Below are 67,139 nucleotides of genomic sequence, written 5' to 3' on the forward strand. Positions count from 1 at the left end.
CTGTGTCCCGCACCTCCGCTCCCACCAGTGGGAGGTCCTGCAGGGTCCCCTGAGCCGTCCGTCCCTCCCGCCCCCTTGCAGAGCTGCTTTGCCGTGGTGCTGGGCGGGCCCGAGAAGACGGGAAGGCTGCTGGAGCACCCGTTCGACTACATCTTCTTCACGGGTAAGGGTGGCCCCAGTTGGTGTCCTGGGGAAAGAGGGATGTTGGAAAAGAGGCTGGAGAAGGCGGGGGAGGGAGGAGGCGATGGCCAGCAGTGTGGAGCATCCCTGATGGCAATCGTCTGGGGCAGGTGGGCCTGGAAGGGTGGGGTCCTGGGGCAGCAGGGCGGGGGCGGATCCCAGTGGGTGAGCCAGGATGGGGCCAGGAAGGTGGTGCCTGAACCATCCGGCCAAGAGCAGTTGAGTCAAATCCCATGTTCCCAGGGAGCCCTCGAGTTGGCAAGATCGTCATGACTGCAGCCGCCAAGCACCTGACGCCCGTCACGCTGGAGCTGGGAGGCAAGAACCCCTGCTACGTGGACGACAACTGCGACCCCCAGACCGTGGCCAACCGGGTGGCCTTCTTCCGCTATTACAACACCGGCCAGACCTGCGTGGCCCCCGACTACGTCCTGTGCAGCCCCGAGATGCAGGCGCGGCTGGTGCCCGCCCTGCAGAGCGCCATCACCCGTTTCTACGGCGACGACCCCCAGAGCTCCCCGGACTTGGGCCGCATCATCAACGAGAAGCATTTCCAGCGGCTCCGGGGCCTGCTGAGCTGCGGTCGCGTGGTCATCGGCGGCCAGAGTGATGAAAGCGATCTCTACATCGGTGAGCCCCGCCCTCCCTGCCACTGTGCCCCACCCCCACCCCCACCCCAGCGAAGGCCCCTCCACGCTGGGGGCCACAGCTGGGCCCCGAGTCTGGGCTCTGAGGCTCCCCTGACCCCACCGCTACAGCCCAGCCTGGTGCCTTGACTTCGTGACACTGGTCGCGGTCTGAGCCCGCGACCCCACGACTCCACACTCTGGCCCAAGTTCTCCAAGCTCGGTTCAGTTCAGTCGCTCAGTCGTGACTGACTCTTTGCGACCCCATGGACTGCAGCACGCCAAGCCTCCCTGTCCATCACCTACTCCCGGAGCTTGCTCAAACTCATGTCCATCGAGTCGGTGATGTCATCCAACCATTTCATCCTCTGTCGTCCCCTTCTACCTTCAACCTTTCCGAACATCAGGGTGTTTTCCAATGAGTCAGTTCTTTGCATCAGGTGGCCATAGAATTGCAGTTTCAGCTTCAGCATCAGTCCTTCTGATGAATATTCAGGACTGATTTCCTTTAGGATTATTTAGGTTTCCAAGCTCAGATCCCAGAGTTCTAGGCTCAGGTTCCCAACTTCAGCCCCACGACCCGCTGCTCCACGGGCCACACGACCCCAGGTGCTACGTGCCCATGATTCTGGTTCGCAGCTCCCAAAGCCCGTCCTGAGCGTCCGCTCTGCTGTGAACAAAGAACCCCGGTCTCCTGGACCGAACGGCTCGGAGGGTCTAACAGGCTGGGACCTGCGGCCTCAGACTCTGGGGTCTAAGATCGGGTCATCCTCTGACTGTGAGACCAAGGCTGAGTGGTTCTCTGGGACCCACGGGCCCCGGTCAGGCTGGGGAGCCCCTCGTGGTCACTTCCCGGGGGCTGTGGGGAGACTACCGGCCCTGGGACATCCGGGTCCCTGGGCCCTGACATTCCCGCGGGCCCGCCCACCAGAGGCCCCGCCTACCGAGGCCCTGCCTACCTGAGACCTCGCCCACCAGAGGCCCCGCCCCTGGGCTGAGCAGACCCCTGTCCCGGGCAGCCCCCACGGTGCTGGTGGACGTGCAGGAGACCGAGCCGGTGATGCAGGAGGAGATCTTCGGGCCCATCCTGCCCATCGTGAACGTGAGGAGCCTGGACCAGGCCATCGACTTCATCAACCGTCGGGAGAAGCCCCTGACCCTGTATGCCTTCTCCAAGAGCAGCCAGGTAGGGCTGGATGCAGGTGGGGGCAACAGAGGGGCCCAAAGGGGTGAGACTAGCCACCTCCCTTTTCCCAGCCCACTTACAAGGGTCAGGGAGCAGACAACTCCAGGGTGACTATAATCCAGTTTACTGGACGACGGCTCCCTTAACACAGGTGTCCAGCTGAGACGGCGATGGGGTTGGGGGGCAGCACCAAGAACCTGACAACGGGTGGGTGGCCAGCTGCCTGCCCTGGCCGGGGCAGCCTCACCCAGACGAGGAGGTGCCCTTTCTATCTGCCCTGCCCCAAACACCCCTCTTTTCCTAAGTCGTGCAAAAGTTCTGTATGGGTGTTCAGAGCCCCCGAAGTGGGATGGGGCAGAGCAAAGGTGGGACCCTGCAGGCGGAGCCGGGCTGGCTGCCTGTCTGCTGCCGCGGCTAACCCTCACAGCCGCTTCTCAGGGCCTCCGGCTCCCGCGGGCTCCTCTTTGTGAACTCAGAGGGGCGTGCTCACTCAGCAGAGGATGGAGACCTGGGAGGCGCCTCTGATCACTGTGGAATGAGGAGCTCACGCTCCACCCCTGACCCCGGCCTCCCCCTCCCACCAGGTAGTGAACCAGATGCTGGACAGGACCAGCAGTGGCAATTTTGCAGGGAATGAAGGCTTCACCTACCTGACTCTTACCTCCCTGCCATTCTCGGGAGTCGGTGAGCCCCGCCCTCCTTCACCCTCCAGCCCCAACTCCCAGGGAAGCCCAAGTGGGCACTCCAGACCCAGAAAGTTTGGCCTTCACTCACGGTTCAGCCTCGATCCAGGCCTTCACTCACGGTTCAGCCTCGATCCAGGCCCCTGGTCTCTCAGGGCCTCAGTTTCCCTCTCTGCAAAATGGCTCATAGCATGGCCTGGGCTCCCTGCTGGGCGGTGGGCTGCTGCTACTGGTGGCAGGCTCCTTGGCCTGGCCCCAGACCCTCACTTCCGTGCCCCTGCAGGCAAAAGTGGGATGGGAAGGTACCACGGCAAGTTCTCCTTCGACACCTTCTCCCACCACCGCGCCTGCCTGCTCTCCCACTCGGGCCTGGAGATGCTGAAGAACATCCGCTACCCACCCTATTCTGACTGCAGACAGAAGCTGCTCACCTGGGCCTTGGGCAGCCACAGCTGCACCCTGCTGTGAACACCCTGCCCGCCTCCAGGTCTCTGTCCACGACCCCTCTGTCCTGCTGCTGCCCGGGTGCTCAGTGGCCCCCAAAAGGCAGGCGTCCTGTCCACAAACAGAAAGGTCCTGCCCTTGGGGCTTTGTCTGAACAGACGCCCGGCTGGACAGGCCTCTGGGCCACCGGTCCAGCCCCTTTCAGGACCAGAGTCCCCTCTGCAGCTTTCTGACAGATTTGTTGACCCTCTGCTTGAACATGTCTGGTGACAGAGAGCTCACCCCTTAGGTTGAGCAGCCCTGGTGGTTAGGAAGGCCTCTCTCACATCAGATCTATAATTAGGCTCCCGAAGTAGAGTGATTTCTAACAGCTCCAGCCATACCTGGTTTGGGAAGCTGTGTTTGTCTGGGTCTCAGTTTCCCCAACTGCAGTGAAGAGCGTGGGCCTTTGGAGACGTCTCTGCCTTCCCGGCCAGGGTCTGCTGTGCCCGTGTCTGTCCTCCAGGCTTGCACCTGCCCCCCCTCGCCCCTCACTCCTCTCAGCTGCCCCGACCCAAGAGGGAGCCTCACTCCCATCTCACAGGCAGGAGCCAAGGCCCAGAGAGGGCACCGACTCCCCAGGTCACACAGCCTGTCGGGGAGGGGGGTGTTGGAGCCAGTGGGACCTGGGGTCCCTCTACTTCCTGGGGCTCAGAGGGACAACTCAGCCGGCCCATCTCCAGACTGTTCTCACCGCTGTGGCATGCACATGTGTTGGTACACATAGCACAGATGTGAATACACAGATCCTCAGACAGGCAGACACCAGTGCTCACACACACTTGCACACTCAGCTGGGGCTGGAGGCTGCTGTTTCTGGGGGCTCTTGTGCCAGTTTCCTGATGCCCTTCCGTTCTATGAATACCTTCTGAGGGTGTGGAGAAAAGGGAACTCCCCTACACTTTTTTGTGGGAATATACATTGGTGTAGTTACTATGAAAAACAGTACGGAGGTTCCTTAGAAGAACTAAAAATAGAGAAACTGTATGAGCTAGCGATCCCACTAGTGGGCATATATCTGGAGAAGACTAATTCAAAAAGATACACACACCCCAATATTCATTGCAGCGCTATTTACAATAGCCAAAACATGGACGCATCCTAGATGTCCAACAACAGGTGAATGGATAAAGAAGATGTGGTACATATATACACAATGAAATACTGCTCAGCCATAAAAAGTATGAAATACCTAGACTAATACTAATATTCACTAATACTAAGTGAAGTAAGTCAGACCAAGACAAATGCTACACACTATCACTTACATGTGGAACCACAAAAATAGTACAAATGAACTTATTTACAAAACAGAAGCAGGTTCACAGAGGTAGTAAACAAATTAATGGTTGCCAAAGGGGAAGTGGGAGAGAGATCCATCTGGCGTATGGGATTAACATATACACACTACTATATATAAAATAAACCATAAGGTCCTACTATATAGCCCAGGGAAGTATATTCAATATCTTATGATAAACAGTAATGGAAGTTATTTGAAAAATATATACATAAAACACAACATTGGGATTCAACCCTGTTGTTGTTCGGTCACTAAGTTGTGTCTGACTCTACGACCCCATGGACTGCACACCAGGCTTGTGGGTCCTTCCCCATTTCCCAGAGCTTGCTCAATCTCATATCCATCGAGTCGGTGATGGCATCCAACCGTCTCATCCCCTGTCACCCCCTGCTCCTCCTGCCCTCAATCTTTCCCAGCACCAGGGTCTTTTCCAATGACTTGACTCTTTGCATCAGGTGGCTAAAGTATTGGAGCTTCAGCTTCAGCATCAGTTCTTCCAATGAACAGTCAGGATGGATTTCCTTGAGGATTGACTGGTTTGATCTCCTTGCTGTCTAAAGGCCCTCTCAACTATCCTTCAATCTAAAAAATAAATGTATATACAAACACACCTTCTGAGACATGGAAGCTGGACCTCAGCCAGGGGAACTGAACTTTCCAGGACCCCCTAATGCTGTCCTCCCCAGAGCAGAGGGCCCCCCATCTCCTGGCAGGAAGCATTCGGGCCTCCAGAAACTGCCCCCCATAGCTGGGAGCTGCTGATCAGGCCCTCCTTCCTTCCCAGGAGGCCCAGCGGCCTGGGCGGGCCCCTCGAACAAAGTCTGTGGCTTCTGACTCATCAAGTGGGTCCCTGAGGCCCCCGCCCTGGGAGAAGCAGGGAGCAGGGACCCTCAGGCGGGCAGACTCGCTCACCCACCGGCTCGCTCCACCAAGTCGCTGAGCCTCCTGGAGCCCTGGTCCTGGCCCCACAGCGCAGCCGGAGTGAGAGCTGTGCTTCCTCTGCGGGTCTCCAGGGCCCCTGCCCAGGACCCTAATGCTGAGGCAGCCCGAGTTTGGGTTGGAAAAGAATTTCCAGGCACAGAGCACTGCAGAAGGGACTGAGTTTATGAAGAGCAGGGAACAGAGATAATGAGGGCACCGCAAATGCAGCCCGCTGACCGCCTGACAGACCAGGGAGAGTCGAAAATTTTCTCTCGTGTTAGTCACAATTTTATGGCCTCAAGACAAAATTCCTGCTAGGAGGTTAGGTGATTGGTTAGGGCGTAGAGAGGGACTGCTGGGGTGCGCATTCTAGCCTAATTTGGGGTCAGGAAGCCTATTAGTGATGCTGGGCAGGGGGTAGGGGGGCTTTGGGCAACAAAGGGGATCTGTTGGGTCCGGAGCTGACCTCGTTTCTGGGCTCCGTGTCCGTGGCCTTGGTACAAGGCCTACCACCTGTGGCCTTGGGGCAGGACTCAGCACCTAATGGAGGTCTCTGCCCTCCCTTTGCCGAGGCTCCAGACCGCTGGAGGGCGCTAGCAGGGACCCCCGCCCCCGGGGTGACCCAGACTCACACTTCAACCCCGTCCACCCCCGCCAGCTACCCTACGGAGCAGCCTGACAGGCCCCACAGGCCCTGCTGTCCCGGTGGAGGGTGGGACAGCAGGAAGCGTGTGAGCTGGGCCCTGCAGAAAGGGCTGGCCCGGAGGGAGCCCCGGCTGCTGGGCCTGGCTCTGGAGCCAGGCCGAGACCTCCTGGGAGGACAAGGGCTGGTCGTAAAGAAGGCCTGGGACCAGCCGCCCGAGGGAGACCCAGCCACAGGGCCCCGGCACGGGCGCCCAGTAGGCGCTGGTGACCTGACGGTCACTGCCCAGCACGGCCTCTCTCCTCAGGAACACCCGGCCACGCCTCCCTGACAGCTGAGCCTGGGGCCAGGCACAGGGGGCTTAGTCTTCATCCTTCCTTACCTGTCCCTTGAGACCAGCAGGACGACGGTGGGCTCAGATCGGACACCCGCCGGTTCGGGCCCTAGAGCATCACACCAGGACATTCAGGAGCTGGTGGGGACACGACTGAGGTCCGGGTCTACCTCACGGTGGCAGCAGGCCACGGCACTGGCCGGGCGGAGAAGCCGGGTCTCTGCAGGTCCCCCGGGGCCTGCAGCCGGTGCCCGGCCAGGCAGACGCCAGCCATTTCAGTGCCGCGGCGGCCCTGGTCATCGCCGGGGGGGCGGGGCCTCTCGGGGCACCAGCAGCGAGCCCCGTCGCCAGGTCGGGGCGGCTCACCGGGTGGGTGGAGCTGCTCAGGCAGCCCTGGCCCTGGCGCCAGGCCCAAGCGCTGGCAGAGGGCAGGAGAGGGCGCCTAGACAGCCTGGACACCCCGTCCCTCACCGTGGAAGGGAGAGGGCGTGGAGCAGGCACCACCCAGTTCGCCTGCTGGGAGGGGCAATTACAGAACCCTCTGTTTCATTAAAACCTCCCGTGAATTCTGTGAGCATCCCTATGCGCATTAGCAGAAAGTCCAGTGTCTCACTCTCCCGATCTCCCCTTCCTCTCTGTTACAGGAACTGGGTCATCCTGCTTCTACACCGGCGGGGAGGAGGTTGGCAAGAAGGGGCAACCCACCAGCCGCAGCTCTATTTTCCGCCACATGGGGTCGCTGTTGAGCAACACTCCTGCCCTCGAGGGGCGCCCTCGGGTCCTGCAGTCCCAGGGGCAGGGCCCTAGCCTGCTTAATAACTGTTCCCCAGGGAGAGCTGGGGAGAAGGCAATGGCACCCCACTCCAGTACTCTTGCCTGGAAAATCCCATGGACAGGGGAGCCTGGTGGGCTGCAGTCCATGGGGTCGCGACGAGTCGGGCATGACTGAGCGACTTCACTTTCACTTTTCACTTTCATGCATTGGAGAAGGAAATGGCAACCCACTCCAGTGTTCTTGCCTGGAGAATTCCAGGGACGGGGGAGCCTGGTGGGCTGCCGTCTATGGGGTCACACCGAGTTGGACACGACTAAAGCGACTTGGCAGCAGCAGCAGCAGCAGGGAGAGCTGGACCTTATATAAGGCTGAGCGCCAAAGAACTGATGCTTTGAATTCTGGTGCTGGAGAAGACTCTTGATAGTCCCTTGGACTTCAAGAGGATCAAACCAGTCCATCCTAAAGGAAATAAACACTGAATATTCACTGGTAGGGTTGATGCTGAAGCTGAAGCTCCAATACTTTGGCCACTTGATGCGAAGAGCTGGCTTATTGGAAAAGATCCTGATGCTGAGAAAGATGGCAGGAGGAGAAGAGGAAGACAGGATGAAAAGGTTGGATGGCATCACCAACTCAATGGACATGAGCTTGAGCAAACTTTGGGAGAGAGTGAAGGACAGGGGAACCTGGTGTGCTGCAGTCCATGGGGTGGCAAAGAGTCGGACAGGACCGAGCGACTGAGCAACAAAACCCCTCAACTGGCCTTCAGAGGTGGGAGGAGCTTCAGCGAGGACCATCTGTTGGTACCGGCCCTCTCCCCTTGTACTCCTGAGCCCAGGGACCAGCTGGAGCAGCCTCCTTTGTGGGTTTCCAGCTCAGGGTCCTCCACCTCCTTCCTTCATCAGCCCTGCTCATCCCTGCTGGGGCAGCTGAGATCTGGCAAGCCAAGCCCCCAGCTGAGGGCATAGCAAAACCTGGGTGCAAGGAGAAATACTAGGAAGAGGCTGACATTTCAAAAATATGATCCTTTTTAAAGGACCAAATAACAGTGACAAGAAAAAGTCAGAACTTGGACTTTTCTGCTCTTATTACATCTTCATGTTTTATTTTGAGGTGTTGCATTACTTGCAACATTACGGGGGAGGAAACACTGTTCTCTCAGTGTTAGATGGCTAGAAGATGGCTAGAGACCCATCTTCCCTGCGGATGCTAAATAATAGTGATTTTGAGTGATTTCTCCCACAATTTAAAATTTTATTTAATACACTTTTATATTGTAGTTAATACGTGTCAGACACTGGGGTTTGTTTGTTTGTTTGTTTGTTTTATGTGTCTGGACTGTTCAGCTTATAGGATCTCAATTCTCCAGCGATCGAACCTGAGCCCACCACAGTGAAAGCACGGAGTCTTAATCCCTGGACTGCCAGGGAATTAGCCCCAAACCCTGTTTTAAGCACTATTAGCTGTTTAATTTAAACCTCAGGATGATAGGAGGAGATAGTATAATCCCAATTTTACAGATGGGAAAGCTGAGACACAGAGAAGTTAAATGACTTGCTCAAGGTCACACAACTAGCAAGGCTTTGAACGCAGGCTTCACTGTGCCTGTAACCACTAGGGTACACAATGACAAGCATCTTTCTGAGGTGACCGGTGTCTCCATTTCTAGACACAGAGCTAGTTGGCGTCTCAGCAGACACCCTGTTGCGTTGACTGAGGAGGTGAAGGAGCAGGTGGGCAGGGCCATCAGTGAGGGGTATCTCTTGGCAGTCCCTGCTGGGTTGCCCTCTTTGGGGCCAGGGTAGCGGTTGGCCCCAGCAGCCTTGGCCCCTGGGTCCTCTCCCAGGACCAAGCCTTCCAGCCACTGTGATTCATCTTCCAGATGTTCAGTGGTGAGGACATGCTCTGTGAGGGGGAGCCCACCGTGTACCCCGTTTCATCAACACGGCTGCCGACTATGAGAGGGGGCATTGTCTTCATTCAAACTGAGAAGCTCACATTCTCCAAGCTTGCCCTGCCCACACTGGCCCCCGCCCAGCCTGGGTCTCCAACCCAGGCCATGCCTGTCCAGCCTCAGACCTCCCTTCTGAACAGTGGGTCCTGAGACACAATCTGCAGCACAGGGCCCCCCTTTGCTCCCCACTTTGTGCCACATTTCTTGCCAAAACCGCGCACCTCCATGCCTCAGTTTCCCGTTCTATAAAATGGAAGGTGTCCAGGGGTCCACGGCTCCTGTCCTCTCTCCTGCGTGGGAAAGGATCCCTCTCTGTGACCTCGGGATCCAGGGCAGGTCTGGCTCAGGGTGGTCTTAGACCTGCTGTGTGTTCTGGGGCCAGGGCTGACTGTTTCTCTGCCCACACTATTTCATCACAGCCCAGGGGGAACATCCCATAGTGCATGTGTGTGTGTGGTGGGGGGGACTTGGAGAAAGATTGCCCTGGGGCCAGCAGAGGGGCTTTCAGAGGAGGCCATGGTCCAGAGGAGGGCTCCAAACCCCCTGTGTTCACAGGACAGGACCACAGAGTCGATCTGGGAAGGCAGAAGTGTGTGGCTGTGTATGTGCCCACGTGTGCGGGTGGCCAGGCGCTGTGTGTGTGAGCACACATTTCTGAGAGCCTCAGCACTTTGGCCCTTCTTCCAGAAGGATCTATATGTGGTGGGTGGCACAGCCCAGATGCGTGTTTCCAGGTGTGCAATGAGCCCAGTGCTCATGGGACTCAGGGCGTGTCAAGGCTGGGGAAGGGGTGCAGCTTGACAAGGCTGTCCCCACCCGGGACCACCTGTCCAGGTGCAGGGCTGCAGGAAGGAGGGACAAGCGGGGCAGGTAGGGTGGCAGAAGTCCCACCAGGGAGGCTGAATCCTGCCCCTGGGGTCCCCTCAGTCCTGACCAGGCACTCTCTGCAGTGTCCACCAAAGGGCCATGCTGGCCGGGGCGCGACAGAGCCTGGACACCGCCTCCCCCTGCCCCCCGTGCCTGAGAGCTTCGCTCCCGCCCGACAGGGGGGCTGGAGGAGCCCGGAGCTCCGTCCTCCCCAGCTCTCCCTCCCTGGGCCCTCTGCACCCCCACCCGGCCCATCCATCTCCCCGCGGCCACAGCTGCCGCGCTGCCTCCTGCTATTGAGCAGCGAGATGAGAAGGTGTGAAGGATATGGGGGCACCCAGGACAGGCTGGCAGGCAAGATGGATGAGGGGGCAGGGGGCCAGGAGGCGCCTCCGGCAGGAAGAGCAGACTGGCTGGGGAAGAAGCTGTGACGAAGGGAGGCGTGCCTGTGTGTGTGTGTGTGTGTGTGTGCACATGTGCACGTGTGTAAGCGACAGCATGTGTTTCTGAGCACAGAGGAGCATGTGCTCGTGTGCACACGAGTGGGGGCAGGTCATTGAGTCTTGAGTCTCTGTGTGCCCATGGGTTGGCATGCCAGTGCACTTACATACATGTGGCGGGCTTCCCATCTCACAGACCAAAGGCATGTGCAAGCGCATACACACACACACATCAGAAGCCAATAGACGCCCAGGCCCCTGGGAGTCCAGGCTGAGGAGGCGCCAATCCCATCACCTCTCCTATCTTCCCTCTGCCCCACCATGGCTCCTGGGACAGGGTTGTATGGTTCCACCTCATGAGGCGGCCCCTCATCCCTGGGAGCCTCTGGGACCCTCCCTCACAAGGGCAGAGGACTCGCCCCATCCTGCGCAGCAGCAGACCCCAGGGCTGGGTCTGTGCCAGGGCCAGCCCTCACTCTCCCGGCGGGATTCCTCTGAGCCTGGCCTCGGGGACCTGGGGCACGGTGTGGGGGTGAGGCAGCAGCCCCCCTGAGCTGAGGGAGGAGAGTTTGCCCCCCACGTGGCTCCGGGAGGGGCCGGGGTGTCACGCTATGTCCCCAGAGCTCGACTGTGGAGGAGGCATCGGGTCCAGTAGACTTTGGGAACCCCGGTCGGGCATGCCCGGCCCAGCCTGATGCGCTCTTCCCTGGTGCCCCGGCCCAGGGCCCTAGAGTGGGCCAACCCGGGGTTACCCCTATGACCCGCCCTGGGACACATGGCAGCAAGCAGCATGGGGAGACCCCCCTCCCTTTCTGACCAGCCACCTGCATGTTCCCTGAATGCCCCACTCCAGACGGGCAGGGGCTGCTGGGGAAGGTGCCTGGTCAGGACTTGCCCCCGAGGCCTCTGACCTGGGCCAGGCTCCCCCGACCCTGTGGGGACTCTGTAGGCACCATCAGCCAAGATGTGGACAGCTTACTGCACCCCCCACCCCAGGCGGGGCCAGCCCATCCCAGGCAGAAGCGATTATGCACTTAGTTCAGTTGGGGAAACTGAGGCACAGGGCCGTCAGGTCCTGCCAGTGTCACAGCTCATGGGCTGAGCGGTCAGGAGGACCTGGCCTCCCACCCCCCAGTCCAGGGGCTCTGCTTCTGCTCATACACGTGGCTGTTGCCCCCTTGCATTTCCGGCCCGAGCTCCCTGGTGATTCCACGACAGCAGCCCCCGATCAGGAGTCTGGGTTCAAGGAAGAGGGCAACGCCTCTGCCACTCAGCCTTCCATGCTTCTTCTGCAGCCCCTCGACCTCCCCAAGGCCCTGTCAGCCCCCGGCCCCTCCATTCAGCCAGGCCTGGACCCCTATGGATCTCCCAGCCTGCCCTGGAGGTGGGCCCCCGCCCTACGTCTGGGCCCATTGATCAGGAATGGCTGGGGGGCTCCTAGCTGGGGAGGGGAGGAAGCCAGGAGCAGGGACCGGGAGGGGGAGAGGCAGCCTCACCACGTCAGAGCTTCCCCACCTGCCCTCCTCCCGCACAGCGTCGCGCCTGGAGCCGGATGAGCCCAGCCCGGGGCCTCGCTCAGTCCAGTCCGAGGGTGGGTTGCAGAAGGGGCTCTGCACACCCCAGGGCCGAGGTCCCACCTGCAGAGACCAGGTGCCTGGCTCTGGGAGAGACCCAAGACGTGGACGATCCACGAGGGAAGGACAGTCCTGCCAGGAGGCTGGGGACCGAAGGAGGGTCTGAGCGCTGAGCCGTGCTGCCGATGGACCGGGAGACCGGGAGAGGCTGACCACTGGTGACAGGCAGTGACCCCAGCTGAACCACCGTCTCCAGGAACCGAAAGTCTGGGCTGTCCCCATGGCAGGTAAGGGGCAGGTAGCCAAGGCAGTCCCACAAGTGGGTTCAGGCTCTGGACTGGGCGGGGTGGGCAGGGTCTAAGCTTAGCGACCAGGGAAACCCCACTATACCCAGGGCCTGGGCAGAGGATGGGGCAGGGGCACCCCAGGCGGAGGCCTCGGATCCCACCAGGGCGGGGTCCATGCAGCCATCCAAGTGCAAATGTGGGGGTGCTGATAGGCAGTGGGACAGAGACATTTTGGGAGGTGAAAGCCTTATCAGGTGTGGGGGACCTTGGGCCTGGCCCCTCCTTTCTCTGGGCCTCACCCCTTGAGTATCAAGGTGGAAAAGGAGCCTCTAGCTTCCCCTCCAAATCTGACTCCATGTCGGTGGAAATTGGCAATCAAGAGGTGTTGGTTTTCAGAGGAACTGAGCAAGGACAGGCCCCTCCCCAGAGTTACTGAGGGTGGCACAGGGCAGCTTGTGAACCAGGAGGGGCAGGGTATAGGCTCAGAAAAGACTGGGGAGCCAGTAACCAGCCTGCAAAGCCCCCAGGCCCAGCAAAACCATGAGCCTCTCCCCCTTGGGACACATCACCAAAGACTCTGGGGCTGGCGTGGATTACCTGGATGATGTACCTGTCCCAGCAGGACAGCTAAGTGATGGGCAACTAACTGCCCACTTGATGGCCTGGTTCAGGTTATGAGGGACATCGGCCCATCCACCCTTCATCTCTGGGGGATTTAGACCTGATATGGCCCATCCCCTCTCAGTAAGACCCACCCATTCCCAGACTGCAGAGCTTCCAGGAGCTTTAGTGAGGTGCCACTTCTCACGTGTTGCTCTCAGGGCTGCTAAGTGTGGGGCGACTGGCCTTGGACCCCACACTCTCACCTGGCACCTACTATGCACTGGCTCTGGCCAGGTGCTGCCTGCCTATCAACTCATCACATGCTGTATCATCCCAGGAAACTCCCTCCACCTATGGATCTGTCCATCCATCCATCCAGTACCATAATTCTACCTCTGCCCAGGGGATCACACGGTTTTACTAGGTTCTCAACCCATGTGGGGCTGCTAGAAATGAACAGTCTGCTTTTCAGGATGCTTTTTCCAGTTTAAAATGTTGTATTAAAATATACATAACATGGGTCTTCCCCAATGGCTCAGACAGTAAAGAATCTGCCTGTAATGCAGGACACCCGGGTTTGATCCTTGAGTCAGGAAGATCCCCTGGAGAAGGGCATGGCAACCCACTCCAGTATTCTTGCCAGGAGAATTTCATGGACAGAGGAGCCTGGCAGACAACAGTCCATGGAGTCTCAAAGGGTCAGACATGACTGAGTGACTAACAGTTTCTTTTTCACTTTTTCATATATAACATAAAAACTATCATTTTAAGTATTTTTTAAGTGTTCAGTGGCATTAAGCACATTCATAATGGTGTGCAACCATCACCACCATCCATCTCCAGAACTTTCTGCATCTTGCAAAGCTAAAACACTGTCCCCATTGAACATTAATTCATCCCCTCTCCCTGCCCCTGGCAACCGCCATCCACTTTCTGTTTATGAATTTCACTACTTTAGGCACCTCTTATGAATGGAATCATACAGTCTTTGTCCTTTTGTGACTGTCTTGTTTTACTTAGCATTAACGTCCTCAAGGTTCATCCATGTCATAGTCTGCATCATAATACCCTTCCTTTTAAAGACTGAATAATATTCCATTGTCTGGATACACACGTTCTTCTTATCCATTCATCCATCAGTGGACAAACACTAGGGTTGCATTCAGATTTTAGCTGTTGCAAACAATGCTGCTTTGAATACCAATGAACACATATCTGTTCAGGTACTTGCTCTTGGTTCTTTTGGGCATTCCAGTATTCTTGCCTGGAGAATTCCATGGATAGAGGAAGCTGTCAGGCTGTAGTCCACGGGGTCACAAAGAGTCAGACATGGGCTTCCCAAGTGGCGCAGTGGTAAAGAATCCGCCCACCAACGCAAGAGACTCAGAGTCGGACATGACTAATACTTCCACTTTTCATAGTAATTCCATCTTTCATATTTTGAGGAACCATCAGTGGTTTTCCACAGGGGCTACACTGTCTTACATTCCACCAGCAGTGCACAAGGGTTCCAACTTCTCTACATCTTCACGAACACTTGTAACACTTTTTTTGTTATTGTTGTTTTTGTTACTTGCTTTGGTTTTTGGTAATAGCCATCCTCCTAGGTATAAAGTATCTCATTATAGTTGAAAAAAAATTTTTTTTAAATAAGAAGGATGGAGCCTTGGCAAACTTTTGCACAAGACATGCGCAGGTTTGCAGACCAGAAATGGGCTCTTTTATCTTTTTAGATTTATTTTTGGCTGCTCTGGGTCTTCGTTGCTGCACTCAGGGGTCATTCTTTGTGGCGGTGCTTGGGCTTCTCACCGTGGTGGTGTCTCTTGAGGCAGAGTGTGGACTGTAGGGCCCGTGGGCTTCAGTAGTTGTGACACGCAGGCTTAGCTGCTCTGTGGCATGTGAGATTTTCCCGGACCAGGGATCAAACCCGTATCCCCTGCATTGGCAGTTGGATTCTTAACTATTGGGCCACCAGGAAAGCCCAAAAGAGGGGCTCTTTAGGAACAAATGAGGAGGCCAGAGAGGGGAGATGTTAGAACTGGCTTCTGGAGGCAGAATTTGGGCCAGATTGCCCTAGTGGCTCAGACAGTAAAGAATCTGCCTGCAGTGTAGGAGAACCCAGGCTTGATCCCTGGGATGGGAAGATTCCCTGAAGAAGAGAATGGCAACCCACTCCAGTATTCCTGCTTGGAGAATCCCATGGACAGAAGAGCCTGGAGGGCAACAGTCCATGGGGTCACAAAGAGTCAGACACTACTGAGTGACTAACACAACTTCAGGGTCAGAGATGGGTAAGAGTCACTCACAGTAATTTGGGGATCTCCTTCAGCTCAGTATTCCTGAAGCAGCACGAGGCAGCCAGGTCTGCACAGAGCTGAGAAAGACCCCCCCACCCCCACCCCTCACACCCCCACCTGTACCGTCATCCATAACAAGGTCCTTTCTGAAGGGCCTACTGTGTGCCAGGCCCTGTGTGTGTCTTCACGAATCCTCACATCAGCCCAACAAGGCAGATTTAAGAACTCCTTGGGACAGATGTGGAAACTGAGGTTCCAGGAGGTGAAATAATTTGCTCAAGGCCACATGGCCTCCCGGTGGCTCAGATTCCCTGGGAAGCCAGACAGGGCCTGTCTCTGGCCTCTGGGAGCTTTAAGTGAGCATTTACCTCATGAAGTGATGCTGAGTTAGGGATCCTATGGGAACACAGGCCTGGCAATTAGGGAGGGCTTCCTGGAAGAAGAGGCATCTTGGTGCAGCCTGAAAGATGAAGGCTGGCCAGGTGGAGTAGGGGTGGGTGAGGAGAACAGAGGCCCACATCCTGTCCTCTCTCCCCAGCCTTCCTCTCTGCTAGCCTTGGGGTATTTGCCCCCTCAGAGACCTACACACTGCCCGTGACCAGCTCCAGCTGGGAGCCCCAGCCAGACTCCATGATACCATCAGGCCCTTCCACCGGTTCCACAGGGGCCCCAGCAGTGGCCGAGGCCACCGAGCAGGGCCCCAAGAACCCCCGCGTGTCCAGCGTGACGGTTCAGCTAGAGATGAAGGCTCTGTGGGAAGAGTTCAACCAGCTGGGCACAGAGATGATCGTCACCAAGGCGGGCAGGTGTGAGCACGGGGGGTGAGGGGGTGGCGGGAGGGGGGGGCAGGCTGGAACCATGCCGGGGCCGCTGAGCACCCCCTCCCGCAGGAGGATGTTCCCCACCTTCCAGGTGAAGATCCTGGGCATGGACACGCTGGCTGACTACGCCCTGCTCATGGATTTTGTGCCTTTGGATGACAAGAGATACAGGTCCGGGGCTGGCTGGGGCTCGCAGCTCAGACCTCAGGCACTGAGATGGGGAAGCAGAAGCCCACCCGCTCCCTGGGTGAAGCAGGGGCCAGTCAGAGCAGTGTCAGGGGGGTCTATCCCGGGCAGGCAGGGATGGGGGGGCTAGCCCAGGGCGGCAGGTGCGACCGCAGGGACCCCAGGCTGGACAGCACTCTGGAGCCTCTGGTTCCTCCTGTGCAGATGGGCCAGCACGTGGGCAGTAGGGAAGATGGTGACCCCTGTCAGTCTTGGCTCCAGGTGGGGGCAGCAGATGAGGTAGGCAGCCTGGGGTGCAGTTGGGGCGCCCTGGCCACCTCGCTCCGTCCCCAGGTACGCCTTCCACAGCTCTGCCTGGCTGGTGGCGGGCAAGGCGGACCCGGCCACGCCCGGCCGTGTGCACTTCCACCCTGACTCGCCGGCCAAGGGCGCGCAGTGGATGCGTCAGATCGTGTCCTTCGACAAGCTCAAGCTGACCAACAACCTGCTGGATGACAATGGCCACGTGAGGCCCGGGCCACCGTGGGGAGAGGTTGGGCCAGGGCAGGGGACAGTGGGGCCTGAGTGTGATGGAGCCTGGGGCCAGAACTGGCTGGGGCTTTGATGCCCAAGTCCACCTGGCTGGGGGTCGGACAGCAGAGGGGACTGCCCAGGCCCACCACAGATGCAAAAACAGCATCATTGACACTTTGTGCAAGGCAAAGATCAGGCTGATGTCAGGAGAAAAAGGAACCAGGGAAGGGGTCTGAGATGGAGGTGGCAACTGAGGCTATTTGAAGAGAAGTCTGATGGAGTAGAGAAAGGAGCCTGTGTATCCAGAAGAGGGGGCTGTGGCAGGCAGAGGGGCCAGCGAGTGCAAAGGCCCTGAGGCAGGAGGATACTGGGGAGTCTGGGGACCTGCGAGGAGGCTCCTGTGTGGCTGGAGTGGAGCGAGGAGGGGCAGTGGGAGGGGAAGAGATACTAGGGGCGGCCTGCGCTGATCTGCAGGACCAGTTGGCTGCGGAAGGGATTCAGGTCTTTACTCTGTGTGGGGCGGGAGCCAAGGATGGGGGCGGTGGTTCCGAGCTGCAGCTCACTGGGGCTGCTGTGTGGAAAATGGGCAGAGGAGCCAAGTGGAGGCAGGGAGCGCAGCTGGGAGGTGGCTGCAGAAATCCAGGAGAAAGATAGTGGTGGCCGGGCGGCGTGGAGGCCATGGGGTAGGAAAGGTGGTCAGATCCCAGATGGCCCTGTGATGGCTGGGACATGGGAGTGAGAGGCCAAGCCCCCCGGACGCTCAGACGACAAGCGGCCTTTGACTCAGAACCGCAGACTCAACCTCACACCCGGCACCAGCACTTATGAGACAGGAGGTGTGGGGAGGGGGCGTGGCTGGAGGAAGGACTTCAGCCTCAGCAAGGGCTGGCTGCTGCCCTGGCCCACATCCCTCCCCGCCCGCCCCGCAGATCATCCTCAATTCCATGCACCGCTACCAGCCGCGCTTCCACGTGGTTTTTGTGGACCCACGCAAAGACAGCGAGCGCTATGCCCAGGAGAACTTCAAGTCCTTCATCTTCGCGGAGACCCAGTTCACAGCCGTCACAGCGTATCAGAACCACCGGGTGCGTCAGGCACAGTTCCTAACCTGACTCCCCCAGCCCATCACGTGGGAGAAACTGAAGGACCAGGTTCTTAAGCCTGACAGGCACACAGAGTCCTGCCCGTCTGTCCTTCCGGGACTCCATGAGCATCAGCCCACAGTCATTCCCCTGCCTTCACGCCCACTGGCTCTTTGGTTCCTGGACTGAGAGGCCCAGGGCCTCCAGATTGGGGGGATCCAGGGAGGGGAGGGTGGCTAGCCCGGGGCCCCACAGCCTCTCCCCAGCTCAAGGCTGACCTCTAACTACACTCTCTCCTCTGCAGATCACCCAGCTGAAAATTGCCAGCAACCCATTTGCCAAGGGCTTTCGGGAGAGTGACCCAGACTCCTGGTACCGTCTGGCCCCATCCCCTCACCCCATTTCTATCCCCAGGCATCTCTTAAGGTCTCAGCTCCTGACCCTTCTTTCAGGGTCACAGCCACTGGCTTGTCCTGGGGTCCCACTGCCTGACTCAGACCATGACCCTTGGCCTGGTTCCCCACCGTGACCCTTTTCCCCATTCCTGCTTGCCCCACCTCCAGGCCTATATCTCCACGGCCCCTGCTCAGCGTCCCGACCCGGAGTCGCAGCAGCCTCCGGCCCTGTCTGCTGAAAGGTTCCGATGAGCGAGAGACAGGTCAGCCCCCAGGCTCACAGACACGGTGGGACCGGAGCCTACTAAGTGGGCAGGAAGGGAGGGGAGAGGGCCACGGGGCCCCCAGGAAGGACCTGTAGACTGCTCAGCAAGCTCACCGGGCATCTGTGCGGACAGAGAGGGGAAGCAGAAATTTCTGAGACAATTTTGGACCCAGGGCAGGGAGAACGGTTGGGCAGGGACAAGGTGCAGGAGTGGTGGTGAGGGGTGAGAGTGGAGGTCAGGTAGACTTCCTGGAGGAGGTGGTTTCAGGGCTGGGCCTTGGAGGACTGAGAAGGAGGGAGGAGGAGGGGAAGAAAGTCCAGGCAGAGGCAAGAGCAAGCACAAAGGCTAAGCGGTGGGCAACTTGAGAAAGGAGAGCAGCAGGCTCTCAGACCGGCAGGCTGAAGAAGTGAGGGGAGGCCTGGGCTCCACTCAGACCACGTCCTCCCCTCTCAGACCCCAACAAAGCCTTCACCTCCAGGACCCCTGCCAGGCTCCACCATCAGCTGCTGGCCCCCACTGAGGCTCTGCTGGCCCCAGCCACCTACCCGCCCCTCACCTACCGGGGCCTGTACCCTGGAGCCTCAAGCCCCGTTCGACCAAGGGCCCGACCGACACCATACCCCCTCCCCAATATTCAGGCCGATAGGGACCAGGGGGGCCTGCCCCTCCCAGCGGGGCTGGGGCTCCTCTCCCCCACTGCAGTGTGCCTGGGGCCTGGCCAGGACCCGCAGTGACAGTGGGGACCGTGTGGACAGAGTCCTCTCATCCTGGAGCCCACTCTCTTCAGCCTTACCTCTGCAGAGACCACCACCCCTCCCTTGTCCAGGAGAACAGAGCAGGTGGAAGCCCAGAGAGGAAAGCGACCTGCCCAGAGTTACCAGGCTGGGATGGTGCCAGGCTTGGAACTGGACCCCCTACCTCCAAGCTGCCCCCTCTGCCTTGGGGGCGACTCCTCCAAGCCCTGCTTTACCTCTCTCTTCCCTCCAACATTAAACCATTTGGAATGGGTGGTCAGAGCACTTCTGTCCTTGGAGGTCAGGGTGGAGGGCCTCAGGAAAGCCCACACCCCAGAGTCTGGGCTACAGACATCACAAAGCTCTGCTCCGTGCTGCTGGCGTCCCAGGGAGCAGAGTCATGGTAAAGGTGGCAACACAAGCTGAGTGGCAGGGCTCTGAGGGAGGTTGTGTTCCTGCCCTCTGCCTCGCCCGCCCAGATGAGGACCAAAACTGCAGCTCAGGGAGGCAGTGCTCAAAGTCGAAGCGAAGCATGGGACACCTGCCATTCCACGTTTAGGTGCTGTGTGCAAGACCAGGGTGTCTAGTCCTTGGGGGGCGGGAGGGGCACAGTCTGGCAGAGGGATGCAGCATGCCATAGACAGAGACCACAGGGGTCAAGGTGGGGGTGACACGAGGAGTTTGAGAATTCAATCAAAATTCCAGGCAGGAGAGCTTCTAGAGAAAGTGACCAGCACCTGTAAGAGAAGTTGCGGAGGAGACGGGAGGGAAGCAGAGGCCAGCTCCCGGAGGTGGGAAAAGCAGGGGAAAGGTCTGGGGCTGGAGTGGATCCCCTGGAGCGAGAGGGCGCAGCGTATCTCCAGCAGAACCAGGAGATAGGGCCCGGAGGGTGGGAAGGGCTGGGCACTCCTTCCCATGGCTCCAGGCATCTCTAACCCCTAAACGCCGACTCCAAACACCCTGCAGCACTTGCGGGCGCGGAGAAACGCGGGGCCTCAACAATCAGACATCCCGACTCTCAAACCCGGCGGTCAGTACGGCCGAGCCCGGTCGCCGGCCAGACACGAGTCCAGTTGCACTAGGCAGGGGACACTCTCCAGGCCCGTCGGGCCAGCCCCGCCCCAGGCCCGCCCCTACCGAAATCCCAGACCTCGAGCCTCGCCCCTTCCCGCCCCGCCCCAGGTCAGGCCCGCCCCGCCCCAGGCCCGCTCCTACCGGAAGCCCAGGCCCGCCCCTGCCGGAAGCCCGGGCTATCGAGCCCCGCCCCTTCCCGCCCCGCCCTTCCCCACAACTCTCAGAGGGGCCCCTCCCCTGCCTGGGTCCGCCCCTTAGTCGGGCCCCGCCCCCGTAGGCGTGGCCTGTGCCCCTACCAATCCTCACCAAGGCGGGCAAACTCCTCCCACGGCCCGCCGCCCAGGTTCCCGAGAGACCTCCACAAGTGTACTCGCCCGAGCCTCTTCCTTCGCGCCGCCCGGTACCCTCGGTGTCCCCGCCGCGCTGGACCGGACATGCTGCCCGACTGCCTGTCGGCGGAGGGCGAACAGCGCTGCCGGCGGTTGCTGGCGGGAGCCACGGCCCGGCTGCGCGCGCGGCCTGCGGCGGCCGCGGTCCTCGTGCCTCTGTGCTCGGTGCGCGGGGTCCCGGCGCTACTCTACACGCTGCGGTCCAGCCGCCTGGCCGGGAGGCACAAGGGTGACGTCAGGTACACCTGCCGGGACCTCCTCCCCCTTCTAGAAGGGCGCCGCTAAACCCCGGAGACCGCCGGGTCGTGGGCAAAGCACTTAGCCTCCCCGAGCCTTGGCTTCCGCCTCTGCAGAACGGGTCTGAGTAGAGCCCGTCGGCCAGCCGGCTGCGGCGGGAATCAACAATCCGCATCCCTCCGCTCGGAACCTGGCGCCGCAGGTACTCCTGCCTCGGCGCCGCCGCGCGGATCGCTCGAAGCGCGGGTGGGGGACACAGGGTAGCTCAGCTGATAAAGACTCCGCTTGCAATGCAGGAGACCTCGGTTCGATTCCTGGGTCGGGAAGATCCCCTGGAGAAGGGATAGGCTACCTACTCCAGTATTCCTGGAGGGAGGCCCTGAGGGAGACTCAGGAGGAGCTGGCCCTGGTGGCTCAGACGCTAAAAGACTCCGCCTGCAATGCAGGAGATCTGGGGTTCGATTCCAGGGTGAGGAAGATTCCCCTGGAGGAGGGCATGGCAACCCACTCCAGTCTGCTTGCCTGGAGAATCCCCATGCACAGAGAAGCCTGACGGGATACAGTCCACGGGGTCACAGAGAGCTGGACACGACTGAGCGACCAAGCACACACACACTAAAAAGACAGAACTTCGCCCCTTCCCGGCGACTGTGGGAGGATTGCCTCCGGGAACCAAGGGGGCGCCCGGGGTGGGGCTACCTGGCTTCCCCCAGGCCGTGCCCCCCTCCCCCGGCGGAAACTGGGGACACCCTAGGGTCAATGTCAGCACCTCTGGGGCCACACACGATAAGCCCAGTTAGCATAGCTGAGCCCTGGGAGGCACAAGGCTTCTCCTCCTTACCCCTGTTGTTCATGGAGGTAAACCGAGCCTGCAGACGTCCTGGGGTTTGCCCAGCCCTGTGTGCAAACTAGGGGCAGAGACGTTTTTTTTAGGCGAGTCCCTGCCGCAGCAGCCACCCCCAGCCCTTCATGGCCCCACCCAGTGGCCCAAGAAGCAGGGTCCCTCTGCCTGTTCAGTTTCCCAGGTGGCAAGTGTGACCCTGCTGACCGGGACGTGGTGCACACGGCCCTGAGGGAGACACGGGAGGAGCTGGGCCTGGCTGTGCCCGAGGAGCGGGTCTGGGGAGTCCTGCGGCCCGTGCACGACCGGGTAAGCCCTTCAGGCCTTCAGGCACTCACCCCGCTGGGCCCGTCTGCTTGCCCCAGGATAGGAGCAGGGCGCTCAGGGACCAGGACGGTGGCTGTGGGGACTGTGGCAGTCACTGAGGGCGGTGGGGTCCCAGACAACCTGCCCGGCTCTCGTGTCCCAGCCTCCCACACCCGTCGGGAAGGAGCCAGGGGTATTTGATTCCCCTTTCATGGGGGATCCTGAGGCTCAGTCCTGGGATGGAGGTAGCTCCGCTCGGCTTGGTGGACAGAGGTTGGGGAGGGTGTCGCAGGCTAGGCAGGGGAGATTTGAGGGTGCTAAAAGTAAGGGAGAGCAACGGCCCAGAGGCCCGGGTGGGTCTAGTGTGTTGAGGGGGCCTGAGCCAGTCAGCATGGCTGGAGCAAGTCCAGGAGCAGGGCTGGGTGGACCTGGCCTGCATGGCTGTAGGCCCCAGAGGCCTCCCCCCAGGCTCCTGTGGCCCAAAGCCCCGCCAAGGCCCTCCTTGCCCTGACGGCCTGCCCCTTCCTGCCGCAGGAAAAGGCCACAGTGGTGCCAGTCCTGGCCGGCGTGGGCCCGCTCGATCCCGAGAGCCTCAGGCCCAACCCCGAGGAGGTGAGTGGGGGCATCTGGGGTGGGGAGGCGGGTTGTCCCGATGGAGGAGGCTGCAGTGGCCAGCACTCTGTCTGCCCTCTCGCTACCCGCTGCCCACAGGTGGATGAAGTGTTCGCCCTGCCCCTGGCCCATCTGCTGCAGGAGCAGAACCAAGGTTACACCCACTTCTGCCGTGGTGGCCACTTCCAGTACACGTTGCCCGTCTTCCTGCACGGGCCACACCGGGTCTGGGGGCTCACAGCCATCATCACCGAGTTCACCCTGAAGCTGCTGGCCCCTGGTGTCTACCAGCCCCGCCTGGCCGGCCCAGAGCTGCCCCGGGGCTGAAGGCCTGGCCCCGAGCGGGCCCTGCCTTTGCCCTGCCAGGCCGGCTCCTCTCCAGGACTGAATAAAGAGTCTTTCCCAACACTGTGGCAACTGCATCTTCTGCACTGGAGCCCTGACCTTGGGCAGACTCCATGGGACAGCTGGCCTGCTGGCTGGGGCACCTTGGGATAATCACGCTGTCACTTGCTATGTGCGCATACCGTGTGTCTGGAGTCTTTTCTTTCATTTCACCCTCACCACGGCCCTGTGAGGTGAGACCACTGCTGTCCCTGGGTAGTGAGACGGGATCAGGGAGGGCAGACACCTTGCCCAAGGTCACCCCAGTTTGGGATTTGAACCAGGCCCTGTCTGACTCCAGAGCCCAAACTCCTAGCCTCTACAGCCACTGCAGAACTGTCTTCCGAGCCTGGCCCACCCCGTGCTGGGCAGCAGGCGTCCAGCGAGGAGCCCTGCATGTCGCTGCAAACCGGTGACGTGCCGGGCTCTCCTCGTGCCAGGTGCTGTGCTGGGGCCACTTCTGCACCAGCCAGATGCTACCCTGCCCTCTACGGGCGCTCAGTCTCAGAGAGACTTTAGACCAGGTCACATAGACAATCGTGTGATTACACATTAATTACTCACAGATGTGTAATGGAATTACATATCCATCTTGTAAATCTCTGTGAGGTGAAGAGGTGGGCAGTCTGACCTTGACTTGGTGGACTGGGTAGTATTAGGTAGGACAAGTGATAGAAAACGCCACCCAGTGGCTGACTTTGCCAAAGGAGGATTTCAGTTCAGTTCAGTTGCTCGATTGTGTCTGACTCTTTGCAACCCCATGGACTGCAACACGCCAGGCCTCCCTGTCCATCACCAACTCCCAGAGTTTACTCAAACTCATGTCCATTGAGTCAGTGATGTCATCCAACCATCTCATCCTCTGTCGTCCCCTTCTCCTCCCACCTTCAGTCTTTTCCACATCAGGGTCTTTTCCAATGAGTCAGTTCTTCACATCAGGTGGCCAAAGTATTGGAGTTTCAGCTTCAGCATCAGTCCTTCTGATGAATATTCAGGACTGATTTCCTTTAGGATGGACTGGTTGGATCTCCTTGCAGTCCAAGGGACTCTCAAGAGTCTTCTCCAACACCACAGTTCAAAAGAATCAATTCTTTGGCGCTCAGCTTTCTTCACAGTCCAACTCTTCACATCCATACATGACCACTGGAAAAACCACAGCCTTGACTAGATGGACCTTTGTTGGCAAAGTAATGTCTCTGCTTTTTAATATGCTGTCTAGGTTGGTCATAACTTTTCTTCCGAGGAGCAAGCGTCTTTTAATTTCATGGCTGTGGCCACCATCTGGAGGAATGGTGATTACAAACTCCACAGATAGACTGGCTTCAGGCATAGCTAGATCCAGGAGCTCCAGGGCGCTCTTCTTTCTTTGCTTTCTACCGTATCAGCCTCACTCTCAGGAATATTCTCCACTCCCCAGAGACGAGAGGTGAGGAGAAGACAACAGCTGTAGGACAGAACAGTACCAGCATCCCATCAACAGAAAACAGCTTCTCTTTCTGGGCCAGTCTATCCCAGAGTTACACTTTCTTGGCTGACTTTGGATCACACAACCTTCCCTGAGCCTGTCACTTGGCTGCTGGACTTGGAATTCATTGATCAGCCAGGTCTGGGGCACAGGCCTGGGGAACAGGGTGAACCTCCTAGAATGAGAGTAGGGAAGGGGTGGCCCCCCCAAAGGACCCCTGGAAAGAGAAAGGGAAGGTGAGCAGGCAAAAGGCAGCCACATTCCCCTGCAGAGAGTGACCTTGAGACCACACATAAACAGGAGCAGGCCAGGTCAAAGGGCAAGGGAGGGAATTGGGGCAAAAGTGCAACCCAGATTGGGACTTGAGCCCACAGTCTTATAACTGGGGTCACTCACCTGGTGTCTCAGCTTACTGAGGCTCAGGGTCTCATGTTTCAGCACAGAAGGAATTCAGCGAGAGGCAAAGTGCTAGGCAAGAAGCATTATTAATATAGGACGCTTGTGAGAGAGGAGGCTCTGCCCAAGGATTAAGTGGGTTACATTTTTATAATTGAAGGAGAGTTCGGGAGAGGGGAAAGACCGCCTCCTCGTTCTCCAAGCAGACCCCAGGCTTTCATCACTAGAGGGCTTCCCTGTGGCTCAGCTGGTAAAGAATGCACCTGCGATGCAGGAGACCCCGGTTTGATTCCTGGGTTGGGAAGATCCTCTGGAGAAGGGATAGGCTACCCACGCCAGTATTCTGTCATGGAAAATTCCACAGACTGTAGAGTCCATGGGGTTGCAAAGAGTTGGACATGACTGAAAAACTTTCAATTTTCATCACGAGCTCCTCCTTCACATCGGACAGGAGAGTGTCTGACCCTAGAAGGTCAAACTAGGACTGTCTCAGCGCTTACTTAAATCAGCAGAATAATTTTTTTCTTTCACTTAATGACCTGGGGCATATCTCATGCCTCCATTTGTGGTTTTATAGTTAAGCAAGCCTGCTTCGTTCCATGATGTTCTGATAGCTTTCTTGAGTGATCAGTAACTTGCAGCGGTCCCCCAGACTTCCCTAGGTTTCCCTGTGTCTCTAGTCCCCTACTGGGACTTCTGCAACTACTTGTATAACTATCCTTAGTCTTTCCCTATCAGAAGGAGCATCATTGACTCAATGGACCTGAATTGGAGCAATCTCTGGAGATGGTGAAGGACAGGGAAGCCTGGCGTGCTGCAGTCCATGGGGTCCCAAAGAGTCAGACATGACTGAGCGACAGAACAACAGTCAGAAGGAGCAACACATGCACAGAGCTTGGGGTGTTCAAGGAAACCCTGATGAGCCATGTGGACATGGGGGTGAGGGGCCCACCATTCAGGGGGCCGTAGGGAGGGGCCAAGCCTCCCTACGGGGTGGGTTAGGGGATGGGTTAGGGTTTTATTCCAAGCTGGGAGAAGGGGGAGAGGAGCCGAAGCGATTGGTTGATGTTTTAAAGGCTTGAGCGGCAAGGGGATCAGGTTGCCTTCCCCCTCCTGTCTCCATGGAGCCCTCCCATCTCTCCTCCCCACTCCCCCCTCCCCCACCACGTGACTTCCCACCCGCTCACACAGCCCCCTCTCTCTCACCCCTCCTCGCCCCCCCCACCCTGCCTCCTGTTGCCCCTCACACCTCTTGTGTCACCTCTGGCCCTCCAGCCTCCTCACCTGGGAGCAGGGCCACATGATGGTGGTAAAAATAACTCTCAGACAGAGTGCGAACTGGGGGTGGGGGGAGGGACCCTTGGGGTGCAGGCAGGGAGCTGCGGGCTCCTGGGCTCTGGGGGGGCCCTGAGTCCCGCCCCTTCCGCCTCCCCCACGGCCACCCGCTGGCTCTCATGGGTCACCTCAGTCAGGCGCCCAGCAGCCACCCAAGGCAGGTGCAGGGGCTCTCCGAGCGGTAAGTGGCCCCGCCGGCCTAGCCGCCGGCACACGAGGTGCCCACCCCCCGGGCTGGAGGCCCCCACCCCGCCAGCCTTGACCTTGTGCTCTGTCCTCAGGTCCCGGCTGCCACCCAGGACCCCCCACGACGCCCTCAGTGATGCCCGTTCGCCCTGACTGGCTGGCTCAGTGCCGTGCCCCCATCTGCGGTCCTCGGGGGCTCCTCTGAGTCCCCGCCCACGTCGGCGCCCCCATGGCGGGCCGGGGGCGGGTGAGCATGCGGGAGCACATGGCTATCGACGTGAGCCCGGGCCCCATCCGGCCCATCCGCCTCATCTCCCACTACTTCCCACACTTCTACCCCACCGCTGAGCCCGCCCTGCGCCCCCCAGACCCACGCCCCCCAGGGACCCCCGTCCGCTCTGCACCCCAGCCCCAGCCGGACCCAGAGCCAGAGGGAGACTCAGACGACAGCAGTGAGTGGGGGCAGGGGGACAGGGGGGACACTCTGGGCTCTGCCCATCCAGGGAGGGGTCTGGGGCAGGCCAGGCTTCCGACCAGGGAGGGCCAGGAGGCATGGTGCCCGGCGGGGGTTGGCGCAGACGCTGACCTGCCTGCCGCCTGCCCCTAGCCGCCCTCGGCACCCTCCAGTTCACGCTCCTTTTTGACGCGGACAACAGCACCCTGCACTGCACGGCCCACCGTGCCAAGGTGAGGAGGGGGCGGGCGGGGTCCCCGGGGCTCGGGCCTGGGCCCCGAGCCTCTTCCACAGCCACTCTCCCCTCCCAGGGCCTCAAGCCTCTGGCCTCAGGCTCCGTGGACACCTTCGTCAAAGCCAACCTGCTGCCCGGGGCCAGCAAGGTGAGTGCAAGACGCAGGCCCCCACCGCTGCCCCTCGGCCAGGAGCCCGGCCTGGAGTGCCCCCCTGGTCTGCCACGCCCCTCCTCCCCAAGGCCTCCCCCTCAGGCAGGGGGTCCCCCATTGCTGGCGCCCAGGTGGGGCACCAGGGCCCGAGGAGGGCTCTGACTCTCCCTGCTTGGCCCTCAGGCCAGCCAGCTGCGGACGCGCACGGTTCGGGGCACACGGGGGCCTGTCTGGGAGGAGACGCTCACCTATCATGGGTTCACCCTCCAGGACGCCCGGCGCAAGACCTTGCGGTGAGGATGGGGTCTGGGTCACAAGACCTTGCGGTGAGGATGGGGTCTGGGTCACAAGGGGGGAGGCGGCGGGGGCCGGGGCGGGGGGCTGGCCTGGCCAGGCTGACCTGGGTGGCCCCCAGGCTGTGCGTGTGTGAAGACCCGTGGCTGCGGCGACGGAGGCGGGCGCCTCCCCTGGGAGAGCTGCGGGTGCCCCTGAGGAAGCTGGTGCCCAACCGGGCCAGGAGCTTCGACGTGTGTCTGGAGAGGCGGAGGCTGGTGAGTGGGGCTGGCGGGGGGAACAGGGAGGGAGACCAGGGCGGCGTCTGGCCCAGGTGACCGGGCTCTCTGCTCTTTCAGACCAAGAGGCCCAAGAGCCTGGACACAGCACGCGGCATGTCTCTGTATGAGGTCGGTGGGACGTGGGACCCAAGGCGGGGCGGTGCTGGGCAGGGCTCCGTGCCCAGGGGAGCGCAGAGAAACCGAGGCCCTCTCTCCCTCCGGGCCCGTGAACACTCGTGGTCTCAGGGGGACAGCCAGGCCCCAGGAGCTGTGGGGCACAAGGCCTCGGCGGGGGGCAGAGACACAGGCCAGCTTGAGACAGAAGCTGGAGCTGGGCGGTTGGTCAGTGACGCGCGCGGGCGGGACAGGTCAGAGTTCAGGGGAGAACGGCAGTGGTGGGCCCACGGCCACTAGGCCTGCCCCGGGGGCAGCGTGGGTACCGCTCCTGGGCTGGGCGCTCTGGACCGGCCCTTGTCAGGAGAGGTGAAGGTGACCGCAAGGGATTTGCAGGACGAAACCAGAGACCTGGCCAGGGTGCCTGCAGCCCAGGGCCCCAGGGACCCGCAGAGCTGTGGCAGGGCCCTCCGCCTACCCAGCTCCCCCGGACCTAAGGGCCAGGCCTTGCTGCTCTGCCCCCTGGTGGAGCCTGTGACCGTCAGTCAAGTCCAGGCTGGGGAGCCCTCCCGGGGGAGCAGCCCTACCACAAGCCCTCCCCGTCCCCAGACCCCCCACAGCAGCCCCCCGGCACCTGGCCGGCACTCACGGAGCACCCCCTTACTGAGAACTGAATGCAAGCAAGGCGGTTGGGCTTTCTGCAACTCAAACCCCACATGAGGTGTGGGAGAAGCACATTCTTTCCGGGGTATCCTGAATCCTTCTGGAAGCACCAGGGGCTGAGGGGGCAAAGGGCATTCAGGATCTGGCCCCTGGGCTGTGGGGTGTGAGGGGAGAGGGTCTTGCAGCTGACGAGGCCTGTGTGTGCTTTGAGGAGCGGTGAGCCTCTGGGAGCTGCTTCCAGGCTTCCCTTGAGGGGCTTCCCCGAGAGGGAAGAGACGGGCCCCTAATGGAAGGCCACCTAGGAAGCTCCTACGCATTTGTGACCCTCAGAGACATCAGTTCCCTCCCCCTCCATGACAAACACTGCTGCAAATGGTCGGTCAGGTGACCCGGACAAGCCCCCTCCCCTTCTCAGGCCCTGGAGGGTAGAGCTGACCTGGAAGTCTCATTCCAGGGCACTAAGTCAGTGACAGTATCAGGAAATTGAACCACACAATCGAACATCAGCCCCTGATTTCTTTGCGGCCAGTTTGAGTTCTCCTGTCCGGGTCAATACTGGTGGGTGGCTGGATGGTGGGCCACGCGGGGCTGACCGCCTGCCCTGTGGGCGCTGGGCCACGCGGGGCTGACCGCCGACCCCCGCGGCAGGAAGTGGAGGCGGAGGCGGCCTGGGAGGAGCGTGGGCGCGTCCTGCTGTCGCTGTGTTACAGCTCTCAGCGGGGCGGCCTGCTGGTGGGCGTGCTGCGCTGCGCCCACCTCGCCCCCATGGACGCCAACGGCTACTCGGACCCCTTCGTCCGCCTGTGAGTGTGAAGCGGGCGGCCGGGTGGGCAGTGGGGGTTCCTCAGAGCCCTTCCGCGGCTTGCCTCTCTGGAGCCACACTGAAACCAACCTCATCCCTCCCAGTTTCCTGCATCCCAATGCAGGGAAGAAATCGAAATACAAGACCAGCGTTCGGAGGAAGACCCTGAACCCCGAGTTCAACGAGGTAGGCCCCCCCAAGAGAAGGTAGTCCCGGCTGCTGGGGGAGGGGGTCAGCATCCCGTCTCACAGTGCGGGCCCCAGCTGCCCTGGGCCACTCGCCTGAGTCTGTTCCTGACGCTGTGGTGGACTAAGGCCGCCTCCTTTTCACCCTGTCCCCTGCAGGAGTTCTTCTACGCAGGCCCGCGGGAGGAGCTGGCCCAGAAGACGCTGCTGGTGTCTGTATGGGATTATGACCTGGGCACGGCTGACGACTTCATCGGTGAGTGGGAATGCGGGGGAGCCGAGTCGGGAGGCGGGGGGCTCCCACATGGCTCCTGACCTGTCCCCCAACCCAGGCGGGGTGCAGCTGAGCAGCCGGGCCGGCGGGGAGCGCCAACAACACTGGCGCGAATGCCTGGGCCGCAGTGACCGCAGGCTGGAGCTGTGGCACCCGCTGGACGGCACGCCCCTCCAGCTCAGCGACTAGGGGGGCCCCCGGCCTGGCCTGCTCACTGCCCCTTCCCTGGGCTGCCCCACAGCCTCTCTGCGGAGCTGGAAGGCCCTGGTCTGCTTCACCCCCGCTGTCCAGCCCCTGGTCAATTGCTTCCTTCCTTCCCTGTTCGAATTCACCCCACTGTCAGATCATGAAGCAAGAATAAACCTCTCCTCCCAACCAGACCGGACAGTCCATTTTTTCCCTGCCATCACCTCACAGGGCAGAATGGGCCCTGCTCTCCTGGCTCCCACCCTCCAGAGGCCTGCACAGGGCCAGGCCCAGGTCTGACCCTAGGCCGGTTTTCCCCTCCCCACTCTTGACCCCTGCACTGAGGGATAAACGCTCAGGGTGGTCTATGACAGGGGCTTCCCTTAGTGGCTCAGTGGTAAAGAATCCGCCTGCAATGCAGGAGACAAGGATTCAATTCCTGGGTCGGGAAGATCCCCTGGAGAAGGAAATGGCAACCCACTCCAGTATTCTTGCCTGGGAAATCCCCTGGACAGGAGTCTGGCGGGCTTCAGTCAAAGGGTCCCAAAGAGTCGAACATGACTGAGCACGCACACAGCCTGTGACAGACTGACACACAGGGCGTCAAGGTGTCGATTCTCAACATGACCTTGTCCTGACCTATCCCTCCAAAGTCCCCCCGCCTCTGTGAACCATGGGCTGCAGCAGCAGTGTGGAGGCAGGCAAGGCCACAGAGAAGATGCAACGCGAGAGTGGGTATCATTAGCTTTATTGTCCAGCCATCCAGACGGACACCAGCCCTGTGGGCTCAGGAAGCGGCCTGCCTGGCCTGGTGCTGCTGGGCAAACTGATGCATCCGCTCCTCGAGTTCTGGCCGGAAGTGTCGGATCAGGCCCTGGGGCGGGAGGGGGTGCAGGGAGCGTGGTGTGAAGCAGGGTCTGAAAGCCCCGCCCCCCTGTGCCCGGGCACTCAGCCCCCGCGCCCTCGCGGGGCAACAGTACCTGCACGGGCCAGGCGGCCCCGTCGCCCAGGGCGCAGATGGTGTGGCCCTCGATCTGCTTGCTGATCTCCCACAGGGAGTCGATCTCCGCCGGCCGGGCATCCCCCCTCACAAAGCGGGCCATCACCTTGTTCATCCAGTCCACACCTGCACCGGGGCAGCAAGAGACGGCCTGCTGACCCCCCAGGCCGGGGTGCAGGGGATGGAACTCGAGGGGTGTGGGTCAAGGGGCGGGGGGCTGAGAGAGGCCACAGCAGGCTGGGCGGCCGCAGCGGTGTAGTCAGGGTGCAGAGTCCATGCCACCTGTGCCCCGTGCCCCACCCAGGCCGGGCATGAGCCACAGAGAAACCCCAGCCTGCCCAGCGCGCCTACCCTCGCGGCACGGGGTGCACTGGCCACAGCTCTCATGCTTGTAGAACTCAATGAGGCGGGCGATGGCTTTCACAATGTCCGTCTGCAGAGACGAGGGGCAACGTGGAGGTACCCGAGCCTCAGCCCCTGGCGGCACGCCCGCCCGATTCCAGCAGTGCGCTGGCCTCCTCCACCCACCCCAGGCATCCTGCGCTGCCAGGCTCCACGGGCACTCCCCCCAGAGAAGCCTTGCCCCCCGGCCTCTCCCACCTCCCTGTGTCTCGGGTGACAGGAATCAGGACCCAAGAACTAGCAGGTGTCTCTGAGGAGCCCAGGCCGGGTTACTAACCAGCCTGGCCTAAGGCAGGGACTGGGTGGGGAGCGTGGCGGCCCCTCCTTACCGAGCGGTCCATGACGATCACAGCAGCCGTGCCCAGGCCCGTCTGCGCCTGGATCAGCGCGTCGAAGTCCATCAGCACCGTCTCACACACAGACTTGGGGATCAGCGGCGTGGACGAGCCGCCAGGAATCACAGCGAGGAGGTTGTCCCAGCCGCCCGTGACCCCCCCTGGGGCCCCAGGCAGTCCCCGAGAGGATGGACGGTCAGGGCGGGGACCGGCACAGTCAGCCCGCGCCCCGGCCCAGGCCCCAGAGGCCCGCCCGCCCCGCTGGCTGGCCCCAGGCCTCACCGGCGTGCTTTTCAATCAGTTCCTTCAGCGGTACAGACATCTCTTCCTCCACTGTGCAGGGGTTGTTGACGTGGCCGGAGATGTTGAACAGTTTGGTGCCTGAGTTGCGCTCTCGGCCGAAGCTGGCAAACCACGCACCCCCACGGCGGCAGATGGTAGGGGACACGGCCACTGTCTCCACATTGGCCACGGTTGTAGGGCAGCCAAACACTCCTGTGGGAGAGGAGGATGAAAACCTGGTGGATGGCGCGTGCCTGGTGGCTCAGTAGCAAAGAATCCACCTGCCAACCCAGGAGACGTGGGTTCAACCCCATGTGCCGAGGGGCAACTAAGCCTGTGTGCCACAGCTACTGAGCCTGTCCCCCAGGGCCCGGGCGCTGCACCACCGAAGCCCACACGCCCTAGAGCTTGTGCTCGGCAGCGAGAAAGGCCATCACGATGAGAAGCCTGCGCACCAGAACTAGAGTGGCCCCGTTTGCCACAAGGAGAGCAAAGCCTGCACAGCAACGAAGACCCGGCACAGCCAAAAACAAAATAAATATATACGTTTTTAAAAAGGAAACAAACCAGTGGCTGCTGGAGGTTGGGGACAGCTGGGGCGGGTCTCCTGGAGGCGGCATCTGTCCAGGGTCTGCTTGTGCGGCAGAGCCCGGCTCCCACCCCTGTGTCACCCTCGTCCCCCGGGAGCCCGATCCCAGCCGTACTGCGTCTCCACCACCCTGCCCAGAGTTCCGGGCGGCTGGAGAGCACAGGCTGTGTGGCCTGTGCACTGGGGCAGAGTGAGAGGCTCCGGGGCGCACTGGTGCAGCCTCTATGTTGTTCCCACCTACTCGCGGTGTCAGGCCCCAGCAAAGGGACTCAGAAATTCCCCAAGATGACAGTGGCAACCTGAAGCCAGATCCCGGATTCCACAGGACAAGGCCCGGGATGAGGCCAGGCGCCAGGTCGTACCCACGTCTGCAGGGAAGGGCGGCTTCAGGCGGGGCTTGCCCTGTTTGCCCTCGATGGACTCGATGAGCGCGGTCTCCTCCCCGCAGATGTAGGCCCCGGCCCCACGCACCACAAACACATCGAAATCATAGCCGGAGCCACAGGCGTTCTTGCCAATCAGACCAGCCTCGTAGGCCTCTCGGATGGCTACCTGTGGGACAGGGGTGTACAGACATGGTCCCCACGAGCCCAGGAACACTGCGTGTGGGAGGGCAGGGTACAGGCCCAGTGAGCCCTTCACCATAGTCCAGGGCCAAAGCTCCCTCTGGACATAAGCAGAGGACGTGTTGGGAGAAGGGTGGGGATTTTTACAAAGTGTGTACTAGTCGTGTAGTAACATTTAACAAATCCTCCAACTATATGTATTTTTTATAAAGATTTTAAGGAAATAATGAAAATTTCAGCAAGTAGTTTCTCTAGGTAGTCAGTCTATGGCAGATTTTTCTCTGACATGGTGTGGATTCCTGTCTTTACAATGAGTGAGTACTGCTTCTGAGTCGAGGAAAAGACCCTGGAGGCTGCTTTTTACACATGTAATAACACACAGAATGCTACCATGTGCCAGGTTATGAACCTAATAGAAAGGTGAGGCTTTGGCCCTAGACCAGTTACTACAGGCGTCACTGGGCTGAGAATTACTGACATGACCCCCTGACCCTTCAGGAAAAATGCCCATGTGTGAGCTCTCCAGCCTACCCCCGCCCCAGGAGCCCTGAAGCCCTGGAAGACCTCCCAGGATGAAGCTCTGGGACGCAGAGCGAGACGGAGGCTTTCGGGTGCACGTCCCACTCAGGACACAGGCCAGCTCGAGAGATCCCCACCCTCCCAGCACAACTCCAGGCAGATCCCACTCGAGAACCTACGACGAACTCTGCCTGGCTTGGTGCGTGTGAGTGCCCACTCAGTACCTCCCCTCCCCCTGCCCACCTGCAGATTGGAGGCCTCGTTGTAGAACTCCCCGCGGATGTAGATGTAGGCGGCGCGAGCGCCCATGGCTCGGCCCCCCACTAGGCAGCCTTCCACCAGCTTGTGGGGGTCGTGGCGGATGATCTCTCGGTCCTTGCAGGTGCCTGGCTCCCCCTCATCCGCATTCACCACCAGATACTTGGGCCTGCGGGGGCCAGCAGGTCAGTTGGGCTACAGGGCCGCCAGGGTCAGGCCTTCAACCGTATGCCACCCCACTCCACCAGGAAACCTCAAACAGGTCTTATCTGACAGCCAATCCTTCTCTGTCCTCCCAACAACTTCCCAGGGCTCTGCTTGCTCACCACCAACGACGGGGGAGCTCACTGCCTAGTCCACACTGGGGCAGCTATGACCACAGGAAGGTCTTGGTTCTACTCAGCCCAAATGCCTCTCCGAGTGCTTTCTCAAGAGCCCAAATCTGCTTTTGGTCACAATGAGCACTCTGTGAACCGCCATCATATCTCCGGAGCCAAAAGGAGGCAGAGCTAACATTTATCATTTACTTTCTACATGCAAACCAAAGTGCATGCCAAAAGCTGTAGGCACAGTTATTTCTTTAATCCCTGAACAACACAATATACATTTACAGAACAGAATACTGAGGTTCTGAAAGGTCCGGAGATTGCCTAAAGCTATATGATTAAATGGCAGATCCAGGAATTGATCAATTAAGTCTGCTGGAGTCAAAATCTTGTGTAGACTCTGCTGCCCCTCAAGACTCCCCTGAGGAAGACCAGAGAACCGAGTCCCTGCTACTGGAGCTCTGGTAAGGTTTTCCCACTTCATTCACTCTTAGTTTCCAAGGAAACAGCCCCAAGGCCCAGGTAAGTCCCAGCTGCCCCGAGGTGTAACCCCATTTCTGCCTGCCTATACACACCTGCCATCTGAGGGCTTATTCATGAAGCTCCATTTAAGGCCAGTGGGGAAGCCAGCACCTCCACGGCCCCGCAAGCCCGATGTCTTGACCTCACCCAGGATCCAGTCAGGCCCCTTCAGCAGAATCTCCTTCGTCTTGTACCAGTCACCTCGACTCTGGGCACCTTTAAGCCTGGATAGGGTGGGGAAGGCAGTGAGGAGGAGGCGCTGCCTGGGGATCCACCAGCCTAAGGGCACCATCTCACCTCCAGTCATGGCGTCCATACAGGTTGGTGAAGATCCGGTCTTCATCCTTCAGTGAGCCAAATGAGGTTTTCTTGGGCGCTGTCTGGGGACACAGAGAGTCAGTATGCCCAGCAGAGCTCTGATATTATGAGGGGCCAGGCCAGGAGCTACAGATTTTTGGGTCCCCTAACTAAGGAGGGTTGGACTGGGAGGACAGCAGGGGCCAAAGCTTCAGAACTCTTTGTAGCGTCATAACTACCATCACCACTTAGTAAGCACTTTCTGTTAGCAGGTACGAGACTAAGCTTTTTATATCCAAGATGTCATTTCATTCTCATAACCCTGAGATAGGAATGATTTCCTCCATTTCACAGAAGAGGAAACAAGACTCAGAGCAAAATGAGCTTACAAAAGGCACACAGCCTGAAGGAGCAGGTGGAATCTAAGCACAGGTCTGCCTGTGGCCAAAGTCCACACAGGATCCACAGCACAGACCACCGCCCTGAGCCCAGGGTGACGTCATGTCCATTTATTTACTTGTCTGGCTCTGCTGATCAAAACTGGATTTGGCCAAAGTCTTGCTTATATGACTAAACTCTGCTGAAGACAAAATGTGTTTTCTGAAGGAAGAGGAATGCTTCACTGGGGTTGGGACACAAGATGGTGGCGGGAGATCCGCTCGGGATAAAACTGTTGAGGAGAGATGGCTCTGGAATCCTACGAGACACAGAGAGAACCCCAGCTGAGGGCTAAGGGTACCTGGCTTCCAGACACCCAACCCCTTAAAAGCCAACACAGGGAGCAGAACGTTGAACGAGGAATGAGGAGGCACACGGCCCTCTCCAAAGCTGTTTCTGCATCTGTAAAATGGGGCAATGACCCCTTCACGCGCTACAAGGTTGTAGCGAGGAAGGAATGAGACAAGGACGCTTTGCCAGCTGCAAAATTTTCCATTAGGTCACGCAGCTGTTAAATGAGGGGCAGCCAAAGAGCCGGAGGGCTAGGGGCAGGGGAGAGTCAGCCTCCCGTTTGGGACCCGTCCCCTTCTACATCTGCAACCTTCTTGTCAGACGGGGGAGATGAGAGGCTTCTCTAGAAGGCACTACGGACCCAGGGATGGCGCGCGCAGACGCGACAGCGAGACCCGGCCCGCGAGCGCCCCTCAGGTCGGGCCTCACCGTGTCGCCGCTGAATCGCACAGACACCCGCGCGGGGAGCGACCCGCCGAGCAGCCGCCGTGCCGCCAGCATCGCGGGGCGGGGTGGGAGAGGCAAGCCGGTAACCTCCCGCTGTCACCTTCACGGCTCTGAGGCTCAGGACCCGGCACGACCGAGACGCTAGGCGGCGCACAGGAAGAACGTCACACGCGTCCTGACGCCGGGGCGCGTCCCAACTTCCCCGCGCCGCTCCCGCCCCGCCCTTGGCCCCGCCTCCTCGAGGGAGCGCGGAGAGGCCGGAAGTGCCCTGTCTGGTGCTGAGGCTGCTGGTAGATGTAGTCCCTTGGGCCTCCCGACTGCCTTTCTCCTGCCGCTGGGCTGGCATTTATTTACTGTCTTGCTCGCCGGCTCTGCTCTTTCGCATTTGCCTTCGGACTCTCAGCCTTTCAGCCTACTGTTCAGCGGGACCCTCCTGCCTGCCTTGTACTGCTCTGGCCCTGTCCCAGCCCTCCCAGACTGTGAATTTCCCTCCACCCACCGCGGGCACCCCTGGGCTCTGGCAAGCAGGGAGGCGGGGCAGGCAGAGGGTCTGGGGCAGAGTCTCCCAGAGGAGGGGTGTCTAGAGTCCTAGGTTGGGGTGAGGCCAAGAGGGTGGAGATGGTCATCGGCCGGCCCATCCACTCCCCGCTGCTGCTGCGCTGTCCTCCATCCCTCCCGCGTCGCGGGTCAGGAGGGTTTGGCATTGGGCGCTGCTGTTCAAGATCCTGGCGTGGTCCCCGCTGCCTTGGCAACCTGGCCCTGGCCTGGATGGAAGGACTCTGCCCCTCCCGCGCAGGGTCGTCAAGGCCCAGGCCACGTCACGCCCCCCTCTCCCCAGGACCTCTTACGCTTGGGACTTTAGGGCCTTTCTGTCCCCAACACCTCCCCCCCAAACACACACACACCGTACTCTGATGACCTGAGAAGGTCTTCTGATCTCCTTCTCCTGAAATCTCCGAAGCTTGATTAACTGTTTTTTATCAGTTTGTCAGTTCTCTGGAACGCTGTGGCTCTGAGTCCCAAGATAAAGCATGTCTGTTTGGATCTTCTCTCCCCAGCTCCTCTATTCTCTTATCCTGCTGTCATCCTTTTTTTAAAAAATTTAATTAATTAATTTATTTATTCTGGCTGCACTGGGTCTTCCTTGCTGTGCACAGGCTTCCTCTAGTTGCAGCGAGCAGGGCTGTTCTCTAGTTGAGTGCTCAGACTTCCGTGGCTTCTCTTGTTTTGGAGCAGGGGCTCTAGGGCACACGGGCTTCAGTAGTTGTGGCTCATGGGTGGCTCAGTTGCCCCTTGCATGTGGGATCTTCCTGGACCAGGGTCCCCTGCATTGGAAGGTGGATTCTGAACCACTGGACTGCTAAGGAAGACCCGTTCTTTCTTATCTCTCAAGAAATGTGCTATTTACAAAGCAATAGGCCCTTAACTTCTCATATATTCACAGTAGCCCTGGATACTGTTAACTCCATTTTCTCCACGAAGAAAATGGAGGGCTATGATGGTTTCATCTCTCGTCCAGGGGCGTGAAGCTGCTGCATGTAGCGCTGGAAACCGACCCAGGCCTTTCTTCCTTTGCAGAGCGCCCCACACACAGCAGACACCCAGACACCTGGCACACACACGACAACCCTTGCAGGGTGTCAGTGGTGTTTCCAAAAGAAGAGGCAAGAGCCGGGGCACCTTGTCTGGGGGCTCCCAGAGGGGTGGGGCAGCACCAGGCCCAGGGCCCAGCAGTCCTGACTCCCAGCCCCAGGCCCCCTCTCCCAGGCAGGAAAAGAGATTGTCCAGTCAGAGCTGGGGATTACACAGCTAATCCGGGCTCAGACCTGAGTCCGTGGATCCCTCCCTCTGGGGTGGCAGAAGCGGGGCAGGATGGAGCCGGAGAGTGGATTCTCTCCTCATCCCTGTCTAACTGGGTCAGGGGAACACAAAGCCGTGGGGAGAAGGCAGCCCGGCGATGCTGCGGATGGGAGATGCTGGGGATGGGGTGATGGGAAAGTAAGAACAACGGGCAGGGCCCCCAGATCATCCTGCACCAGGCTCAGTGCCAAGCACTTGCCATGTGTTATCTCCGTAATCCTCCCTCAACCCAGAGCGTAGGAATGATGAGCCCCTGTTTTCAGAAGAGGACAGAGAGTATTAGTCACGCGGAGTGGCCTGCCTAGGATAGCACAGCAGCCAGAACTCGTCCTGAGGTCTCCTGACCCTCAGTCCCCACCCATCCAGAGCCCACTCTTGCCAGGCTCCACTGGATATCACCTCCTCCAGGAAGCCCTCTTCTAAGGTATCCCAGACCCTGGCTCTCGGCTATCTCATCCTGTGCCACTGTCTCCCCTGCCAGCCCCCAGACCAGAAGCTGGAAGGCATCCAGGATGCCTCGTTGTCCCCAGATCCACTGCGTCCTGCCAGCCCTGCCTTCTGAGCACGCCCCACGGCCATGACCCATCAGCTTTCATCTGGAATTTTACAAAGCCTCCTTGAGGTCTCCCAGTCTCAGGTCTTTGCCCTGCAATCACCTCTTCGCACCGTGGAACGAGCAGGACTGTTGTAAACCTGGGATCTATCTTGCTCCTCCCCTGCCTGAGACCCCTCGTGGTTCCCCGTGTCCTCAGGAAGAAACCCAAGCCCCCTGGCGTGGCACTCAGAGCCCAACTCAGTTTGGCTGGCTCTGCCCACACCAGCTGGCTTTGCACCGGGGAATCCTCTTGCTCCCCTTCCTCCTCCGCCTCCTCCTTCCCAGAGGATTCCTTTGGATGTCTCCTCCCAGGAAGCTTTTTTTCCACCACTTCATACAACTCTTACACAACCATGGGGCCAAAGTTGCCATGGGTCCAACGTGACTACAGCTTGATCTGATCTTCCCTCTTCTCCAACCCCCAGGACAGAGCTTCTCCTGGGAGGGGCTTACTCAGTATTGTAATCTAATTTTATATTTGGAAAATGAAAAAACTAGACGCTTTTCCTTTGTTGGAAATTTAAGAAATACAAAATAGCAAAAAGAGAGTAGTAACAAAAGAAAGTTGTAACATGTTCTCAGGGGCTTCCCAGGTGGTGCTAGCGGTAAAGAACCTGCCTTCCTGGTCGGGAAGATCCCCTGGAGGAGGGCATGGCAACCCACTCTAGTATTCATGCCTGGAGAATCCCATGGACAGAGGAGCCTGGTGGGCTATGGCCTGGAGAGTCGCCAAGAGTCAGACACGATTGAAACGACTTAGCATGCATGCCGCATGTTTTCACTGCGCTGACTTAGTCCCTATTGGTATTTTTGTTATTTTGGCTGTGCTGTGTAGCACGCAGAATCTTAATTCCCCCACCAGAGATCGAACCTGTACCCACTGCAGTGGAAGTGTGGAGTCTTTACCTCTGGACCACCAGGGAAATCCCCCCATTATTATTTTTGCTTCTTTCCACTGCTTTCTAAATGGTTAAAAAAACATTTCACAGTAGCATATGAATATGTGCTAAGTCTCTTCAGGCATGTCTGACTCTGACCCCATGGACTGTAGCCCGCCAGGCTCCTCTGTCTGCGGGATTCTCCAGGCAAGAATACTGGAGTGGGTTTCCATGCCCTCCTCCAGGGAATCTTCCCAGCATATGAATATACTGATCCTTAAAAATTTAGACTTTAATAGAAAAAACTAAAGTGCCTCTACCTCAGAGCCAAATACTGTCTAGTCCAATATTATCTTAAATCCTTAAAAAAAAAAAAAAAAAAAACCCACTTTGTTTGTACATCACTTACCTGCAGAAAAATGAGTGTTTAGTGCTTTTTATTTGTAGAAACAGTGTCTAACTATAAAACGATCTTTCACCCTGCTTTTTCAATCAAAACTGTAAGAGTAGTCCATTTTACAAATAGATTTAGAAACCTAATTATCTACAGGTTACACCAGAGCATCAAGGTTAAAGACCTGGATTCAAAATCCTGCTTTCCACCACTTACTTCCTGTGTGATTTTATGACCCATGCCTCTATTGGGAAATTAGGATCACATACATCCTAAAAGAGCACTGTTAGGGGTGAGGAAAGTAAATGAGCAGTGCCTGACACAACGCCCAAAGAATGTTCAGCTAAATGCACTGGATTAGAGTAAACAGATTAATTCAGAAAATCTGCATCTTTACATTATTGAGTCTTCCCATCCAGCCATGTGATATGATCTCATTTTTTTCAGATCTGCCAAATCCTTCACTAAGCATTTAGAATTTTTAAAAATTCTACACATTTTTAAATATAGGCATTTTATGGGATGTTTTTGTGGTCTCTGTTCTGATAACATTTTCTAATTGACTGTTGTTTGTGAATGTCATGCTCAGCTGCTTCAGTTGTGTCTAACTCTTCACGACCCCATGGACTGTAGCCTGCCAGGCTCCTCTGTCCATGGGATTTTTCAGGCAAGAATCCTGGAATGGGTAGCCATGCGCTCCTCCAGGGGATTTTCCTGACCCAGGGGTTGAACTGGTGTCTCCTGTGTCTCCTACATCACAGGCATTTTCTTCACCATTGAGCCATGGATGTTTGTGTTTAGTACACTGTTATTTTGCCTTAGTTGATTTTGCATCTGGAACCCTTAATGGAATTCCCCATAAGAAAGTTCGTCCGCTGAAGCTTTTCTATTTTCTGTGCTGATGATCGTATTGTTGAGAAATGATGAGTCTAGCATGTTCCTTTCGAATGTCAGGTTCTAGCTTCTTTTCTTATCTCATCAACTAAGAGCTTCAGAACAAGATTAAATAGTATAGTAGGCCACCTGATGCGAAGAGCCAACTCACTGGAAAAGACCCTGATGCTGGGAAAGACTGAGGGCAGGAGGAGAAGGGGACGACAGAGGATGAGATGGTTGGATGGCATCACCGACTCAGTGGACATGAGTTTGAGCAAGCTCCGGGAGATAGTGAAGGACAGGGAAGCCTGATGTGCTGCAGTCCGTTGAGGTTGCAAAGAGTCAGACACAATTTAGCGACTGAACAACAACAGAGCTTCCTCGTATGGGGTGTGACTTTAATGGGAGTGGTAAAAGCTTAATATTGAAATCCCCAATTCCATTTGTTAGCATTTTTGTTTCTCCTTTTCACTTCATGTGCCTTTAGACTTCCTTAGACCAGCACATTTTAACTGGCAGCTCAGAAACACAATTCCTGCTGTGTCTATTTCCCTCCTAATTAGTAATAACTACTCGTGAAAATGAAAGAGTGACTGCAGAAAAGAACCGCTGATGCAGGTGCAAAAGGAGATGGAATTCTAAGCAATAACACCTAAAAACCTTTCTAGATAAAGTTGGAGTCTGGAAATATTCACAAGAGCATCAATCCTAGTCTTTTCTCCAACATCCTTTATTGCCTTTTTCTGTCACAGATCTGGATGCTTCCCTGGTGGCTCAGTGGTACAGATCCCACCTGCAATGCAGGAAATATGGGTCAGGAAGATCCCCTGGAGGAGGAAATGGCAACCCACTCCAGTATTCTTGCCTGGGAAATCCCATAGACAGAGGAACCTGGCATACTACAGTCCATAGGGTCACTAAGGAGTCAGATAGGACTTAACGACTAAACAATCAATAGCGATAATCAGATCATCTTCTTCCCTAGTCAATCAGAGGTGTGACCTTGAACCTCCCAATGGCTTGTTTCCAAACCATGCAGTGGTTGGGAGGAGAGTGGATCTGGGTAATAACATTTGGATTGCCCTACCAGATCTGGGCGTGGTGTTGTTAGTTGCCCCAGGGCACCTTGGAAATGGATTTCTCCTCCAGTTAGGCAGGATTGTAAATGTCCTAAAGACTTTGGCCCATTTATTATTTTAGAACAAGCATGTGGTGCAGCCAAAAGGAAAAAAAAAAGCTAAGTGTGACGATTGTCAAGACAGCCTGTTAGTATGAAGTTTGCTGAGGATTTTGATAGGGACCTTGATTGTATTAAGGCTCAGTTTCACTGAATGCTTCTTCTGAGAGGATGGTATTGTGTTTCTTCTTTCTTCATAATTACATCAATCTTTTTTTCTAATCTACTGAGTTATTTTTTACCTAAAGGGGTGGCAGAGTGAGGTCACTAAGAGAACAGTTTGGATCTTGGGTTCTATAGCCTACCAGCTGCCTGGCATCAGACGAGTTTCTGGACCTCTCTGTGCCTCATGAGTAGTTACAATGGTGACCTGTTTTAATCTCTGTAAAGTCCTTACGACGGGCCCGAGCATTGTAAGTGCTCTATGTTTGCTGTTCTCGTTTTTTATTATTCCAGAGACAAGGCTTTTGATCATGCTGTCATATTTTTTCATTTGGATTGACGGCTGTCATGTGTCCCTTTCCCCCTTTTCCTATTCATTGCAGGAGTTTTCTGAGGGTAAAAGTCATCATTTCCTGAAGCATCACTAGGACTCACCATAAGGCCATCTGGAGCTGGGGCCTCTGCTTAGGGGTGATCTGACCACTGTTCCCATTTCTTTTATGGCCATTTGTTTATTTCCTTGAGCCAGTTTTGAACACCTATATTTTAAAGAATGTTTTCTTCATGGATTGTCCCTTTTTCTGATGTAAAATATTTCTCTGCTTTTAACGATTTTTGCCTTGAGGTTTAGGGTCTCTGGTATTACTATTGCTACCTAAGCTTTCTTTTTATTAGTATTTGGGGTTTTTCTTTTCTTTCTTTCTTTCTTTTGTTGGCTGTGCCATCTGGCATAAGGGATCTTAGTTCCCTGACCAGCTATAGCCCTGCATTGGGAATACAGTCTTAGCCGCTGGAACATCAGGGAAATCCCTGGGATTTTTTTCTTTTTATTTTCCATCTTTCTCTTGTTTTAGGGATGACTTTAAAAACAACCCATAATTAAATTTTCATTTTGTTTTATTTTAACCAAACGTCACTGTCTTTTAAAAAGAGTCTGACCTATTTACATTTATTGGTATTTCCACTGGAACATATATCTGCCATACTATATTATGTTTTCTGCTAAGCATTCTTTCTCTTGATTTCTTTTTCATCTGTTTCCTGAACTTCTATTGAATTAATTGAGTTTTCTTTGTGCTATTCCCTTCTTCCCCAATATTGGTTTCAAAGTTATACATTTTGTTTCTATTTTTAGTGGTTTCCCTTACATTTTTAACACTCAGATGGAAATTTCCTTTTCCAGCAAAAGCTAATCTATACGTCTATCCTCCTGCTGAATTGAAACAAAAACAGGCGATACTGCGTCTCTCTGTACTTACTTCTATCACAAATTCTGCATTCCTGTTTTCTGGGTTGGCCCTGTTTATGACCTGGCAGGGAGGGCATTTCTGGTGCCATGCTTCATGCTCTTGGTGGAGACCTGGCCTCCACCACTGAAGCCTGTCAGTCTTATTGACCAGCACTGGTTACAGACTGAAGGCTTGGCCCCAGGCCCTGTGTGTTCAGCTTGGCTGTGTTCCCGCTTCCTGGTTAAGTCACAAGGCTTCAGCTCCCACCCCAGGCCGGGGGTTTCTTCCTGTTTCTTTCCTTCAAAGAGAGCCTTATTTCAGGTCTACACAGAACTCCCTTGTTCATGTCTGTGTGATTGGAATGTCATTACTAACGATTTTTTTTCCTTCTCTGTTTCTTTGAGAGGGAAACGGTGCATCTTAGGTTCTACTCTAACATCTTCAACTGGGTAGCTCCCTATTTTTTCCCCACTAATTTAAACTTGAGAAAGTAAAGTCAATCAGCCTTCGCTGATGAAGCATACATAGTTCAAGGTGAGTGCAAACAGCGTAATTAACGGCTCATGTGACCCAGCCTCCCTGCTCTCCAGGGCAGAGTGCCCACACATGCCCTGCAGACCCTCTGGTCCCGGCGTAAGAACCTGTCAGCCTGCCAGTGTCTCAGGGTCCTTCTTTGGCTAATCCTGGTCCTGAAGCCCTGGGCACCATCTGCAGCCTCCATCAGGGAGCACCTGGGAAGTCTCAGTCCCAGGGATCAATACAGTCCCCTCAGCCCACCCACCCCGGCACCTCCTTGGCAGCAGACGCATACTCAGACACCCGGTAGATCAGGTCGCGGTATCTGCAGGGTCTCCATGTCAGCCCCTTTCCCATCTTTAAGTTGCCCCTTGGAATTCTGCCTACACCCGTTTTGTCCCTTAACACAAAAGCTCTAGTTTCTTTTTTGCCCCATGTAGCCTTTGACTGTTATTTGGGATGACAGACACCAGGAAGAGCTTACACACCCCTCAACTAATCCCAAACCGTTAGAAATACGAGACTCAAGTTTCAGTTTTTAGAAATGCCAGGACCTACCTTATAAATCAGCAAAAAGCAAAACCTGTTGAGTGTTTATTAGAAACAGATTGAGCCGTTCATCTTCCATTACATGTTCTTCCTCCCATGACCACTTTGCACCTTCCAAAGACAATTTCCTCCCAATATACAGAACTCAGAGCCACGAAGGACACATGGTCGGGGGCGCTGCTGCTGCAATGGTCATGACACCATAGCCAGTATTTATGGCTTCCTTCCTCCTTCCCGAATCCCACGTTCCCTCTGCCTCCAGCCAGCACTGCAGCTGCTCAGGAGACTTTACCAGGTGGGGTGACTTAATATCATAAAGATGTCACATCTTTCCAAGTTAATCTACAAACTCACTGCAATTCCGATCAAAATCCCATCAAGGCTTTTCATGGAGCTGGGAAAACTGGTTCCAAAATGGATACAGGGTCTTCCCTGGTGGTCCAAGGGCTAAGACTCCATGTTCCCAATGCAGGGGGCCCGGGTTCGCAGGCTGCAACTAAAGATCCAGTGCAGCCAAATAAATAAATAAGTATTTTTTTAAATAAATAAAACAGATATAGAAGAACAAAGGGCCCAGGATGGCCAACCTTGTCTTGAAGATGAACAAAAGAATTGAGGGGAGATCTGCCCTGCCAGAGAGTAAAACTAATTATAAAGCTAGAGTGATCAAGACAAGGAGACCAAGCTTCCGATGTATGTGCTCCTTTATCATCATTTTCTATAAGTTCTGCCATTTTGATTTCTATTTCTTTTTTTGAAATTTTACTTATAGAATATATTTATTTTAGGCTGTGCTGGGGCTTCACTGCAGCGTGAGGGCTTCTCACTGCAGTGGCATCTCTTGCTGTGGGGCACAGGCTCTAGGGCGTGGAGGCTTCAGTACTTGCAGCACGTGGGCTTAGTAGGTGTGGCTCCCAGGCTGTGGGATTTTCTCCCAGCTCTTGTGGCATGTGGGATCTTTCCAGATCAGGGATCGAACCCATGTCTCCTGCATTGATAGGAGGATTATTTATCCCTGAGCCACCAGGACAGCCCTTGATTTCTTTTTTGACATATCATGTTAAGAGAGATTTATAAATATACTTATAAATATTATATCTATAAACATTAGGATCTTTGTGTTATTTTTTTCACTTTGTCACTTCTAATGAGAGACTGTTGTCTGTACTGTTCCTTTTTCTCCCTCTGGAATGTTGTAAAACTTTCTCTGAGCCATGATATATAGTTATTGAAGTAAATATCCCAAGAACAATTGAAAGGATGGTGCCTTCTCTGTTTCCTTATTGCAGAGTTTGACGTTTGTTGTTTCCAGATGTCTCAGTCTCTATCTTCCCATCAGCTTTCTCTTTATGAAAGTCAGGGTATGTTATTTGGTGCATAGAAGCTCATAACTATAAACACTTCAGATGTTTCCTGCCAACATGAGAGATGGAGTGTGTGTTTGCTTTTTTATGCTTTTTGTGGCTTTGAGGGGATTCTGAAAGATTTGTGGGAACACCATCTGCAACGTTATAAACCACTGGGCCCCCTTCCCCTGTCAGATGTTCCAAATATATCTCCTTTATCATCTCTCTAATAACCGATAATAGTAGCTATCCTCATACAAGAGAAATCCTGAGTTGTTTTTTTTTTTTTTTTTGGCTGCATCGCACAACATGCAGGATCTTATTTACCTGCCCCGAGACTGAACCCATGCCCCCTGCAGTGGAAGCTTGGGGTCTTAACCACTGGGCTACCAGGGAAGTCCATAAGAAATCTGAGTCTTGATCTTGTTAAGTTCATTCATTTGAGGGCCTCATTCAAGGAATTCATCCCCAGTCCAAGGTCACAAAGAAAAATCTTATATTGTTTCTTGTTGGTATTTTATGTTTCTTGTTCACACATAAGTGAGCCCTGTGGCAGTGTTTTTGAACCTTGATACTATGGGCATCTGGGGCTGCAGAAGTTTTTGTTGCAGGTGGCTTTCCTGTGCATTATAAGATGTTTGGCAACATCCCTAAGTGCCAGCAGCACACCATAAGTTGTGGCAACAAAAATAATTTTACACAATTAAAAAACCCCACTCATCAGCTGATGGCCCTTTGGGTTGTTTCCAGTTCTTGGCTATGATGAGTAAAGCCTTTATGAACATTCACAGGTCTTCTGTGGACACATAATTCCATTTCTCTTCGTTAAATACATCAGAGTTGAATTGTGGGATAAAAAAAATATCTCTAGACATGGCCAAACATAATCTAGGGGACAAGTGAAGTGAAGTCACTCAGTCGTGTCCGACCCCATGGACTGTAGCCTACCAGGCTCCTCCACCCATGGGATTTTCCAGGCAAGAGTACTGGAGTGGGTTGTCATTTCCTTGTCCAGGGGATCTTCCTGACCCAGGGATTGAACCCAGTTCTCCCGCATTGTAGGTAGACGCTTTACCGTCTGAGCCACCGGGGAAGTTCATGGCCAAACATAATCTAGGGGACAAAATCACCCCCTATTAAGAACCACTGATCCATCTAGAGTTTATTGTTGTAAATGGCATGAGGTAAGAAGCCACCCATTTTTCTCAATACAGTGAATCAGTTTTACTAAAGAACTCTTCAGAAATTTGTGATGCTACTACTATTACACATCAAGTTCCTGTATATGCAGAGATCTTAAGCAAGATCAAACCAGTCCATCCTAAAGGATATCAGTCCTGAATATTCATTGGAAGGACTGATGCTGAAGCTGAAGCTCCAATGCTTTGGCCCCCTGATGGGAAGAGCGAGCTCTGGGCTTTGGTGATGGACCGGGAGGCCTGGCGTGCTGCGGTCCACAGGGTTGCAAAGAGTCAGACATGACTGAGCGACCGAACTGAAAGTTGAAAAATATGCATAAAAATAGAAAAGATAAAAGCATGGAAAAATGAGGAAAATAAAGTATTAGTCGAGGAAATCTAGAGAGGGAGAGAGACAAGAAAAAAAATAGTAGGGGGCAGATTATCAGATGAATAGGCTTCCCTTGTGGCTCAGCTGGTAAGGAATCTGCCTGCAGTGCGGGAGACCTGGGTCTGATCCCCTGGTTGGGAAGATCCCCTGGAGAAGGAAAAGGCTACCCACCCACTCCAGTATTCTGGCCTGGAGAATTCTATGGCCTGTATAGTCCATGGGGTCACAAAGAGTTTGACACGACTGAGCCACTTTCACTTATCAGATGAATAATACATATTCTCAGGCCTGAAGAAGAAGAGCTGTCATGTTGAAAAGCATAATAAGTACCCAGCACATGAATGAAAAAGGACCCAAGACTGATACAGGAGCCAACCATGAAATTCCAGGGCCCTCAGAAGGCAAATGCAACCCTGTGAAGAGAGAAGAACACCACTCTCAAGGCATAAAGAGTTTGAAACTGCATCTTCTCTTGTGGTGATGACGAAACAAGTGCTTTGACACTTGGGCATCTCCGTGCCCTCCCGCGAAGCTGGGCAGGTCGTTGCTGTTGCCTCGGTGAAGACAGAGGAAGCCACGAGGTGGGGCTTCCCGGGCTAAGTTCAAGAAGGTCACACAGCTTTGCGGTGTCTCTGGAGACACTCACTTCAGCCATCATGTAGAAGGTCCAGCTGCCCTGAGGCTGCCACAGAGAGGGCGCACGTGGAGAGACCAGAGCTGGAGAGAGAGGGGGAGAGAGGGAGGGGAAGGAGGGAGCGGGGATGAAGGCGCACCAGCTCCCACTGCCCAGCCCTGGAGTGACACTCTTCACTTCCGCTGCGTCCAGATTCAAGGGGGCTCTGTGCCCAGGAAGAGGAAATGAGTTAGGAATGTCTAGTCAAGATATAAAACACCAGTTCAGTTCAGTCGTGTCCGACTCTTTGCAACCCCATGGACTGCAACACTCCAGCCTCCCTATCCATCACCAACTCAAGGAGTTTACTCAAACTCAAGTCCATTGAGTCGGTGATGTCATCCAACCATCTCATCCTCTGTCGTCCCCTTCTCCTCCTGTTTGCAATCTTTCCCAGCATCAGGATCTTTTCCAATAAGTCATTTCTTCTCATCAAGTGGCCAAAGCATTGGAGTTTCAGCTTCAGTCCTTCCAATGAATATTCGGGACTGATTTCCTTTAGGATGGACTGGTTGGATCTCCTTGCAGTTCAAGGGACTCTTAAGAGTCTTCTTTTTTTCAACTTTATTTTGTGAGATTTTACATTTTTGTTATTATATTTTAGGTTTTTTTAAAAGATACTTTCAGTTTTGAGAACTTTTTTGTTTGTTTCCTTTTGGTCACACCACGTGGCTTGTGCGTCTCCTGACCAGGGATTGAACCCGCACTCCTTGCAATGAAAGCTGATCCAGTTTTAACCACTGGACCTCCAGAGAAGTCCCAGTGAATGTTCTAATAGCCTCACTTTATCTTCCGGGTCCCTGGGACTGCAAGGAGATCAAACCAGTCAATCCTAAAGGAAACCAACCCTGAATATTCATTGGAAGGACTGATGCTGAAGCTGAAACTCCAATACTTTGGCCACTTGATGTGAAGAGCTGACTCACTGGAAAAGACCCTGATGCTGGGAAAGATTGAAAGCAGGAAGAGAAGGAGTGACAGATGACAAGATGGTTGGATGGCATCACGGATTCAATGGATATGAGCTTGAGCAAACTGGGAGATAGTGAAGAACAGGGAAGCCTGGAGTGCTGCAGTTCATGGGATCAGAAAGAGTCATACATGACTGAGCAACTGAATACCACCACCACCACCAACCTTCTGAGTTAATAACTTTTCTTATCTCCCTGAAGATAATCATTAAAGTTTATTTTTAACTGAAGTTTTCTCATGCACAGTCTCTGTCTTCTGAGTTCCTTTCTCCTTCCTGTTCATTGTTATGGTTTACATGCTAGAGATTCATCTCAAATATCTGGCCATTGTTTGTTGTCTGTTGATTTGCGGTGTGAGGAATGAGCAGGAAGTTTGACGGAAGTTCAGAAGTTCAGGAGTTTGAGTAAACTCCGGGAGACAGTGAAGGATAGGGAAGCAAGTCTGCCTCCTGAAGTCCATGGGGTCCCAAAGAGCCACGGCTGAGCAACAGCAAGTGGGTGACAGAGGGGATTGTGATCTGCAAGGCAGGACTGCGGCCAGCGGCTCAGTTTCCATTTCTCGCAGATGCCCCCTCGGCGCTCCCGCTGGCACAGGCCTATCTGCACATGCGGGCTGGAGCCGGCCCGGCAACGCGGGCGGAGCTCGGGGGTCTGCGCTCGGGCTTGCAGGCAGCCAGCCTCGCCCACTGCCTGTCGCCAAGTGCAGGAGGCCAACCCAGATCTCCGCCAGGCCTGGATTCCTGAGAGAGAGTGATGCCACCAAGTTTGCGCTGCTGCAGTAGGTGCCTCGAAACCCACCGGGACTGAGTCAGCTGGGGAGGGAGGAAGCCAAGAACCTTCTAGAGGTCAGCGCCTCTGATTGTTCGGAGCTCTTTTCCTGCAGCAGGGTGATCCCACCAGCCATTCTAAGGTCCTCCCTTAACCCTTTATGCCAACAGCCTCAATGCCGGCCATCCCCCCACCTCCTTGAACTTGCCTACCCCCCAACCCCCAGTCTTGCCCACCCCCACCCCCCGATCTTGCCCACTCCAAGTTCCTGATCACTGGCCTCTGCCCCAGACTCTGGACGCTGACCTTGGCCTTCTCTCTTTTCCTGGCGAAGTGGGCAGTGAGATGTGCCACTCAAAGTTCTTCCTTGGGGAGAGTATCCTTCTCCAGGGTCCCTCAGGGCAGCCCACCCCAGCCGGAAGCCCAGCTCTTTCTTAGCTCCCAGGGTCCCCCAGGCCGAGTGGGGTGGGTACAGGCATGTTGGCAACATGAATCACCAACTCCTGCAGCTTCCCACGTCCCTCAGTAACCACATGCAGGGGAAGCAGTGCCCTTTGGCACACCATCTCGGCCTTGGTGTTCTCAGGGGCAAGTCAGACTGATCCTCTGGTGCCCCAAGAGTTCAGTCTCCTCCAGGGCCCAGAAATGGGCCAAGAACTGTTCCTGGAAAGAGACTGTGTGGGCTCCTGCTTTCTCCCAACAGGATTTCTCCACTCGAGGAGGAAAATGACAGAGGAAAAGGCTTCCAGTTGCTGTGGCTGGGTCACCTCTGCAGAGGAGACTGAAAACACAACAGACAATGGCCAGACTATATATGGAAGTAGAATCTGACCCACGGCCTGCAGCGACCTGCCTGAAAACCAACCTCTTATTTACAGTAACCGGATAGGAACCCAGCCTGTCAGACTTTAGGTCAGACTTGTAGGAAGACTGACGACTCTCTCTAGGACGATTTAGGATAACCCTTGTAATAATTGCCCCAATAAGTGACTGCTTCCTTAATTTTCATTCCCTCTTCCAACTTAGGGGACTTCCCTCATAGCTCAGTGGGTAAAGAATCTGCCTGCAGTTGTAGGAGACCTGGATTCGATCCCCGGGTCAGGAAGATCCCCTGGAGAAGGAAGTGGCAACCAACTCCAGTATTCTTGCCTGGAGAATCCCATGGACAGAGGAGCCTGGCGGGCTGCAGTCCATGGGGTCACGAGAGTCGGGGACACGACAGAGCAACTTAACCATCACCTTCCAACTTAAGGCCAACCAGAGGAAGCCAAATCTGCTCCCCTAAGCAGTGACATAGGACATCCCACTTCCGGTCAGCCCGCCCAAAGCGCCCCAGGCCGACAGCCTTCATTCAGGGTACGCCTGAAGTCTCCCCTTTTCAACCCCGTAAGCTTCCCCACTCCTCTATCTGCCTTTGAGCCCTGCGGGTAAATGGCTGTGGCTGACTCCCTTGCTGAAGCACTCCCTGCCCTGAGGACACACGCTGCTTGTTCTCATTTGCTGGTCTTTACTTTCGCAGAGGGCTGCTAGAACCAGCTAGGAGGAAAGTGGGGTTTCCGAAAGAGATGACGGAGGTGCTGTGGTCAGGAGATGCTGGAGCACCGACAGTCTCTGTCTGTCCACGGGGGCAGTGGACTAGATGTGCAAGTGCAGTGAGCTCCCGGGCAGAGGGAGCAGCCCAGCCCAGCTCTGACACCATCCTTTGCTCTCCCCAGGGGCCAAAGTCACCCGGTCAGGGTCGCCAGGCCCGGGCCTGTCCCCAAGAGAGTCTGTCCCACTTTGGCCCTGCAGCCGAATGTCCATGTGAAGGAGAGGACTGTGCCCTTTAGTGGCTCTGATCAGCTTCGTGTCTTCCTCCCAACCACCCGCCAGAGAGACGTTTTCTCAGACATTTTCCCATCACTGACAGCCCTCAGGGCCTGGTCTGAGAGAGCCTGAGGGACCTAGTCCTGGGCAAGGGAGAATACCCCAGGGTCACAGCCCTCTCTCCTCCCCTGATCACCTTCAGAGGCAGGACAAAGGTAGGAGGTGACTGGATTCCCTTCGCCTGAGCTGAGAGTGAAGGGTAGATCAGACAGGTTGGGTGAAGTTATGCTGCAGTAACAGCAACTCGAAAATGCCAGTAGTGGGACTTGCCTGGTGGTCCAGTGGTTAAGAATCTGCCTTACAATGCAGGGGACATGGGTTCAATCCCTGGTCAGAGAACTAGGATCCCACAAGTCTCAGAGCAACTGAGCCCATGCCCTTCAACCAGAGAGAAGCCTGCATGCTCCAACTAAAACCTGATGCAGTCATAAATTTAAAAAATTAAAAAAGAAAATGCCAGTAGTGTAAAACCACAGGTCTCTGCTCAGCCACTCCACATGCCTTGCTCTATGCTGTCCTTGGAAGTGAATCACCCACTCTACCCACAGTCCAGCATCAGAACCTGTTATGTGGCGCCTCCCAATTGCAGAGGGGACAGGGAAGTTTGATTTTCCCACGTTATGGATGTGCAATAGAAAAGGTCTTGCAAAGAGGGCTTCACTCTGTTGGCCCAGCCTCCTGTACTCCATAAAAGTCTAATCTTGACCTCCTTTCTCTTTTTCACAGCAGTAAAATCCGTGGCGCACCCACAAGATCCATTGTGTGTGCACCTAGTGTACTTAGCCAGTCTCCTGTTGACGGACTCCACAAGCAAGAAAATGAATAACCTTGCGAGTGCCTTTGTTCACACATCAACAAGTTAAACGTTCTGTGATTCAGTTTCTCATCCATAAATAGGGATAAGCGTACCTACTCAAGGGTGGGGAGAATTAAGGAAGATGATATATACTGAAGCATTTCGTATGATGCCTGGCATCCAAGGGACTCGATAAGCTTTAGTAATTATTACCATTATTTGCAAGGGCAGCTATAGAGGGCTGGGGGATGCATGCCTCTTCAGTTTTGATCCACACTCCCTGAACCCAAAGTCCCCCACTGGCAATGTCTGTTCCAGCCTCTAGTCAGTTTCCCCAGCCACCCGCCCGAGGGCACTGCTCTCAGCTGTTCTGTGCTCCCAGGCCTCTCCGTGGGTGTTCAGGCTTTCAGTCCTGCTGCTGGAGCCACACCTCCTCTGACACCACGAATGGCCCCTAAATAGGGCCTCTGGGTGTGGGATGGGTACATGCAGGTATTTCTCTGCCAACCCATCACCCCTGAAGCAGGCAGGCAGGGAACCTTAATCACCACACGGATGCCTCCCCCTTGGCCCTCAAGTGACGTTTCCTGGAAGTCTCAACTTATTAGGAGTTCTCTCATAAGAAACAAGAGAAGTTGGGACTTCCCTGGTGGTCCAGTGCTTACGAATCTACCTTCCAATACAGGAGATGCGGGTTCCATCCCTGGTCTGGGAACTAAGAACCCACAAGCTGCAGGGCAACTGAGCCCGCACACCACAACTTCAGAAAACCGTGTGCCACGAGAAAGACCCAGCACAGCCAAGATTTTTTTTTTTTTTAATTTAATTAATTTAAAAAATTACTTTAAAGAAGAAATGAGAGGTAGACTTCCTGAGAGGTCAGATCTCCTCCTTTGAGCAGGAAGCTCTGATGCTGGGCAAGGCTTCCCAGAGAAGGGTCTTCTCCTCCAGGCTGCACTACAGGGGGCTCCCCATGACCCCTTCCCTCCAGCCATTCCTGAGAGCCCTGAGAGCCCCAAGCTATTTGCACCCCAATGCCTCCCCACTCTGGACACCCCAGAGCCAGCTCACCCAGGCTGGGCTGTTCTCTCTGCCTAGCTAACAAGGATGGGAGGAGAAGGCAGCAGGCAAGGCACGTGAATCACTGTTCTGCTCCCGCGCCCGGGAGGCACGGGGAAGCAAGGACAGCCCCACCTGAGCACAGATGACTGACCCTCCCACCGCCCCAGCGGGGGCTGCTCTGAGCCACTCAGCTCCTCTCCACGCCCCTCCTCTTGGCCAAGGGCCCCTCAGCTCCTGCTGTCCTGCACAGGGGCCCTCTGGCAGGTGGCTGGCTGAGACCAGAAAGCATGTTTATTTAAGTGAAGCTGTCTCTCTAGACTGTGTGGATGTCCAGAGCGGGGACCATAGTTAATTTCTCTTCCTGTTTTTCTTTTCCTTTCCCCTCTTTGTTTCTGGAGTTCAGTAAACACAGACCAGCCCAAAGGCTTCAGGAAGACACCGATTATGTTTTGAAAGCGAAAGTGTTAGTCACTCAGTTGTGTCTGACTCTGCAATCTCAGGGACTGTAGCTCACCAGCCTCCTCCGTCCATAGAATTCTCCAGGCAAGAATACTGGAGTGGGTTGCCATTCCCTCCTTTGGGGGATCATCCTGACCCAGGGATCAAACCTGGGTCTCCTGCATATGAGGCAGATTCTTTCCTGTTTGAGCTACCAGGGAAGCCCGATTGTGTTTTAGGATCCAAGTATCCCAGCCAGCTGCCCCGGCCTTCCCCAAGCCCGAGAGTCCGAGAGGATCAGGGAGGCCCCCTGCCCAGAAAACTCAAGGCTCACTGCTTCTCTCTTGGAAGTTTTATTGGTCCTGGGGAAAGGGAAGCAAGCAGCCCCCTGCCTCCTGCAGAGAGTGCTGCAAGCGCTCACTGTTTCCCGTTGCCATTGATGGGCCGGTTCACGTGCTCCGGGGAGGCCAGGAAGGCCTTGAGCTTGGGCCGGGAGTTGAGGCGGGCCACGTAGGCTGAGAGCAGGGGGAAGGAGTCCAGGCAGCTGGGGGCCAGGACCTGGTGAATCCGAAGCAGGTCCAGCAGGTTGTAGTCCGCAAAGGAGATCTGCAGGGCCGAGCGGGGTGGGACTCAGAGGGTGTGGGAGTTGGGAGGCAGGGCGCCCGAGGCGGTCCCCAGCTTCGCTGAACCCATGACCCCCATGCTGTCTCTGCACGGGTGCGCCATGTGGACAGAGTGGGGTGCGGAAGGGGCGGGGACGGGGCCGGCTCACCTGGTCGCCCACGATGAAGGCCTGGCCACCCTTGTTCTGGGACAGCAGGGTCTCGAAAGGCTTCAGGTGCTGGGGCAGTGCCTTCACATAGTCCTCCTTGCCCGCCTCCTGCCAGAAAGAAGCCACTGCGTATCATCCTCCTGGCCCTGGCCTGCTGCCCACCCCGTCCCCATCCCCTGCCCTCGGGGATGCTCCCTTCCGTCTGCTCCATCTCAGTGGATCCCACCCGCCCAGCCCCGCCCTCCTCTCCTCACTCCCCACCCCAGGCTATTGCCACATCCTCTCCATTTCAGAGGCTGAGCCTTCTCTAGTCCACTCTTGTCACGATCACTCCCCAGGCTTGCAAAAGCCTTACAGGATCTTTCCAGATCGCACAGACACCATCCTGCTTAGACTCCCCAAAGAGCATCTCCAAGCCAGCTGGCCGAGGCCTTCAGGAGCGGGCCTGCTGTCCCTCCAGCTCCATCCATCTCCTGACACTCTCCTTCGCACACACACAGAGGCACACCCTGCCTCTGCGAAACTGCTCCCAAGTACCCAGATGTGCCCTGTGCCTGCACACTTCGTGCATCTGAAAGTACCAGCATCCCTTCCAGAAGCTCCTCCTTTCTGCACCTGCTCCAGGAAGCCCTCCTGACCTCCCTGGGCTGAGGATCAGGGAACCACCTCTGGCTGGTCATCTCCTGTCCTAGCACCGTTCTGCCATGGCCTGCTACCTGACCGGGTCCCTCCTCCAGGCAGGGAGGCAGTGGGGTATGTCCAGTCTATAATGGCTCTTGATTCCCACCACCCCCTCCCCAGAACCGGAAGCAGCCCCGGGGTGGGGATCAGCCACAGCCACAAGAGGGGGCGGTATAGGGCGAGAAGGAAACCAGCCCCTTTCTTTCTTTGTCCTCCGTGTCCACCCCCGCACCCGCGCTTACGTAGTTGGTGTAAATGAGGGAGATGTATTTGCAGCGAAGGTCCTCCACGCCGTCATTCACCATGTCCACCAGGGCCGCCTCCCGCTGGTCCTTCCCATACAGCCCTGGGGTGGCGGGAGAGCAGAGGGCGTGAGTGGGAGCCTGAAAGCCACGGCAACCTGACCCCCCGCAGCCAGGCCACGTGGCTGCCAGTGTGCCTGGGCCAGGCAGGAAGAAAGGGGCTGAGTCCGCGCTCAGAATTCAGGGGCAGGTGGCCCCGCTATAGGGCAGGATCTTCCCAACCCAGGGACCGAATCCAGGTCTCCTGCATTGCAGGCGGATTCTTTACCAGCTGAGCCACAAGGGAAGCCCAAGAATACTGGAGTGGGTAGCCTACCCCTTCTCCAGCGGATCTTCCCGACCCAGGAATCGAACCTGGGTCTCCTGTGTTGCAGGCGGATTCTTTACCAACAGAACTACCGGGGAAGCCCTAGATAACCTCCACACGCCTCCATTCCACAGGGTAGCTGGGCGATTTGATTGACATGGAGGAGGCTCAGCAGGTGCTCAGGAAGGCTGGCTGATGGCGCCGGCCCCAGCCCGGGCTGAGCCACCTGCAGTGCCCGGACTCACCGAGGGTGCGGCCCAGGTGTCTCAGGATGGCATTGGACTGGTACAGCGTGAGGTCTCCGTCCTGGAACTTGGGGAGCTGCCCGTACAGCTGGGGGGACGCACAGCTCTGTCAGAGGTGCTGGGCTCGGCTGCCCCTCGCCCTAGTGTTGCGCCCCACTCGCCCCCACAAGGTCCGGCCCCTGAGCTGGGGACGGGACAGAAGTACTCACGCAGGAGGCCTTGAGGGGGCCCTGCAGCCAGGTCTGCATGGCCACCACCTCCTCCTTCCAGCTCTGGTCCTGGTCGGCCAGCAGCATGCGCGTGGCCTCGCAGCGCCCTGGGGGAGGGGAGGACGGGGCAGTGAGGGTGGGCAGGCGCCAAGGGGCTGGGGCTGCTCGGAAGACCTCACAGCACACGGCGGAGGGGCGGGCCAGGGCCGCGAGGCTTGAGGTACGCTAGCCCGGGCAGCTCCAGGGCCCAGGAAGGAGGCTCGAGTTAGTAGCCACGTGACGCCAGGGGAGAAAGCGGGGGTCTGGACTGCAGCCCCCAGCCTCTGGCTCCCCTCCCACTCCCACCCTGCCGTCCCAGGCCCCTACCTTGAACCGGGAAGTAGACGATGGTGTAGGGCGGCACTGCAAGACGCACAAAGAAGCCGGTTAGCGGCGGGAGAGGCCTGTTCCGCGGGAGACGACACCGGCCCGTCCTCCCCGGGGTCCCATCCCCGGCTCTGGGCGCTCCAGCCCGGCCCCTCGAGAGCCCCAACTGCCCCCCCAAACACCCTGGGCGCCCCCCCTCGGAATCCCTGGGAGCCCCAGGCAGCGGGGAACTCACTCCTGGCGACGGGGAAGTCGGCAAAGGCGGCGGCGGCAAACCTCCAGCGCGTTCGGCAGCGGCCTGAGCCTTATAGCGGTGGGCGTGCCCCGCCCCGGCCCGGCCGGCCGGCCCGCCCCCCGTGCTGAGTCACGGCGCTGGCCACGAGCCGCGGCGCCGCTGCCCCCCGCCCCACCGCTTAACCTCCGTCCCCTGGGGGCCCGCAGCCTGCCCGGGACCGACTGCCGAACATCCGCCAGGCATTGATGGGCGAGGGCTTCCAGAGCCTGGAGGGTCCGCGCGGTCTGACCCCTTCTGGGGTCGCAGACCCCAGACGCGCAAACCCCTGCGTGTGGACACTTGTTCAACAGACAAAAGGCAGAGGCTTCACACAAAGACGGAGACACACCCCTGTGCACCGACGCCCGCACACCCAGCTCACACCCTAGGTTGTCTTTTCAGACTCATGGACCGTTTGGAGGCCACCCTGGGGTTCTTGTATGACTCATGTGCCCTGCTGCCCCTTCCTTACCATTTTTCTCTAAATTAATTAATTTAAAAATTAATCGGGCTTCCCAGATGCTGCTAGTGGTAAAGAACCTGACTGCCAGTGCAGGAGACCCTGGTTCGATCCCTGGGTCGGGAAGATCCCCTGGAGAAGGTCATGGCAATCCACCCCAGTATTCTTACCTGGAGAGTCCCATGGACAGAGGAGCCTGGCCGGCTACAGTCCGTGGGGTCACAGAGTTGGAGAAGAGTGAGGCGACTGAACACACACAAAAATTAATGAATTCTCACTTCAGCTCAGATATGCCTGCAAAGGGAACCTGTCTTACTCCCCTAAGTGGAAGCAAGCACCACTTGTGACACGCACCTCACCATAGAAACGCGACCTGAGAACAATACGGTTTTTTAAATCCCAGACAATGGGACACTGTGTGTGTGTGTGTGTTAGTTGCTCAGTCCTGTCCGACTCCTTGTGACCTCATAGACTGTGGCCCACCAGGCTCTGTGGTGCATTAAATTCTCCAGGCAAAAATACTTGAGTGGATTGCTATTTCCTTCTCCAGGAGATCTTCCCGACCTAGAGATCAAACTCAGGTCTCCTGCACTGGAGGCACATTTTTTACGGTCTGATCTTCCCTTTTCAAACGTGCCACTAGCAGCAAAATTAGGAGCTTCTGGCACAATAACACCCAGCTGATCAGCGTCCTTCAGTTCCATCAGGATTGAGAGCGATTTTAAAGCATTCCAGGACAAACATCCAAGCTATTTAACCCCAACTGTCCACCTGGGAGCCCCTTTCCGGGTTGTTCAGGCCCTACTCTGGGTCTCCCTGATGGCAGTGATGGAGAAAGCTTCAGAGAGGGGTGTCCAGGTGGTGTTTCATAAGGACCCCTCCCCTAGAGCTGGCTGAGCTGGCTGAGACTCCAGAGGAGCCAGGCCCCAAGCAGGACACCTTGGGCTGGGCCCTGGGCAAGTTCTCCAAGCACATCCAAGTGGAAGCTTCTGGACTTGCTGACTGTGTGGGGAAGGAAGCCTTATGGGAGACAGAGAGGGGGACCCAGGAGGAGAGGCAGCCACTGGGAGGACATCCAGCATCCTGCTGGACCTGGTGAGTCCAGGTGTTTGTGGGATTAGGGTGGCGGTGGGGGCAGAGGCAGAAAGAAAACCCAGACAGGAGTCAGGAGAACCGCCTTCCTGCCTAAAGACCAGTGCAGCTCTCCTGATCCCCTGACATCTCCTGCACCCCTACCCGCCCCACCCCAGCAGGGATTCTTCAGGGGCCATGCAAAGCTTGAGCAATACCGTCAATATGTAACTTTCTAAGTGCGCAATGAAGCAATCATTTCCTTACACATCACGACTGGCCCCGGGCAGAGGTGGTACAGGCGAGGACAGGCACTGCCGTGAGGCAATCAGTTCTGGCCCCCGGCAGGGCTGGGCCAAGCCATCGGCACAGCACCACTCCAGGTTCCCACCCCCCAGGGGCCAGCACTTAGGGTCTCTGCTCCTCCCCACTCACAACCCTCTTCCCTCAGGTCCCACCAACACCGTCTTCATCCCTTAAGGTACACAACTCTCTTTTTCTTCCAGAAAAGCTCCCTTTGCTTATTTGACCTGAGCTAAGAGTCACCTGAAATTTGCCTCCCCCAGTTCTTAACATCCGGTATTCAATGAACTACAAAGAGCAAAGAAAAAAATTAAGAAACAGTTGCAATTTTATATCAAAAACAACACGCCTGTACAGTTCCTTTCCTGCTACATTCTCCCTTGGCAGCACTTTCCACAGCCCTGATGAGGACCACGCGCCCCCCACCTGCAAAGACACATCCACACCCGCACAACCCTTTGACACACATCACACACGCAAACACACCTGCACACCCCCACACAACATGATCGGGCTAGAATCTCACCAGGCCCCGCAGAGGCCCCCTCGTCTGGGCTCTCCAGGGCCTGAGAGGGATAGCCAGGCCTCAGGTCTTCGTGTACAGGCAGGGTCCTTTCTGCTGCTCACTCTCTCAGTCATGGCCGACTCTCTGCGATCCCGTGGACTGCCACACGCCAGGCTTCCCTGTCCTTCACCAGCTCCTGGAGCTTGCGCAAACTCACGTCCATCGAGTCGGTGATGCCATCCAACCATCTCATCCTCTGTTGTCCTCTTCCCCTCCTAGGTCTGGGCAATTGAAGTGGTGGATGAGGTTGGGGGTGACCCTGGCTGGTGTTCCCCGCCCCCACCCGTCCTGCTGTGGCCCCAGCCCCAGATCTCTGTCCCTTTCCCACGGTTCTGAGTAGACTTAACTCAACCTCGCTGATTGCCCTGGGGTATACAGGAGCATTTGTCTACCCCTGCCCGCCTTCCCCGTGCCATGTGGGCCTTAAGAGATCTCCAGGGTGTGTTTTATTTTTTTCAGGCAGGGCTTTATTGGGGCCTCTACCCGGGTTCGATCCCTGGGTCAGGAAGGTCCCCTGGAGGAGGAAATGGCAACCCACTCCATTGTTCCTGCCTGGAGAATTCCATGGACAGAGGAACCTGGTGGGCTACAGTCCGTGGGGTCCCAAAGAGTCTGACATGACTGAGCGACTAATACTTTCACTTTTACTTTCTGGTAAGAGCAAGGGAGATGGAAAACAGAGCAAACAGCAGTTGCCCTTGCTCTCTGGCATGTTGTGGGGGGCAGTGGTGGTGAGTTTGTTCTTATATTGAGTGAGGGTAGGGGTGCGACCAGGGGTCAGGCCAGAGGGCTGGCTTAGGTGCTTTGTCCACTCCTCTGTTGGTTCCTGGGTTCATTTCAGCTTGTCGCGTCCCCCTCTCCTCCCACGGTGCAGTCGCAGGGCCACCCCGGGCGGTCCTGCCTGCTGGACCTCAAGGGTGTGTGTGGTGTGTGTGTAGCACGCATGCCCCTCAGATTCTGGCCCGCTGTCGTTGCTCCGGCCCCACCCTCCCCCTTTACGTGTTCCCTTTATCCCCACATTCCATTCTGCTGCGTCCCAGGTGTGTGAACACTCGATTTACATAAGTAGCGCCAGGCTGCCGTCCAAATGGCTGCTCCAGCCCGCCCCAAACCCCAGCTACTCTTCAGATTCATTCCAGACCCTTGTACCCCCAACACGCAGCATCAGCAGCTTTGGCATGTTTGCCAGTCCCAACGGTAGAAAGTTGTTCTGAATGGCATCCCTTTTTACTGAGGATCTGCATCATCTCTTCCCATGCACCTTGAATTTTGCTTTCCTCTTCTGTTTTGCCCTTCATATCTTGACCATTTTCTATTTGATTTGCTGCCTATTTCTTGTTGATTTGCAGGAGTTTATTCTAGATATCGGGCTTCCTTGGTGGCTCAGACAGTAAAGAATCTGCCTGCAATGATGGAGGCGTTGGGTTCCCATCTGGGTTGGGAAGATCCCCTGGAGAAGGGAATGGCTACCCACTCCAGTATTCTTCTTGCTTAGAGAATCCCATGGACAGAGGAGCCTGGAGGCGGACAGTCCTTGAGGTCACAAACGTTTCAAGCATTACAAAAACCTTCTCTGTTCAGTCTCTCTTTTCCCTTTGTTCAAGATGTCTCTCGTTAAACAGTGTAATCAAATTCATAGATGTGTTTCGTTAAACAATGTAATCAAATTCATCAGGAGGCTTTTCTCTGGGGGAATGGATTGCTTGTGTTTTGTGCTCTTGAAACTTTGTTTAAAAATCCTTTTATTTCTGAAAGTTTCTATTTTGTTCTGTGTTGTTTTTAGCTGTGCTGTGGGGCATGAGGGATCTTACTTCCCCAACAAGAGATGTAAACTGTGCCCTTTGCATTTGAAACATGGAGTCCTAACCACTTAGCCACCGGGGAAGTCCTTTTACTATTTGTTTTAATGACAGGAGAGAATACATGGAACATTATACTTGTGTAACTTGTAAGAGGCAATATTTTCTAGTTAGGTCACACAGCTTGGGGATTAATAATAAAACAAAAACAACTTTTAAAAAAAGTCTTTAATTACGGCCCACAATGATCACAATAATATGCTCTTATGTTTTCTTTTATTAACTTTGTCAAGTCACTTTCACATTTACACCATCAATCCATCAAGAGGCCACTTTGCCTGTACTGTCAGGGAGGAATTCACCTCGCCAGCACCATCTACTGAACGATGTACTGACTTATATATTGAGCTCTTGAAGGTGTCGGGTCTGCTCGTCAGTTCTGTATTCTCTTCTGTGTCTGTTCCTTGGCCAGTGCCATAATTTTTCAAAAAAAATATTTATTTAGTTAATTTACTTATTTGGCTGTGCCAGGTCCTAGTTGAAGCACGTGGGGTCTTGTAGTTGCAGCTTGTGGCATGCAAACATGTGGGAGCAACCCGGGATCGAACCCAGGCCCCCTGTATTGAGAGCAAGGAGTCTTAGCCACTGGACCACCAGAGAAGTCCCCGCAATTTCTTTTTTATTATTACTATAGCCGTACAGGGCTTCCTTAGTGGCTCAGACAGTACAGAATCTGCAATGCAAGAGACCTGGGTTCGATCCCTGGGTTGGGAAGATCCCCTGGAGGAGGGAATGGCTACCCACTCCAGGATTCTTGCTTTGAGAATCCTATGGACAGAGGAGCCTGGTGGGCTACAATCTGTGGGGTCACAAAGAGTCAGACATGACTGAATAACTAACACTTTCACTTTCATGGTCTTATAACTCTGGTAAGGAAACGCACACACTCCTTCCCCGAGCCCTCCTCTTCTTTGAAGTTTTTCTTAGCTATTTATGGATCTTTATTCATCTATAAAAATACTTTTGTGAATTTATCAAATTTCTCCAAAATATCCAACTGAATTTTTATTAGGACTGCATTACATTTAGAGATGAATTTGGAGACAACCACATCTTGATAACTTTGTCATCTTACCCTACATTATTGTCTGAAAGAAAGTGAAAGTTAGTCGATCAGTCGTGTCCGACTTTTGCAATCCATGGACTGTAGCTGACCAGGTTCCTCTGTCCATGGAATTCTCCAGGCAGGGATACTGGAGTGGGTTGCCATTTTCTTCTCCAGTGGTTGTTCCTGACCCAGCGATTGAACCCGGGTCTCCTGTTTTGCAGGCAGATTCTTTACTGCCTGAGCCACTAGGGAAGTCCACATGATGGTCTTGTTCTCTGCTTATTCAGATTCTCTTCTTTATCTTTTATTAAAGTTTTCTGCCAAGAGGTTTTACATATTCTTATATATTCTAGATGGGTCTTCCCAGGTGGCTCAGTAGCAAAGAATCTGTCTGCCAATGCAAGAGGCCTGAGTTCCATCCCTGGGTCAGGAAGATCCCCTGGAGAAGGAAATGGCAGCCCACTCCAGTATTCTTGCCTGGGAAATACCACGGACAGAGGAGCCTGGCCGGCTACAGTCCATGGGATTACAAAGAGTGGGACATGACTTAGCAACTAAACAACAACAAAATATATTCTAGATACTTTGTATCTAGCTGCTGTGAGTAAAATTTGTTTGTTTGTTTGTTTGTTTTGAGCTGGGTATTGAAGATGTAGAGAAAGTCTAGAAATACTATGATTTTGTAGGTTTCTATCTAGCAATGTTACTGAAATCTTATTGATTCTAATAGTCTGTTGAGTCCATCCTAAATGAATGCTCACATCATCTGCAAGTAAGGAGAGTTTTATCTCCTTTCTTCCAATCCTTACAGCTTTAATTTATTTTACTTCCTTTATTTCATTGACCAGCACCTCCAGAACTATATTAAATATGAATATCTTGCTTCTGATATTAAAGGGATAGGTGAGCATGAATGAAGAAGGAAATGTCTTATCCAAGTCCTCCCTTTTTGCATGGTTCGGGGTGACTTTGCCCCTGGTCAGGGTGTCTAAGCAGGGGTTTAAGGGCCATTATGTAGAATATCTGCTGTGAATTTTTGGCATGGAAACTGCACTGAGTTCAAGAAATTCTCTTCCATTCCCAATTAATAAGAATTTGTGTCATAAATAAATAAATCTTATTAAATGCGTTTCCTACATTGCTTAATGTCATCAGATGGTGTTTCTCCTTTATTTTTACTTGTGTAGAGAATTATACGGATACATTTCTAATGAATTTCTTTTTTTGTTTTGTTATTGTTTAGTCACCAAGTCACGTCCAGCTCTGTTGTGATACCCTTGGACTGTAGCACTCCTAGATGATGTATTTGTTGAGGCAGTCTGAGCAAGGGTTGGAAAAGAATTTCGAGACACAAAGTATTGCAGAAAGGAGCGAGTTTATTAAGAGCGAACAGCAGAGGTAATGTGGACACTGCAAGCATAGTGGGTTGACAGCAAAGGCCAGGCACAACCAAAAATAAATAGATAAATAATTTTTTCAAAAAGAAGGTTCTTTAAAAAATATAAGATAAAACAGAGCTGAGACTTTCCTGGTGGTCCAGTAGCTAGGACTCCTGACTCCCAGTGCAAGGGGTCTGGGTTCAATCCCTGGTTGGGGAACTAGATCCCACAGGCCAAAGCTAAGAGTTCACATGCCGTGAACTATAAGACCCGATGCAGCCAAATAAATAAATAAATTCAAATAAAATAAAAGGGAGCTTCTCAGATGTGACTACAGACACTGTGGTCTGGATAGTTCTGTATCCAGGGCTGTTCTGTGTTCTGCTGCTTGCCTCTCAGCACCCCTGCCTTCTACCCATTTCGAGCCAGCAGCCTCCCCTGGATGATCAAGAATGTCCCCAGACAGTGCCAGATGTCCCCTGGGGGCGCTCAATCTCCAACAATTGAAAACCACAGGTCCGGAAGGACTTTTTCATCCTGTCCTTGCACTTCAATTTTAAATGCTTCCGGAGCTCCAGCAAGAGGGAAAGCTGCGGTCGCACTTTGGATTTGTTCTTTAGGGAGACGTTTTCTTCTTAGAAATGCTGCGATATATTTCCTCTTCTCTTCTTTATCACCATGACACCAAATTTCTGCTCTGTAGTAAAAAAAAACAAACATACCCCTCTGCAATCAGGACCTGAGCTGCCCCTTTGATTCTACTCTCTCGCTCTTTTTTTAACAATAATTGCTCCCACTTCCTTCTGGATAAGCGCCCACCTGGCTACGTTGTTTCAGGGTTCTGACGTCCCGTGGCCATGGGGAGCCCAGATCTGCACAGCTTCTCCTACTGTCAGCCCTGGCCTGCAGAGGGGCACGGCCGTGAGCTTCACAGTGAGGCTGGGGCCTTCTTGCCAGCGCAGTCTTCACTGCTTTGGCTTATGTGGAGTTTCCAGCCTTATGCAGAATATCCAGTCCTGCGTGCCTGCTTCTCTGAGCCTCATACCTGTACTTCCCTCATAGCTCAGTCGGTAAAGAATCTGCCTGCAGTGCAGGAGACCCGGGTTTGATTCCTGGGCCAGGAAGATCCTCTGGTGAAGGAAATGGCAACCCATTCCAGTGTTCTTGCCTGGAAAAGTCCATGGACAGAGGAGCCTGGCAGGCTACAGTCCATGCAGTCACAAGAGTCAGACACGACTTAGTGACTTAACCCGTACCTGTATCTTCCACCATCTACCGTGTCAATCCTAGCATTTCTGCCTCACTTGGTGTGGATATTACTGCTGAGAGCCACCCTACCAGTCCTAGTGCCCCATTTCCTGGGGTCCTTGCCAGAAATTGAATCCAAAAACCCTGGGGGAGTGTTCCCAGGTCAATAAACTCTCCTTGATTCAACATCAGATTCCTTTGATCACCATCCAGCCCCTGGCATGTTTGCTCCTGGCCTGTGCCGTCTGGGTCTCCGGCTCCTTTGAATTCGGTCTTATTCATCCCTTATCAGCCCAACTTGTCCCCACCTGGTCGTATGGTGATCTCACCTAGTTATTTGCACAGTAGTTGGAAGAGGCTGTGGGTGGGAGGTGGGGAGGCTCCATGCTGTCTCGCTTGCATCTTCTTCAAGCAAGTGGGACAGGGGTGGGGGTGAGCTTTATAGCCCTTAACCGAGAGTGGTGGGCCACTTCTGACTTGAAGGTTCAGGGGAAGCTGGGGATTCAAGAGTTTGGAGGGGGGGGTGTCAGCCCAGATGTTGTCCTGCCATACAGCAGAGTCTCCCGACTTGGGCACAGCAGATCTGCCTCGATGGAAACTGTAGCTTCTTTAGAGCTCGGCTGCTCTCCGGATTAAGTTCCCGGCCTGGCACTCTGCCCTCCAGGTCTGCAGGGAGGTGGAAGCCTAGCTCTCTTCCTTCACACTCCGTAGCTTTTCATCCCAATTCAATGCGCTCAGCCTTTCACTGTCTTTTTTTCCAAAGCATCAATCAGGCTTAGCCGTGGACATCTGATTCCACCATCCTTGTAGGTACACCTGCCCTCCTGTTTCTCACATGCCTGATCTAGCTGGACAGCTGGTGCATTCCTTTCCACTGCCTCCCTCCCACCCCCAGTTAAAGTATGGCAGTCATTCCATTACCTGGGCCAGGAGCTCTCTCTGCCACTAGCGTGGCATATCGTCACGGCCAGCTGGGTGATGAGTGACCCTGCTCCAAACTCCCATTGAGTGTCTGCTTTCTGGGTCACTTCTGTTACTAGCTGTTATATGGGCTCCCCAGGAAGCAGAACTCGGCATGTAGAAGGTTTATAGGGAGAGTTCTTAGGGTCAACACCCAGGGGAGAGAAAGGAAGGAAACAGGATTGGGTGGAGGGATAAACTGAGTTGAAGTGGGGTATCCATGAAGGTCTCAGCCAACCCCATGGGAAGTGTGGAAGCTGGATGGTTCTGGAAGATTGTCCTGAGTTCGACAAAGGTTGAGTGTTTTTACTCCTTTGTCAACTAGTCACTGGGGACTTCCCTGGTGGTCCGGTGGCTAAGACTTGCGCTCCTAATGCAGGGAGCTGGGGTTTCAATTCCTGGTAAGGGAACTAGATCACACATGCCTCAACTAAAGATCCCCCTAGCTGCAAAAGAGACCGAAGGTCCTGCATGCCACGACTAAGACTCAACTCAGGGGCTTCCCTGGTGGCTCAGTGGTGAAGATGCTGCCCGCCTGCCAATGCAGGAGACACGGGTTCAATCCCTGACCCAGGAGGATCATGCTAAGGACCGACTAAGCCCGTGGACCACAACCATTGAGCCTGTGCTCTGGAGCCTGGGAGCCACCACGACTGAGCCCTCACACCCTCGAGGCTGCACTGCACAACTAGAGACACCACAGAGACGAGAAGCCCACACTCACCACAATAGAGAAAAGCCCGGGCAGCAATGAAGACCCCGCCCAGACAAAAATAAATAAATTAAATCATTTTTTGAAAAAAGACTCGGCACAGCCAAATAAATAAATAAGCAGAACTTCCATTAAAAAATAAATCAACCTGTCACTGGATGTGGGCTGGGAAGGAGGCGTGAACTCGAATGTCTTCCAAAGCAGTTCCAAAGGGTACAGACTGCCCAGGGCTGTTTGCCACCTGTGTGCCCAGGGCTGGGGAGTTGGTCCTGCCCTTTGGTTCAGAAGGGAATTCTTCTCAGCAGGCAGTACAGCATCTCCCTGGAGAGGAACACTGAAACACAGAAGAGAGAATTTTTAGGAGTTCAAAATGATTGCCAACACA

At 55.6% G+C, this 67,139-nt stretch overlaps 6 protein-coding genes across 10 annotated transcripts in view; 4 read left to right on the forward strand and 2 right to left on the reverse strand.

Moving 5' to 3' along the window:
* Window positions 1-5,080, forward strand: part of LOC133065851 (aldehyde dehydrogenase family 3 member B1-like) — a 9,128-nt gene extending 4,048 nt beyond the window's left edge. For all 3 annotated transcript variants that reach the window (XM_061156366.1, XM_061156364.1, XM_061156361.1), the window contains exons 6-10: window positions 82-163; window positions 424-810; window positions 1,826-1,992; window positions 2,577-2,676; window positions 2,959-5,080. In XM_061156366.1, the coding sequence (XP_061012349.1) occupies window positions 82-163; window positions 424-810; window positions 1,826-1,992; window positions 2,577-2,676; window positions 2,959-3,143 (921 nt within the window). In that variant the 3' untranslated portion in view covers window positions 3,144-5,080. The remainder of the gene's footprint in view (window positions 1-81; window positions 164-423; window positions 811-1,825; window positions 1,993-2,576; window positions 2,677-2,958) is intronic.
* A 4,011-nt stretch (window positions 5,081-9,091) lies between these two features.
* TBX10 (T-box transcription factor 10) lies at window positions 9,092-19,153 on the forward strand. The gene is made up of 11 exons (XM_061158648.1): window positions 9,092-9,227; window positions 10,135-10,271; window positions 11,691-11,796; window positions 11,930-11,986; window positions 15,695-15,962; window positions 16,047-16,148; window positions 16,497-16,668; window positions 17,606-17,761; window positions 18,063-18,130; window positions 18,322-18,416; window positions 18,873-19,153. The coding sequence occupies exons 1-11, from the start codon at window positions 9,092-9,094 to the stop codon at window positions 19,151-19,153; spliced, it is 1,578 nt and encodes a 525-aa protein (XP_061014631.1).
* Window positions 19,154-20,550: 1,397 nt separating this feature from the next.
* Window positions 20,551-23,018, forward strand: NUDT8 (nudix hydrolase 8). Its single transcript, XM_061162332.1, has 4 exons — window positions 20,551-20,855; window positions 21,871-22,003; window positions 22,535-22,612; window positions 22,712-23,018. The coding sequence occupies exons 1-4, from the start codon at window positions 20,662-20,664 to the stop codon at window positions 22,937-22,939; spliced, it is 633 nt and encodes a 210-aa protein (XP_061018315.1). The 5' UTR covers window positions 20,551-20,661; the 3' UTR covers window positions 22,940-23,018.
* Window positions 23,019-23,056: 38 nt separating this feature from the next.
* Window positions 23,057-30,188, forward strand: LOC133070299 (double C2-like domain-containing protein gamma). Of its 3 annotated transcripts, XM_061162300.1 has the most exons (12): window positions 23,057-23,190; window positions 25,596-25,796; window positions 26,474-26,830; window positions 26,986-27,065; window positions 27,144-27,215; window positions 27,402-27,511; window positions 27,634-27,769; window positions 27,851-27,901; window positions 29,198-29,352; window positions 29,456-29,537; window positions 29,696-29,792; window positions 29,869-30,188. In XM_061162300.1, exons 3-12 carry the CDS (start codon window positions 26,608-26,610, stop codon window positions 29,997-29,999), a joined length of 1,137 nt encoding a protein of 378 aa, XP_061018283.1. In that variant the 5' UTR covers window positions 23,057-23,190; window positions 25,596-25,796; window positions 26,474-26,607; the 3' UTR covers window positions 30,000-30,188. The 3 variants fall into 3 exon arrangements, with proteins under 3 accessions (XP_061018283.1, XP_061018302.1, XP_061018293.1); XM_061162310.1 differs by lacking the exon at window positions 25,596-25,796 and having other exon boundaries at window positions 23,080-23,190; XM_061162319.1 differs by lacking the exons at window positions 29,198-29,352; window positions 29,456-29,537; window positions 29,696-29,792; window positions 29,869-30,188 and having other exon boundaries at window positions 27,851-29,123.
* A 540-nt stretch (window positions 30,189-30,728) lies between these two features.
* NDUFV1 (NADH:ubiquinone oxidoreductase core subunit V1) lies at window positions 30,729-36,435 on the reverse strand. Its single transcript, XM_061162347.1, has 10 exons — window positions 36,251-36,435; window positions 35,093-35,175; window positions 34,849-35,019; window positions 33,933-34,116; window positions 32,967-33,156; window positions 32,016-32,228; window positions 31,728-31,894; window positions 31,348-31,429; window positions 30,977-31,122; window positions 30,729-30,870 (listed from the first exon to the last, which is right to left on the reverse strand). Exons 1-10 carry the CDS (start codon window positions 36,320-36,322, stop codon window positions 30,784-30,786), a joined length of 1,395 nt encoding a protein of 464 aa, XP_061018330.1. The 5' UTR covers window positions 36,323-36,435; the 3' UTR covers window positions 30,729-30,783.
* A 17,895-nt stretch (window positions 36,436-54,330) lies between these two features.
* Window positions 54,331-57,232, reverse strand: LOC133070319 (glutathione S-transferase P). Its single transcript, XM_061162360.1, has 7 exons — window positions 57,111-57,232; window positions 56,876-56,911; window positions 56,510-56,616; window positions 56,301-56,388; window positions 55,689-55,792; window positions 54,766-54,873; window positions 54,331-54,599 (listed from the first exon to the last, which is right to left on the reverse strand). Coding segments are annotated over exons 1-7 (633 nt in total). The 5' UTR covers window positions 57,112-57,232; the 3' UTR covers window positions 54,331-54,410.
* Between the last annotated feature and the right edge of the window lie 9,907 nt (window positions 57,233-67,139).

Source organism: Dama dama, chromosome 2 (assembly GCF_033118175.1).
Source record: "Dama dama isolate Ldn47 chromosome 2, ASM3311817v1, whole genome shotgun sequence".
NCBI classification, from domain to species: Eukaryota; Metazoa; Chordata; class Mammalia; order Artiodactyla; family Cervidae; genus Dama; species Dama dama.

Coding starts and splice junctions, on each gene's coding strand:
- TBX10 (XM_061158648.1), top strand. CDS start 9,092: ATGAGAGGGGGCATTGTCTTCATTCAAACTGAGAAGCTCACATTCTCC. Junction 11,797..11,929: donor GAGGTGGGCCCCCGCCCTAC/GTCTGGGCCCAT, acceptor CCTCCCGCACAG/CGTCGCGCCTGGAGCCGGAT. Junction 11,987..15,694: donor TCGCTCAGTCCAGTCCGAGG/GTGGGTTGCAGA, acceptor CTCTCTCCCCAG/CCTTCCTCTCTGCTAGCCTT.
- NUDT8 (XM_061162332.1), top strand. CDS start 20,662: ATGCTGCCCGACTGCCTGTCGGCGGAGGGCGAACAGCGCTGCCGGCGG. Junction 22,004..22,534: donor TGCGGCCCGTGCACGACCGG/GTAAGCCCTTCA, acceptor TTCCTGCCGCAG/GAAAAGGCCACAGTGGTGCC. Junction 22,613..22,711: donor TCAGGCCCAACCCCGAGGAG/GTGAGTGGGGGC, acceptor CGCTGCCCACAG/GTGGATGAAGTGTTCGCCCT.
- LOC133070299 (XM_061162300.1), top strand. CDS start 26,608: ATGGCGGGCCGGGGGCGGGTGAGCATGCGGGAGCACATGGCTATCGAC. Junction 27,770..27,850: donor GTCTGGAGAGGCGGAGGCTG/GTGAGTGGGGCT, acceptor CTGCTCTTTCAG/ACCAAGAGGCCCAAGAGCCT. Junction 29,538..29,695: donor TGAACCCCGAGTTCAACGAG/GTAGGCCCCCCC, acceptor TGTCCCCTGCAG/GAGTTCTTCTACGCAGGCCC.
- NDUFV1 (XM_061162347.1), bottom strand. CDS start 36,322: ATGCTGGCGGCACGGCGGCTGCTCGGCGGGTCGCTCCCCGCGCGGGTG. Junction 33,157..33,932: donor ACGAGGCCTCCAATCTGCAG/GTGGGCAGGGGG, acceptor CCTGTCCCACAG/GTAGCCATCCGAGAGGCCTA. Junction 31,430..31,727: donor TGATCGTCATGGACCGCTCG/GTAAGGAGGGGC, acceptor TCGTCTCTGCAG/ACGGACATTGTGAAAGCCAT.
- LOC133070319 (XM_061162360.1), bottom strand. Junction 56,389..56,509: donor GCCCCCTCAAGGCCTCCTGC/GTGAGTACTTCT, acceptor GCGTCCCCCCAG/CTGTACGGGCAGCTCCCCAA. Junction 55,793..56,300: donor ACACCTGGGCCGCACCCTCG/GTGAGTCCGGGC, acceptor CCGCCACCCCAG/GGCTGTATGGGAAGGACCAG.